Source organism: Chrysemys picta, chromosome 1 (assembly GCF_011386835.1).
Source record: "Chrysemys picta bellii isolate R12L10 chromosome 1, ASM1138683v2, whole genome shotgun sequence".
In the NCBI taxonomy this organism is placed as follows: Eukaryota; Metazoa; Chordata; order Testudines; family Emydidae; genus Chrysemys; species Chrysemys picta.
Window position 1 is genome coordinate 352,191,227 of NC_088791.1, and position 71,285 is coordinate 352,262,511.

Here is a 71,285-nt window from a genome sequence, read left to right on the forward strand (position 1 = left end):
TTCCTAGACAAGTGTGGGGCTCTTAGGGGACGATAGTGCAGGCCCACCCCACTCCTCACAACCTAGAGAGCAGGGACGCACCAAGCCCCCAGCCAGGACACAGAGCTGCTTGCACACTCACCCCTCCTCTTCCCTCCCCACCCCACCTCAGCGACCCATCCCAGAGATCAGATTGGGAGCCACTTCCAGCCCAACCCCACTCCAGGCATGGCTTCTAACACAGGGGGCCATCTGTCCTTGGAGAGTGTGGAACCCTGAGCACCCCGCCTCCCACTGGAGGATTTTGCTGGCTGAGTGCCTGCCTGGTCGAGCTGAAGGTTGAGACCACTGTTTCCAGCACTGCAAGTCTCTTGCCTGGCTGGCTGGTTGCCGGCCTCCACAAGCCGACTTGGCTCTTGGTCGGTAGTTCAGGTCACGTGGGAGACCAAACCATGCTCCCTACAGTACCTCACACCTGGACTGCCCACATCAAAGGCCAGTGCTTGGTTTGACCCCAGTCTCATTGTGATCACTTCAGACAGGGGCCAGCGTGGCCTCAGTCTGGGTGCTGTCTTCGCCGCAGCCACTTCCCTAATCCACTGATCACTGCATGACGTTCAAACCACATACAATTCATCAAACAGCAAGGGTAAGAAAAATAAAAAAAAAAAATGGAAAAGATTAAGGGAAAAAGGAGACCCCGCTCTGTAGGCCTGGGGACACCACAAACTTCTGTCTCTGGGATGTAACAAAAGTTCACAGTCTGCTCCTCACATGTCCCAGGCCTCCCTCCCAGGACCTGCTTGCACTGTGCTGATGCATAGGGTCAGAAACTTGGTTTCTTGGCAACCACACACCCTCAGGCTCTTGGTGGAAAGACACTTCTCCCCAGCATCTGTCCTCCCATTGGTTCACATCCTGCCCGCTGAGTCCAGCCTTCAAGGGCCTCCCGTATGGTAATGTCTCCCTGCATTGGGAACTCTGCCCATGGCTCCACCTTGCTCTCCCCAGCTGCTCATCACGTTTGCCTGCCATATAACTTGTGCACAGCCGGCATCCACTATCCTAGCTCTGGCCCCACAGCTCCTCTCTGTAGCTCAGCTCTGGCTCCCCACTGGGGCAGATGGTTTGTGCTGCCCCATCTCCCGACTGATCCGCTCCAGCTGCAACTCCCCAGCTCTGCCTCGTCACTGCTGCTCCGCCTTCGGCCCAGCTCTGCTTTCTGGGCTTCTTCTCTGGCCCCTCTGGTTCTGGCTGGGGTTGCCAGATTTCCACTGCATTATAGCCCAAAGTCACTGAAAAACTCACCTAAAAGTCGCCCAATCCATTTCTTGAAACAATATTTTTTTATTCACAATTAGGTCTATACATCAAATAAGAAAAGGAAGGTTTTGTTAGATATCTAATACAGATTTGATTTAAAAAAAAAACAGCTACAAGTCCCAGCAGAAATTTTTCCACATTAGCAACAAAGCTATCAGAGGATAATAAAATTCAAATTCAAACCCCCAGTACTGGTACTTCTTTCCTAATTGAGGGTTGGCAGGAGTTTCAAACAAACTATGGCAACTGACGGTGTTAAAATAGCCCCAAAGTAGCCCAAAACATATGTAGCATAAAAACAACTGAAACATTATTATAGTATTTATTTCTAATTGCATTCTATGATGGTAGTCAATGTCCACATTTTGTGTTGAATTAGTTTGTTACTGTTAGTCTTTACATGGTTCTTCTGATGGGTTTCCTGAAGGATTGGACGTGAAAAAAAAATTTGCTCACTGGATCACTGTACATATGATAGAGAAATTCAGCATTGTAGTTTCTTTCTTTTCTGCTTGGCTATCTGAAAGTATAGCTTCTGTTCATCAAACTGATCAGGAATACTGTTCACACAGGGACTAAGGGAAAGCCACCTTGCATCGGAAATCTGCAGTATCTTCTGGTAGTCTAGGAGCTACAGAAAGGACGAGTGACATGCTGTGTGGGGTTGAGGGCTGATGCGTGACAATGAAAGAGGATGGAAGATGGTCAAAGAGAGGGAACATAGCAACAGAGAGTGCAGTGCTTGGTGATGGAGTGCTAAGATATTAGATGAGAGGAATTTCTCAGACTGTGAACTTCTAAAGTGCTGAGCTCAGCCAAACTGTGACAGCACCCTTGATTAATGAGGAGGCATCCTTTCACCCTCTTGTCACACAGTTTGAAAGTCAGTGGCCTCCAGTGATCACCTTCTGCAAGTGTATTTGCCCAATTTCTCACGAAGCTCTTGGGTTTTGACCCCATAAATGATAGGGTTGAGCATAGGAGGAATGAGGAGATAGAGGTCGGACAAGATCATGAGAACATGGGGACCAATGCCCTCACTGAACCGGCGTGTCAGGCTAATGAAGAAGACAGGAGTATAAGACATCAGCATCACACAGATGTGGGCTGTGCAGGTGCTGAAGGCTTTCTGGTGGGCTTCCTTGGAGGAGATTCTGAAGACGGCCCTAATGATGAGACCATAGGACAGAGCAATGAGCATCAGATCTGACCCCATGAGTACAAATGGTATCACCAAGCTGTATGTCCTGTTGAATGTGATATCCCCACACGATATCATTGCCACAAGCATGTGCTCACAGTGCATGTAGGGGATAAAGTGGTTGTCACAGTATGGCAGCCTGCTCAGCGTCAGGGGCATAGGCAGAATGAAGAGAACAGATCTTATCAAACCCACAAGCCCTAGCATTGCTATTCGTGCATTGGTGAGGATAGTGGCATATCTCAGAGGATTACATATGGCAACGTAGCGATCAAAGGCCATTGTCATGAGAACAGCAGACTGCACAAAAGAAACTGAGTGAAGGAAGAAAATCTGGGTGAAGCAGCCATGCACAGTAATCCCTTTCAAATTGAACCAAAATATACACAGTGCCTTTGGCACGACTGTGCTAGACTTGGTGATGTCTGTGAGCGCCAGCATGCAGATCAGCAAGTACATCGGCTTGTGCAGGGTCTCCTCTTTCCATACAACAAACAGAACCATGAAATTTCCCAACAGGCTGATAATGTAGGAGGTAGAGAAAGGGATGGAAATCCAGACATGGGCATCTTCCATGCCAGGGATGCCCATTAGGATGAAGTTTGTTTGGTAAGAATGGGTGAGGTTCAAAGCAGACATGAAGTCATCAATGCGTCGATCGGGCTTAGAAATGATCGATGTACCTGTGAAGGGAGAGAAGCTCAGTGAGAGGTGTTACACGGTTTATACAGCAATTAGTAGGGTAAATATTTTATAGTTATTACCAATCTCAAAAGGGGGGTTGAGCAGTGAGGTGACAACATTTGCAGATGACATCAGATTATTTAGGTCATAGTCAAGTACAGAGAATTTCCCAGAGGGAGATAATCAAGCCACGTGAATGTGCAGCATGTTGGCAGATGAACTTTGATGGCAATAATTGCCTCGTGTATGCTCATTGAGATCCAGGAGGAGTGGGATGGGGAATCATACAGAAAATACAGTGTCATGAGATCAGTCAGTCAATGTTTCACCCTCCTCTGGACTCCTCTGTGTAGTACTGGGCACCCTTCTCACATAGAATATTGCAGAAATAGAGGGTTTCAGGCAAGGGGAACAAGAATGATCAAGGGCCCGGGGAAACACTCATATGGAGTGAGGTTGAAAAGACTGGGATTATTACCTTACAACGGAGATAAAGAAGAGGCGACAGGAGAAAAGTCTACAAAATACTGATTGTTAGAGAGTAGATCGAGAATGTGATCTTCAGTCTCATTACACAATATTAATAGGACATTGGATTAAACTGAAACATGGCAAATTCAAAACAGATAAAAACGAATGTTTTCTTCATTCAATGCCTAATTAGGCTGAGGAACTCGTTGCCACAAGAGGTAGTTGAGGCCATCAGCTAAGCAAGAATCAGGAAGGGTTTGGACTTTCAGAGGGACAGGGAGATATCCAGTTACAACAGTTACTGCTAAATAAATATTTTTGAAAGCCTATATGCCAATGTAATTCAGGGCACAAGCCAGTCTCTAGTTTTTCGACATTTGGGTGACACCCTCCTGATGGTCAAGTCACCTCCCGCATCCATCTACTGTTGTGTTTTTTACACATTCTTCTGCAACACCTGTGGCTGTCACTGTCACAGAGAGGACACTGGACAAGATAGACCATAGGTCTGATCCACGATGCAGTTCCTATATTGGAAAGGAGCCAAGTTTTCCCCATAGAAACAGACATTATCATAGAATCGTAGACTATTAGGGTTGGAAGAGACCTCAGGAGGTCATTTAGTCCAATCCCCTGCTCAAAGCAGGATCAACCCAAACTAAATCATCCCAGCCAGTGCTTTGTCAAGCTGGGCCTTAAAAATCTCTAAGGATGGAGATTCCACCACCTCCCTAGGGAACCCATTCCAGTGCTTCACCACCTCCCAATGAAATAGTGTTTCCTAATATCCAACCTAGATCATCCAATCCATACTGTTTTAACTTGCTGGCAATTATACTGTGGGAGACCGTATCAAAAGCTTTGCTAAAGTCAAGATATATCACATCCACCGCTTTCCCCATATCCACAGAGCCAGTTATCTCATCATAGAAGGCAATCAGGTTGGTTAGGCATGACTTGCCCTTGGTGAATCCATGTTGACTGTTACCAATCACCTTCCGCTTCAAAATGGATTCCTTTAATACCTGCTCCATTATTTTGTCAGGGACTGAAGTGAAGCTGACCGGTCTGTAGTTCCCCGGGTTCTGAGCTATGACTTTGTGCTGGGCTATGGCCTGCACTTCTGTTACTTCCCTTGTTTCTTTTAGTGAGACAATTTCTTGCAGTCATCCAGCTTTGTCTGAGACATAAGTTAGTGGAGGTAACTGGCAAGTGTAAGACTTGTGTCAGCAACTCAGCCACTTATCCTCCTCATGCCTGAAAATCGATGAAGTTTGAAGATGACACAAAAATTCAGGGATTTGAAATAATGAAGAGGACGGGTCACTGATTCAGAGCAATCTGTTTTGGTTGGTAAACTGGTCTGAAGCAAACAATATGTGTTCCAAAACAGCTATATAGATATCTACATCTAGGAACAAAGAATGTAGGTGATGATAACATGATGGGGGACTCTTGTGGGAAGCATAATGATTCTGAACGAGATTAGGGGACATGAAGGGGTAATTAGTTAACATGAGCTCCCAGTGTGACCTTGCAGCCAAAAGAACCAATTTGGTCCTTGGATGATAACCAGGGAAATCTTAAGGAGAAGTAGAGAAGTTATTTTAATACTATATTTCACATCGGTGTGACTGCTGCTGGAATCCTGTGTCCAGTTCTGATGTCCACCATCAAAGACAGATGTAGATTCACTGAAGAGTGTTAAGAGAAGAGTCACAAGTATTATTAAATGATTATAATTCCCACCTTATGATAGACTCAAATATTTAAATCTATTTATTTTACCAACGATGTCTAGGCGTTAACTTCTTCACAGTCTGTAAGTACCTACACAGGGAACCAATATGTAATAATAGGCTTTCCAGCATAACATGATCCACTGGCTGGAAGTTGAATTTAAAGACATTCTGACTGGAGATAAGGCGTACATTTTTTAAATGGTGAAAGTAATTAACCATTTGAACAATTTACCAAGGGTCTTCATGCATTCTTTATCACTGAGAATGTCTAAATAAAGGTTTTATGTTTCTCTAAAAGACCTGCTCTAGAAATAATTTGGGGGAAATTCTCAGCCCTGTGTCATAAAGACTAGATGATCACAATGGTCCCTTCCGGCCTTTGAATCTACGAGCATGTCCCCAGGACTCAGCTAGAGGCATTTTGGTTCCAAGATCGTACCTGAAATTACTGAAGGCTTTTATTCTATTCATGACCCTGCTGAATTTAGCCCAGTGAGGCGAAATTCTCATAGAATCATAGACGATTAGGGTTGGAAGGGACCTCAGGACGTCATCTAGTCCAACCCCCTGCTCAAAGCAGGACCAAGTCCCAACTAAATCATCCCAGCCAGGGCTTTGTCAAGCCTGACCTTAAAAACCTCCAAGGAAGAAGACTCCACCACCTCCCTAGGTAACGCATTCCAGTGCTTCACCATCCTCCTAGTGAAATAGTGTTTCCTAATATCCAACCTAGACCTCCCCCACTACAACTTGAGACCATTGCTCCTTGTTCTGTCATCTGCCACCACTGAGAACAGCCGAGCTCCATCCTCTTTGGAACCCCCCTTCAGGTAGTTGAAGGCTGCTATCAAATCCCCCCTCATTCTTCTCTTCTGGAGACTAAACAATCCCAGTTCCCTCAGCCCCTCCTCATAAGTCATGTGCTCCAGACCCCTAATCATTATTGTTGCCCCCTGCTGAACTCTTTCCAATATTTCCACATCCTTCTTGTAGTGTGGGGCCCAAAACTGGACACACTACTCCAGATGAGGCCTCACCAATGTCGAATAAAGGGGAATGATCACGTCCCTCGATCTGCTGGCAATGCCCCTACTTATACAGCTCAAAATGCCATTAGCCGTCTTGGCAACAAGAGCACACTGTTGACTCATATCCAGCTTCTCCTCCACTGTGACCTCAAGGTCTTTTTCTGAAGAACTGCTACCTAGCCATTCGGTCCCTAGTCTGTAGCAGTGCATAGGATTCTTCCATCCTAAGTGCAGGACTCTGCACTTGTCCTAGTTGAACCTCATCAGGTTTTTTTTTCGGCTCAATCCTCTAATTTGTCTAGGTCCCTCTCTATCCGATCCCTACCCTCCAGCGTATCTACCAGTTTAGTGTCATCTGCAAACTTGCTGAGAGTGCAGTACACACCATCCTCCAGATCATTAATAAAGATATTAAACAAAACTGGCCCCAGGACCGACCCTTGGGGCACTCTGCTTCAAACGGGCTGCCAACTAGACATGGAGCCATTGATCACTACCCATTGAGCCCGACGATCTAGCCAGCTTTCTAGCCACCTTACAGTCCATTCATCCAGCCCATACTTCTTTAACTTGGCGGCAAGAATACTGTGGGAGACCGTATCAAAAGCTTTGCTAACGTCAAGGAATAACACATCCACTGCTTTCCCTTCATCCACAGAGCCAGTTATCTCATCATAGAAGGCAATTAGGTTAGTCAGGCACGACTTCCCCTTGGTGAATCCATGCTGACTGTTCCTGATCACTTTCCTCTCCTCTAAGTGTTTCATAATTGATTCCTTGAGGACCTGCTCCATGATTTTTCCAGGGACTGAGGTGAGGCTGACTGGCTTGTTGTTCCCCTGATCCTTCTTCTTCCCTTTTTTAAAGATGGGCACTACATTAGCCTTTTTCCAGTCATCCGGGACCTCCCCCGATCGCCATGAGTTTTCAAAGATGATGGCCAATGGCTCCGCAATCTCATCCGCCAACTCCTTTAGCACCCTCGGCTGCAGCGCATCTGGCCCCATGGATTTGTACCTCATCCCCCTGGTCTGATGGTCTATAGCAGAATCCGACCACAACATCACCCTTGCTGCTCACACTTCTCAACTTTATCCAGAGACTCTCAGGTTTTTCTGCTGTTTCATACCGGAGCTGTGATCAGTCATACTCCTCTCTTACATACAATGCAACTCCCCGACCTCTTCTGCCCTGCCTGTCCTTCCTGAACAATTTATATCTATCCATGACAGTACTCCAGTCATGTGAGTTATCCCACCAAGTCTCTGTTATTCCAATCGCATCTTAGTTTCCTGACTGTGCCAGGACATCCAGTTTTCCCTGCTTGTTTCCCAGGCTTCTTGCATTTGTGTATAGGCACTTAAGATAACTCATTGATCGTCCCTCTTTCTTAATATGAGACAGGAGTCCTCCCCTCTTGCGCTCTCCTGCTCTTGCTTCCTCCCAGGATCCCATTTCCCCACTTACCTCAGGGCTTTGGTCTCCTTCCCCCGGTGAACCTAGTTTAAAGCCCTCCTCACTAGGTTAGCCAGCCTGCTTGCGAAGATGCTCTTCCCTCTCTTTGTTAGGTGGAGCCCGTCTCTGCCTAGCACTCCTCCTTCTTGGAACACCATCCCATGGTCGAAGAATCCAAAGCCTTCTCTCCGACACCACCTGCGAAGCCATTCGTTGACTTCCACGATTCGATGGTCTCTACCCAGGCCTTTTCCTTGCACAGGGAGGATGGACAAGAACACCACTTAAAAAGAACAGGAGTACTTGTGGCACCTTAGAGACTAACACATTTATTAGATCATAAGCTTTTGTGGGCTACAGCCCACTTCTTCGGATGCATCCGAAGAAGTGGGCTGTAGCCTACGAAAGCTTATGCTCTAATAAATTTGTTAGTCTCTAAGGTTCCACAAGTACTCCTGTTCTTTTTGCGGATACAGACTAACACGGCTGCTACTCTGGAAACACCACTTGCGCCTCAAACTCCTTTATCCTTCTTCCCAGAGCCATGTAGTCTGCAGTGATCCGCTCAAGGTCATTCTTGACAGTATCATTGGTTCCCACGTGGAGAAGCACGAAGAGGTAGTGATCCAAGGGCTTGATGAGTCTCGGCAGTCTCTCCGTCACATCGTGAATCCTAGCTCCTGGCAAGCAGCAGACCTCTCTGTTTTCCCGGTCGGGGCAGCAGATAGATGACTGTGATGCTTTGGAAATGTGACTGTGGTGCCTTGGAAATGCTACACGAGGTGTCTAATTCACGAGGCTGAGGGATCCCATGACGCACTGCATGGATGAATGTTTAAGATGAGAAAAATAATGATTTGAGCCCATATAGTCTTCGCACTGAGGGATGAATGTATAACAACACGTGCCATGAATGACTAAGAGCTGGCTAGCAAATGGTCCCAGAACACCCTGGGTTTAATGTCTGTGTGGCAGTAGCTCACTGTTACAGTCAGCAGCCAGTGGCTCCTGCACGTGGCGTCTGTATTTATTGAGGCCCTAACCTGTCACAGGGTTGCCCCCTCTCATTGTATAATGTGCAAATGTCTCAGCTTGCAAGTTGTTCCTGTGTAGCAATCCTTGAAGCACCATGGTGTGTATGGGTGTAACAGGAGAAGCCACACTGGTGCCTGCCTTGGCTTTTGCCACTAATGAGATTTCTCACCAGTGAGACACAGTCAATGATTACCCCCTAGCCAAGGGAGCAGGTGTGATGGGAGGCACCTCATCCCCCCAGAAAGGAAGAGCTGTGGGTAGTATGGGACAGCTTGGAGATTGTGGGAGTGAGGGGTGTCTAGGGAGCATGGAGAAGACACTGACGACCAGTGTGCTGTTGGAATTTGAGCAGCCTGGGATGTGGAAATAGAGTATGGACAGGGTTCAGAGTATGATGGGAGATTGAAGCAACTGAGGAGCAAAGGTCAATGGTTCTTTCCACTAGTGAAATGCCTGAAGTTATGTAAATAACATTCAACAACAACAGCAACAGTTGGAAACAAAACTGAGTAAAGTTTTTGACACCCAAACTGAAGTTCTCAGGCTTGGCAGGGCAAAGAGACCCTGGAACCCTACCAAGCACACTCGGGGCCAGGAAATGTCGCAGTGCTGGCCTTGGTCCAACAGTCACGAAGAAAAATTTAATTTCAACAGAGCTGCCCACCTGTCTCTGTACATGCCACTCCATGCCCCCACAACACCCAGTGCTGCTCGCCTGTCTCTGTACACCACCTGCCTGTCCCACAACACCAAGCGCTGCCTGCCTGTCCCTTTAGGCTCCATTCCCAGTCTCTAGAACGCACCATCTCTGACCATGTGTCTGTGTACACTCCAATCCCACTCCCCACAACCTCCAGCACTGCCCCCTCTTCTTGTCAACACCCGGGCCTGCCCCACAACCCCCAGCATTGCCCAACATTCCAGGTACACTCCACTCGCTGTCCCCACAACCCACAGCACTTCCTGCCTGACTTGTGCACTCCCTGCTTCCCCACAACCTCCAGAGCTTCCTGCCTGTCCCTGTACATCCCCTGACTGACCCACAATGCCCAGCGGTGCCTGCCTATCCTTGTACACCCTGCTCCCTGCCCCCACAATCCCCAGTGCTGCCTGCCTCTCCGTGTACACACTGCTCCCCACCCCCACAACTCCAATGCTGCCCTCCTGTTCCTGTATACCCGCTGCCTATTCCCAGAGCCCCCATCACTGCCCACCTCTCCATGTATACCCCTCTCCCCATCTCGATAACCCTCAGTGTACATCACACTCCCTGCCCCACAACACCCAGTGCCCTGAATAGACCCCTAAAACCATCTGTCTAGCCCTGAAGCATTTTGCCTAGATATGTTACCCAGGTGTAACTACAATGAAATACAGATATGTAGTCAATATTCATAACTTCAGATACAAAAATGATACATGCATACAGATAGGATACAGGACATGTCTTGCATAAAATGTATCATAATTATGCCATAATCATATCATAGTAACATCACTATGAAGAATATGGAGTGCAGTGTCACACAAAGATCAATGTTTTTTTCTACCCGTGAAATGCCTGAAGTTATGTAAATAACATTTAACAACAACAATTTGAAACACCCAGGCTGCAGTTCTGTGGCCTGCCAGAGACCCCAAGACTCTCAAAAATGCTCTTGGGGCCAGGAGAGGTCCCAGCACTGGCTTGGGAACAACAATCACAATGAAAAATTTAATTTCAACCGTGCTGCCTTCCTGTCCATGTGCATGCTGTTCTGCACCCCCACAGTCCCCAGCGCTGCCTGCCTGTCCCTGTACACCACCTGCCTGTCCCCACAACCCTCAGCACCACCAGTCTGTCTGTATGCACCCTGCTCCCCGTCCCAATAATCCTCAGTGCTGCCCGCCTGCCTGCGTACATCTCACTCCCTGCCCCACAACCCCCAGTGCTGGCCACTTGTCCATGTAGGTCCCCCACCCCCACAATTTCCAGCCCTGCCACACAGTGATAACTGTCACCCAGGACCAAAACTAGATGCCAGACCCCACAGCAAGAGCCAACAGAAATACCTCCTCAGAATAGGTTAAACTCAGTTTCTGTCTGCACTAGGGGAAATGGAAGGATCAGTCTGACCTGCCTTTCTGGGAGCAAAGGGAAACCCTGAAGCAGTGTAGCCTGTGCAGGGAAGGAGAGAGGGACAGACCCGGTGGGAGGGAGAGAGGACGTGGAGACTAAAAGGAGCTAGCGTGAGTAACTCTTTCTAAAAAGTATCAGAGGGGTGGATGTGTAAAAATTAACACAGAGTCCTGTGGCACCTTATTGACTAACATGTATTGGAGCATGAGTTTTCGTGGGTGAAGACGCTTCTGACGAAGTGAGTATTCACCCATGAAAGCTTATGCTCCAATAAATCTGTTAGTCTATAAGGTGCCACAGGACTCTTTGTTGCTTACTTCCTAAAAAAAAACACAAAGGTTTAGTGTACTGCAGCCAGTTAGAAACCTGGACACACCTTCCTGATGCTGCTTTTCTTTGTCGGCAATTGCTGACATTACCAGAAGGCTGTAGTGGGGTTGCTCACAGGAGAGATGGTCTGAATGAGGGAAGGTGTCAGAGACAATCTGCTACAGTGTTATCTGTAACATTCCGTTACAGTCCGAGACACCCCCTATCACAGAAGGCGTCATGATGCCTCTTTGGTCTGTGCATTAGGCAGGATGTCCAGTCCGTATTTCATCCAGTTTCAGGATTCGGAGCCACTGTGATCTGGATACTGCATGTGGCCCCCAAACACACTCATTTTGCTTTCCTGGACATCCTTGTGTGAGATTTCCAACACCACTTGGTTTCCTCCAAGCCAGAAACATTTTTTTATATTTTTACTGCCTTTTGTTGGTTCCTGTCCTCTCCAGACCCAGAGATGCAGGGGCACAGAGAGAGCAGACCCATCTCCCTTTCTGAATTTTTTTTTTTTTAATCACAATTGTTCTGAACCTGTAAGCCTGTAAATTTGAGATTTCAGCAACTCTCCTGTCGGTTCTTCCTAGGTCCAAATGACATCACCCACCCTGACAGGCCACAGGATGACTCCAGTTGATGTTGTTGGAGGCTCATGGCTGGTATAAATCAGGCCATTTATTTAAGTTCCTACTTGTGGATTTCGAGAGAACTCCTGGCCTTGTTGGGAGTTCTGTCGTTGATCTCAAGGGGACCAGATTCACCCTTAGTGTTTAATTTTTGGTTTCAAGCTGCATAAATCACAGCTTCGGGTCCTGCTACAGAGAGCGCTATTCTCTTAGGGTGCTGAAAGAGTCTGAAGGAAACCACCAGTGCATGTGGCCTTCTGAGACCTGGCATAAAATATGGGAATTTCCAAACACAAGGGCCCCGATTTTGCTCTCAGGGAAGCCTGTCTCAATCTTCAGCGACCCACTTAAGGCAAAGGATGGGAGAAGCATCTGGCCAGTGTGGGGCCCATTCTTGTTATGAACCCTCTGGTAACACAGATACCCACTGCAGAGGCTTTGGCTGAACTACCTAACAGCGCAATGGAAGTTCCTGAATTGGAAAACTTGAATGAATCAGAGGAAAAACCACACAGCCCCCCCAGAAAAGGAAGCTACTGAGACAGATAGAAGGACAACTCACCAAAATCCTGGTCAGCAGAGAGACGAAATCTCCTTACTGCAACAGAAAGGAAGAGCCCTGAGAATCACTATATGAATCTCACCTGTCTGACACTCGGCGTGCTGGACAGTTACCTTTATTATTTCCCTGTACAGTCCCTGCGGACTCTCTGATTCGCCAAGTATACCAGACAATTCCCTTGGCTCCTTGAGCAGCTGGAAGAGTAGAAAATGGACCCCGGAGAACTTTGACTTGAGAGCCTCCCCTGGGAGTGAAGAAATGATTCGCTGATACCAGGGGCTCATATTGTCAGGGCAAACTGAATCTTGCAGACTGTTCAATCTAGCAATTGATGATGACTTTCTCTTTTGTGTTTAATGCCATCTGCACTCTGTGTGGGAATGCTACCATAAGAGACAGGACCAGCGTACCACTGCATACCAACCATGCAGTTGTAATATCCAGTCCATTAACCTCCGAAAACTCACTGCCACCGTGTGGAGGCCAAATGATGTGATCCTGAATTAATGCAGGCCAAAGGGCCTGGGGAAGGCTTTCTTCTCCCGTGATACTGTCATCAAAGATTTTTATCAGTATTCTGCTACTGGGGTGGCTTTCTCTGATCTTTTACTTCCTCTTTTGTGGTCAACGTCTTTGGTTCCTCTACCTGTAAAGAAATATTTATTTTCTGGTACAACTTTAGTTCTATTAACATGATAGAATTTATCTACCTTTCCTTTTGTTTCTGATTCCGTATACAGAGGAACCGAGTCTATTTCTAATGTCATGTGGCCCAGTTTATTGGTTACATAAATTGTCTTCTGATACAGAGTATCATCACCTGATTTTCAATTTCTCAAGCATTCTTTCATTGGCTTTTATCAAAATAAACTTTTGCTTTCTGTTTGGATTTTCCCAATTTTATAGCTTCATGCAAGAGTAATTCAAACGTTTATGTAATGCTCACAGATAAGTGTTCAGTTTGACTTCCTCTAGCTGTGTGCCACTGGTATGCCACAAAAGTTGCTCTGGCATTCACATGGTTCACCCAATCATCACCGCCAAGAGTTTATGATCTGTGGAGACAGTGGGAGTTGTCCTGAGTGTCATTAAAATGAGTGGAATTAGAGTATTCCACTTTCATCCATTCGGATCTACCAGTTTCTGCAGCATTAATTTGCAATTTGTTGTCTCTATTATTCCTGATGATTGAGGTCTATATGAATCTTAGAATATCAGGGACGCAAGGGACCTCAGGAGGTCATCTAGTCCAACCCTCTGCTCAAAGCAGGACCAATCCCCTACTAGATCAATTTTGTTGCACTTCCAACAACTGTAAACATTTTTGGAACACTTGCCCAGTAAAATGTGTTCCTCTAGCTGACTCTACCCTAGCGAGGAGTTTCCAATGAGAGAAGATTTGTTTCACCAAGTGTTTTGTTGGGGCTAAAGCAGCATTTGCCTTAAGGAGAAATGCTTCCACCCATTTGGAGAATGGATCAAGAACAAGACGATATTACTTTCTCCTGATCATAGTGGTTGGGTTCATTTATGAAAGAGAAATATGCTTCTCAGATTTTTATTTGGGGAAGTATTAATGGGTAAAACTGGGTTAAGGGTTTTCCTTAATCAACATCTGGGCACACATTGGTGTTCCCAGAATACAACAGGGCATCCAGCAATTGAGATAGGGTCCGTACTGGGGTCATTGTTATATCTTTATCATGCACTAACAAAGTCCAATGTGCTAGTTGAGCATTAGACACTTGTTCATCCTTCGTTGGACTAGAAAGCAAGAACTAGAGAGGGATGTGTGTGTGTGTGGATGTAGAGCTACTGGGTTTAAACCATTCAAATGCAAAATGCTTGGTTGTTCAGCTGGTGACCAATACATATTTTTCACACATGGAATATTAAGTTCCACTAGGCTCATTTTTTTTAGAGCATTGGCTATTGGTCTGTATTTTTTCATGCCGCTCTTTAGAAGTTATTGTAACAAGTGCAATTGTACTTAAAGACCTTCTTAGTCAGTGGTTCTCAACCAGGGGTCGGGGGCCTCCTGGGGGGCCACAAGCAGGTTTAATGGGGTCCGCCAAGCATGTCCAATGTTAGGCTTGCTGGGGACCAGGGCAGAAATATGAAGTCCATCACATGGGGGTGGAGCACCGGGGCCCTGAGCTCTTCCACCTGGGACTGAAGTCGAAACCTGAGCAACTTAGCTTCCTGGGGGCCCCGTGGCCTGGGGCCCCAGAAAATTGCAGTGCTTGCTTTTTCCTGGTTAGGTCTGTCAGTGGGTTGACAATTTGGCTGTAGTGTGGTACAAATTATCGGTAATACCTGGCCAAGCCCAAGAAGGATTGGACCTGCTTCTTTGATTTAGGGACAAGCCAATTTTGGAGAGCATTTACTTAAGCCTGTAGGGGATTAATAGTTCCTTGATCCACCTGCTGTCAAAGGTACGTTATCCTGTTTAGGCCTATTTAACATTTTTGGCCTTAATGGTTAATCCTGACTCTCTTATGCGCTGGAGGACAGCTTGGAGGTGTTCCAGGTGTTCTGCCCATGAGTCTGATAATATGGCCACATCGTCAAGGTAGGTGACTGCAAATTCCCCAAATCCAGCCAGAAGGTTATCTACCAGTCTCTGGAAGGTGACGGGTGCATTTCACAGTCCAAAAGGGGGCACATTAAATTAATACAGCCCTACATGGGTGATGAAGGCTGACCTTTCCTTGGCTGGGTGCTCTAGCAGCACTCGCCAGTACTCCTTAGTTAGGTCTATGGTGGAGATGAATTGGGCACATCCCTGTTTCTCCAATAGCTCATCTGTGCATGGCATTGGATAGTTTTCTGGGTGAGTTACAGCATTTAGCTTATGGAAGTTCACACAAAAGCAGAATTCCCCATCTGGGTTGGGAACCAGACCCACTGGAGAGGCCCATGCACTCTCAGAAGGGTGGATTACACCATCTATAACATGTCCTTGATCTCCCTTTCTATTGCGGTTTTGTCTTGAGGAGCCATCCAGTAGGGTTGGGCTCTAATTGGGTGAGCATCACCTGTGTCAATGGCATGGTACACCTGTTCTGTCCATACTGGGGAGGCTGAAAATATTGGCATGAAGCTGGTACACAGCTCCTGGATTTACTGTCACTGCTTATGTCCAAGGGTCATGGAAAGGCTCACCTCTTCTACACCACCACGGCTTTTTCCTTCATAATTGACTCCTTCAGGCCACTCAGCATCATCTCTCTCCTGAGCTGTAAACTAGAGCACTGGAGATACTGCAACGGAGCAATAGGGAATTTCTTCTCTGACCTGTAGCGGAGGAAGAGGGGAGCTCCTGTAGTGGAGTAATAGGGGAACTCTTGGCTGACCATGACCAGACTGAGGCCCTGAAGCAAGGGCAGGGAAGGTGCTAGGGCTATGGGGGAAGTGGCCCAGGGAACATAGGCAGCAGGAATAGGAGGAGGGGTAGTAAGTCACTGCCAGCTATAGGGTCCCTTGGCCAGGATCCAGAGTAGAGGGTGGGCCTGGGTCCTCCCTCTCCCCCCCCCACCCCGAGCCTTTACCACTACTTCCAATGAGGAGAGTGGCCTAAAACCAGACTGCAGTTTGACCCTGAAGCCAGGGGCCATAATATAGATTACAGTTGGCTGCTGAAGCAAGTGGAGGGTCTGAAGACCACCTGCCCCCAGAAAGGGGGGAGACAGCAGTCTGGGGAATAGCCAGAGGGCCATGTCCCGAAGAGGACACTGTGCTCCCTGAGCGACACGGGTCCAGATGGTGGAGACGGCAGAGGCAAGTAGAGACACTGCTAGTAAAAGACACCCTGGTGGTCCCAGCAGGACCAGAAGATGGAGCCACTGCAGTGAGCCAGCACCATTACAAGGACTCTGCACTTGTCTTTGTTGGCCCAATCCTCCAATTTTCTAGGTGACTCTGGAGCCTATCCCTACCCTACAGCGTATCTACCTCTCCCCCCAGCTTAATGTCATCCGCAAATTTGCTGAGGGTGCAATTAATCCCATCATCCAGATCACTAATAAAGATGTGGAAGAAAACCAACCCCAGGACCAACCTCAAGTGCTGCTAGATGCTGGCTGCAACTAGACATCGAACCATTGATCATTACCTGTTGAGCCCAACAATATAGCCAGCTTTCTATCCACCTTATAGTCCATTCATCCAGCCCATACTTTTTTAACTTGGTGGCAAGAATACTGTGGGAGACCGTATCAAAAGCTTTGCTAAAGTCAAGGTATATCACATCAACCTCTTTCCCCATATCCACAGAGCCAGTTATCTCATCATAGAAGGCACTCAGGTTGGTCAGGTATGACTTGTCCTTGGTGAATCCAAGTTGATTGTTCCTGATCACTTTCCTCTCCTCCCAGTGCTTCAAAATGGATTCCTTGAGAACCTGCTCCATGAGTTTTCTGGGGACAGAGGTGAGGCTAACCAGTCTGTGATTCCCCAGATTCTTCTTCTTCTCTTTTTTAAAGATGGGCACTAGATTTGCATTTTCCAATCATCAGGGACATACCCTAATCACCATGAATTTTTAAAGATAATTACCAATGGCTCTGAAATCACATCAGCCAACTCCCTCACCATCCTCAGATGCATTGCATCTGACACCATGGACTTGTGCATGTCCAGCTTTTCTAAATAGTCCTTAACCTGTTCTTTCACCACTGAGGGCTGCTCACCTCCCCCACATACTGTGCTGCTCAGTGCAGCAGTCTTGAGCTGACCTTGTCTGTGACGACTGAGGCAAAATAGACATTGGGTTCTCCATCTTTTAACACATTGTCTGTCACTAGGTTGCCTCCCCCATTCAGTAAGGGTCCCACACTTCCTCTGACCTTTTTCTTGTTGCTAACATACCTGTAGAAACCCTTCTTGTTGCTCTTCACATCGCTTGCTAGCTGCCACTCCAGTTGTGCTTTTGACTTCCTGATTGCACCCCTGTATGCTCAAGCAATATGTTTATACTCCTCCCTAGTCATCTGTCCAAGTTTCCAATTCTTGTAAATTTCCTTTTTATGTTTAAGCTCACTGAAGATTTCACTGTTAAGCCAAGCTGGTCACCTGCTATATTTGCTATTATTTCTGCACATCAGAATGCTTTTTTCCTGTGCCCTCAATAAGGCTTCTTTAAAATACTGCCAGCTCTCCTCACCTCCTTTCCCCCACATATTCATAGATTCATAGATTCTAGGACTGGAAGGAACCTCGAGAGGTCATCGAGTCCAGTCCCCTGCCCTCATGGCAGGACCAAATACTGTTTAGACCATCCCTGATAGACTTTTCTCTAACCTACTCTTAAATATCTTATGTGTGAAACTGATTTTTCCTTCCTAAGTGGAGCACTTTGCATTTGTCTTTGTTAAATTTCATCCTGTTTACCTCAGACCTTTTCTCCAATTTGTCCAGATCATTTTGAATTATGATCCTGTCGTCCAAAGCAGTTGCAATCCCTTGCAGTTTGGTATCATGTGCAAACTTAAGCGTACTTTCTATGCCAATATCTAAGTCATTAATGAAGATATTGAACAGAGCCGGTCCCAAAACAGACCCCTGCGGTACCCCACTTGTTATGCCTTTCCAGCAGGATTGGGAACCATTAATAACAACTCTCTTAATACGGTTATCCAGCCAGTTATGCACCCACCTTATAGTAGCCCCATCTAAATTGTATTTGCCTAGTTTATCGATGAGAATATCATGCAAGACCGTATCAAATGCCTTATTAAATTCTAGGCATACCACAACCACTGCTTCTCCCTTATCCACAAGACTCGTTATCCTATCAAAGAAAGCTATCAGATTGGTTTGACATGATTTGTTCTTTACAAATCCATGCTGGCTATTCGCTATCACCTTACCACCTTCCAAGTGTTTGCAGATGATTTCCTTAATTACTTGCTCCATTATCTTCCCTGGCACAGAAGTTCAACTAACTGGTCTGTAGTTTCCTGGGTTGTTTTTATTTCCATTTTTATAGATGGGCACAATATTTTTGTCCTTTTCCAGTCTTCTGGACTCTCTCCCATCTCCCATGATTTTCCAAAGATAATAGCTAGAGGCTCAGATACCTCCTCTATTAGCTCCTTGAGTATTCTAGGATGCATTTCATCAGGCCCTGGTGACTTGCAGGCATCTAACTTTTCTAAGTTATTTTTAACTTATTATTTTTTCTATTTTATCTGCTAAATCTACCCCCTTCCCATTAGCGTTCACTATGTTAGGCATTCCTTCAGACTTCTCGGTGAAGACTGAAACAAAGAAGTCATTAAGCATCTCTGCCATTTCCAAGTTTCCTGTTACTGTTTCTCCGTCTTCACTGAGCAGTGGGCCTACCCTGTCTTTGGTCTTCCTCTTCCGTCTAATGTATTGATAAAAAGTCATCTTGTTTCCCTTTATTCCTGTAGCTAGTTTGAGCTCATTTTGTGCCTTTGCCTTTCTAATCTTGCCCCTGCATTCCTGTGTTGTTTGCCTATATTCATCCTTTGTAATCTGTCCTAGTTTCCATTTTTTATATGGAAACTCCTCTTTATTTTGTAGATCATGCAAGATCTCGTGGTTAAGCCAAGGTGGTCTTTTGCCACATTTTCTATCTTTCCTACCGATGACACTACCAACACAGGGGTAGAGAGCACAGAGCAGGGCACTTTGCGAAATAGAATGTGTGTTTACGCTTACTCTGTAAAGGGCCAGATAATTCACGGGCAGGAAAAACTCAGCCTTTTAAAACACTCCCAAGTGTTGAGCTCAGTCAAACTGTGACAGCACCCTTGATTAATGAGGAGGCATCCTTTCACCCTCTTGTCACTAAAAGCTGAATTCTGCCAAACCAATTGATAAGCCACTAGAGCAGCGGGATTGAAACATCTCTGTGGAGAGAAGGGCAGATCCTATCCCCACCAGAGTTATCTCCTAGTTGAAAGGCCTGAAACCTCTAAATCACAATCCCACATTCCCCTCACACTAACAGCAGGAACCCCAGTGACTTCCAGAGGCTGAACGAGGTTTGCAGGATATGGAATTAAATCAGAGCTGGGAGTAAAGGAAGGAGTTTGTTTATTCTTGATGCAGTATAGAAATGTGCACAGTGCTTTGCCCCACAGCCTAGCCAAGGCCTTGCCCCAGGAGTTTCGGTGTTCTGTGAAATACAACTGGTGGAAACAGAAGCAGTTACAAACAGAAAGCCTGAGGGTGGGGAAAGGCGATCAGGGATTGAAAGAAAGGGAGACGGGTTTCAAGGTGGTTGGCGCAGGCACCGCCTACTTAATGGTTAATCGAATATAAAAACTCCAGAACCACTGTGTTGAGAACACCCCTGGGACAGGGCACAGTGCAGGGAGTCAGCACGCTTCTCCCCTACCCACTGTGACCCCCATTCCCACTCCTGTTCCGATGGGTGGGGGAGGCTCATGGGGGAGCTGATCTCACACCCATTGATCTCCTGTGCTGACTTTGGGGAGGCCAATAGAGTGACGCTTCTTAGCCAGGGGAGCAGAGAGGACCCTTACCTGCTGATAGTGGTGGGGGGGGGAATTTAAACGTTCCCCCCAACAGCTCGAGTCATGCCCCCCGCCTCCCCAGGCAGTGTCCTCCTTACCCTCAGTCCCCCTATGAGAAAGCAGCTGTTCCTCAACTTTCTCTCCCTGCAGATCTAAAGCAGGAGCCCCTCCCTACATCTCCCAGCTATTTGGTGCATGTGCTGTTTGTTTGCCTGTCTCAGTTCCCAGCTCCAATAAGTGCCATGGGCAGGGGGAATGGAGGGCTCGGCAGACAAACCCTGCAGGTACAGTGTGTGTGTGGGGGCAGCACCCAAACCCTGGCAGAAAACTGAGGGGGGGGGGGTTCTGTGACCTTGTTTGCCCCCCATGTGTTACTTGTCTGCAGGTTAGAATCATAGAATCATAGAATCATAGAATATCAGAGTTGGAAGGGACCTCAAGAGGTCATCTAGTCCAACCCCCTGCTCAAAGCAGGACCAATTCCCAGCTAAATGGGAATGGGAGCAGTCTGAAGCACTCCTGGTGAGTGTGGTTCTCACCTGTGTGGAGCCAAGTGTGCGCTCCCCTACCTGCCGAGATTGCCAGGGGCAAGTTTGGGGCTCTTAGGGGATGATAGTGCATGACAACCTTCAGCACAACCTAGATAGCAGGGAGGTGCTAACGCCCCAGCCAGGACACAGAGATGCTGGCACAGGTGCATCTCCTCCTGCTTCCTCACCCCACCAACCTCAACCGCCCATCCCAGACATCAGATCAGGAGCCTCTTCCAGCCCAGCCCCATTCTAGGCATGGCTTCTAGGGAAGGGGGCCCTCTGTCCCTGGAGAGTGGGGAGCCCTGGACACCCCTGCTCCCACTGCAAGAGTTACCTGGCTGAGTGCCTGCCTGGTCAAGCTGCTGCTTGGCTCTGCTGGTGCATGTCTCTCAGCTGGCTGCCTGCCTGCCTCCATAAGCCCAGTGACTCTTGGTCGGCAGGTCAGGTCATGTAGGAGGTATCAAACCATGCCCCCTTCAGTACGTCACTCTGGGCCATTGCCTGGACCACCCATGGCAAATGCTGGCCTGGGGTTGACCCCCCCAGTCTCATTATGATCACTTAGGACAGGGGCTACGGTGTCCCCATTCTGGGTGTTCTTTCTGCACCAGCCACTTCCTTGACCCACTGATCACTGCATGACGTTAAAACCACATACAATTTATTAAACAGCAGCTATAAGAAAAACAAGGAACAAATGGAAAAGTTCAGGGAAACAAGGAACCCATTTGTGGGCATGGGAAACCCCACAAACGGCTGTTTCTGGATATGAGAAAAGTTCACAGTCTGTTCCTCACACGTCCCGGGTCTCCCTCCCAGCCCTGGCTGCATTGTGGTGATACCACAGGAAAGACACCTGCTCTGGCAGTGGCCACGGTCCCTCAGGGTCTAGGTGCCAGGACCCTTGTGCAGGGTCTAGTTACCAGGACCCATCTGCCCTCCCATTGGGTTCATGTCCCCCCTTCTGAGTCCAGCCTTCATAGCCCTCCTGTCTAGCAGCCTCTCCCTGTCCTGGGCTCTCTGCCCATGGCCCCACTTTGATCTCCCCAGCTGCTCATCACGCTCGGCTGCCGTGTTATTTGTGGCACAGCCGGCGTCCACTATCCTGGCACTCTCCCCGCAGCTCCATTCTGTAGCTCAACCCTGGTTATCCATAGGTGCAGCTGATCTGCGCTGCCCCAGCTCCTTACTCTGGTCCTCTTCAGGCCCCCAGGTCCTGGCTCTTGTATGCTCCAACCCTCCAGATCTGCCTCCAGCCCAGCTCTGACTCTTCTGGGGTGCTTCTCTGGCCCAGGCTGGTTGCCAGATGTCTAATTAATTAATAGCCCAAAGGCACTTAAAAAAGAACCCAAAAATAGTCCAATCTATTTATTGAAGCAAATGGGTTTTTTTTATTAACACAGTGGTCTATTCATCAAGTAACAAATGAAATATTTTTTTAGATACCTAGTACAGATTTGATTTTTTTTAAAGTTACAAGCCCCAGCAGGAGCTCGTCCACATTAGCAAAAAAGTGATAAGCTGAAAATCAAATTCACATTCAAAACCCCAATACTGGTACTTGTATCCTGATTGAGGCTTGGCAGCTGTTTCAACCAAAAAATGGCAGATGAGGTTGTTAGAAATAGCCCCAAAGGAGCCCAAAACATATGTAGTGTAAAAACAAAAATTGCCAGATTTCTACTCCATAAATAGCCCCAAATCACTTAAAAACTAACCTAAGAGTAGCCCAATCTATTCCTTGTATCCCGATTGAGGGTTGGGAGGTATTTCAAACAGAAAATGGTGAATAACGATAATAAAAATAGCCAAAAAGGTGCCCAAAACATAGGTAGTGTAAAAACAAAAATAACATTATTCTATTATTTATTTCTGATTGCATTTAATGATAGTAGTCAATGCCCATATTTTGTGTTGAATTAATTTGTTACTGTTTGTCTCTAAAAGGCAACATTTCACCCTCACTGTCTACATCAGAAGTAGAATGTTTCTGCTCAGGGTCATACATCAGCAGTGACCAGTGCAATCATTTCTTTTGTTACTGTAAACTGTTCACAACAGATTTTGTATCATTGCATATACGCCCTCGCAAGAAGAATATTTTCTAAAAGCTCCTCTTGCATCTTGTTGTGCAGTTTTGTTTTTTATTAACACAGAGACCTATTCATCAAGTAACAAATGAAATATTTTGTTAGATACCTAGTACAGATTTTATTTTTTAGAAGTTTTGTTTTTATCAAGTTCATCTGAGCAAAATATCTTTCAGCTGCAGCGTTGCCAAAAGGTAGCGACAGCAATGAAAGAGCAAATCAGCCAAGTTCACTAAAATCTTTGCCCTCAGTGACATACATGTGTTTGACCCAACCCCAGACTGCTCAACTAGGTTGTCCTGAGTATGAGGCCAGAGAACCATAGGCAAAACTCTCCATTGCTACTTCAGCTATCTAAGGACTCCACCAAACAATGGCAAAAATGAGATCTCTCCGAATCTATCTCTTGAAGAGCTGAGCAAAGTACAATCAATTAGCACTGGAAGCAATTCAGTCACCTGGATCTTTGGTGGTAATCCCTGTTTCACCTGTTTCACAAACTCCAACATAAAATCTCAACACCAAGATTTGACTTCTTCGATGACGAGAAAAGTTAGTATGTATTTTGAAAGTTCCAGCCGAAAAGTGACTCTAATATCAACTGTGAAAATCAGTAAGTTATATGACTTAAAGTTGATGTCATAGTTTAACACAGCAGTCCAGTTCTCAAAAATACACAGTTCCATTACTCTCACCAACAAGTGCTAGTAGAATCTCTTCAATTCCTTCAGCAGATTTCCCGAATTACCACTTTCCTACAGAAACATTTGGTTTATCCTCCAGGCTCCCTGAAGGATTAGAAGTAGAAAAATCAGGAAAATTTGGTTCACTGGACCACTGCACATATGATAAAGAAGCTCAGCATTGTAGTTTCTTTCTTTGTCTTTGGTTATCTGGAAATATAGCTTCAGTTCATTGAACAGATCAAGAAACTTGTTCACACAGGGTCCACCTTGCGTCAGAAACCTGCAGTGTTATCCGGTTGTCTGGAAGTCACGGAAAGGCTGCGTGAAATGCATGCAGGGGTGGGGGCTGACAGTTAATGTAGAAAGAGATCAGATGACGGCCAGAGAGAGGGATCTCAGCAATGGAGAGAGCAGTACTTGCTGATGGAGTGATAAGATGCTAAGTGTGAGGAACTTCTCATACTGTGAACTTCCGCAATGCTGACCTCAGCCAAACGGGGACACAGCACCCTTGATTCTTTCACCCTCTTGTCACACAGGTTTAAAGTTAGTGGTCCCAGGCGATCACATTCTGCAGGGGCATTTGCCCACTTTGTCACGAAGCTCTTTGGTTTTGACTCCATAAATGATAGGGTTGAGCATGGGGGGGATGAGGAAATAGAGGTTGGCCAAGATGATGTGAACATGGGGAGCGATGCCCTGACCAAACCTGTGTGTCAGAGTGGTGAAGAGGAAGGGAGTATAAGTTGTCAGCATCACACAGATGTGGGCTGTGCAGGTGTTGATGGCTTTCTGGTGGGCTTCCTTATGGGAGATTTTAAGGACGGCCCTGATGATCAGACTGTAGGACAGGGCAATGAGCATCAGGTCTAACCCGATGACTACAAATGTTATCACCAAGCCATGTGTCCTGTTGACTGTGGTGTCCCCACATGACATTTTTGACACAGCCATGTGCTCACAGTACGTGTGGGGGATAATGTGATTGGCACAGAATGGCTGCCTGCTCAGGAGAAGGGGAATTGGCAGAACGAGGAGAACAGCTCTCATCAAACCCACTAGCCCTAGCTTAGCTATTCTTTCGTTGGTGAGGATGGTGGTGTATCGCAGAGGGTTACATATGGCAACATAGCGATCAAAGGCCATTGTCACAAGGACGGCTGAATGTGTCATAGAACCCGCGTGAAGGAAGAATAATTGGATGAGGCAGCCACCCACAGTAATGCTTTTCAAATTGAACCAAAATATACACAGTGCCTTTGGCATGACGGAGGTAGACATGGCGATGTCTGTGAGTGCCAGCATGCAGAGCAGCAGGTACATTGGCTTGTGCAGGGTTTCTTCTTTCCCTACAACAAACAGAACCATGAAATTTCCCAACAGGCCAATAATGTAGAACATAGAGAAAGGGATGGAAATCCAGATGTGGGCAGCTTCCAGGCCAGGGATGCCCATTAGGATGAATGTTGGAGGGTCTGAGGGGGTGAGGTTGAAAGATGCCATGAGGTGGTCGATGCGTCACTCCGGCTCAGAAATGCTCCAGGTGTCTGCGAAGGGAGAGAAGCACAGCAAGGGGGTTACACCCTTTATAACAAATAATCCAGTAAATATTTTAGTTAAATATTAACGATCTTGAAATGGGGTTGAGCAGTGAGGTGGCAACATTTACAGATGGCACCAGATTATGTAATAGCAAAGTCCAGACAAGTCCTCAGAGGGAGCTAAAAAAGCCAGGTGAATGGTCCGCACGATGGCAGATATACTTCAATGTCAATAACTGCAACATGTCCGCCCATTGGAGGGAAACGCTTGAATTCCTCAAACAGCTTACAAGGTTCTAATGTAACTGTTTGAACACAGGAGGGGGACATGGGCATTATGGTACACAGTTCTGTGAAGCCCTTCTCACAGTGGAAGCCTGGACAGAAACTAAGCAAAACCTTTGGATCCATGAGGAGTGACATGGGGAATCATACAGACAATACAATGCCATAAGATCAGTCAGTCGATGTTTCACACTCCGCTGGGCTCCTCTGTGTAGTACTGAGCATACTTCTTACACAGGATATTGCAGAATTAGAGTGGCCCAGGGAAGGGCAATGAGAATGATCAAAGGCCGGGGGCTCATATGGACTGGGACTGGTATTTTTACCTTAGAATGGAATTGAATAAGAGGGGATATGACAAAAATGTATAAATTACTGACTGGTGGAGAGTAGCTCTAGAATGTGTTCTCCCTGACTCATAATACAAAATCAAGAAGATATTCATTCAAGATGAAATGTGGCAAATTCAGATCAGATAAAAACAAAATTCTTTCTTTACTCACTGCTTAATTAGACTGAGGAACTCCTTGCCACAAGAGTAATTGAGGCCATGAGGCAAGCAAGGATTAGGAAGGGTTTGGACATTTCCATGAATAGTGAGACTATCCAGTAACAATTGTTACAGCTAAATAAATATTTTGGAAATCCTATAGGCCCACATGTTTCAGGGTAAAAGCCAATCTCTAGCTGTCAGGCATTAGGGTAATACCCTCATGATGGTTTTCCTCCCATCCACCAATGGCTGGGTTTCTTCCACCTTGTTCTGCAGCACCTGTGGCTGCCACTGTAAGACAGAGGACACTGGACTATATGGACCATAGGTCTGTCCATGATGGAATTGCTATATTGGATAGGAGCCAAGTTAACTTATGGAAACAGACATTATCCTGCTGGGCTATGCCTTTTGCTAAACAGAATGGGCATGAAGGGCACATCGGTCTTGGTATTTAGGGCTATGGGTCTGCACCTCTATTACTTCCCTCATTTCTTTTGGTGAGACACTTTCTTGCAAGCACCCAGCTTTCTCTGAGACATAAGTTACAGGTGTTAACTAACAAGTTTAAGCAGAGACATGTGTCAGCAACTCAGCTGCTAACACTTCTCATGCCTGATTATTGATTAAATTTGCAGATGACACGGAAATTGTTGGATCATAAATAATGCAGAGGACAGGTCACTGACTCAGAGCAATCTGGATTGGTTGGTAAACTAAGTCGAAGCAAACCCTGTGTGTTCTAATATAGCTATGTAGATACCTACATCTAGGAACAAAGAATGTAGGCGATGCTAACACGGTGCGGGACTATCGTGGGAAGTGCAGTGAATCTGAGCAAGAATTGGGGGCATGAAGAGGAAACTAACTAATCATGAGCTCCCATGTGTGTGACCCTGTGTCCAAAAGAGTGACTGTGATCCTGGACGATAACCAGGAGAATCTCAAGGAGAAGTAGAGGAGTTATTTTACCTCTGTATTTGGTGTAACTGCTGCTGGAATCCTGTGTCCAGTTCTGGTGTCCAGGATTAAAGATGGATGTTGATGCACTGAAGAGGGTTCAGAGAAGAGTCACAAGAATTAGTAACAGATTAGAAAACCTGCCTTATAGAGAGAGACTTGGTAGCTCAATCTATAAGATGGTTAATGGGTGACTTGATAACGGTCTGTAAGTACATACACAGGGAACAAAGATTTAATCATATGCTTTTCAGGCTACCATGAAGAGGTGTAACGGAATTCAATAGCTGGAAGTTATGTAAATAACATTTAACAACAACAATTGGAAACACCCAGGTTGCAGTTTTGTTGCTTGCCAGGGAAAAGATACCCTGAGCCCAAATGCACTCAGGGCTAGGAAGAGTCACAGCGCTGGACCAACAATCACAAGGCAAAATTTAATTTCAGCATCCACAACACCCAGCACTGCTCACCTGTCCCTTTATACCCCGGGATTGCACCGACAACGCTCAGCGCTACCTGTTTCTCTGTGTAAACCCCCTGCCTGCCCCCCCACAAACCCCAGCACTGCCTTCCTGCCTGTGTACATTCCACAACCCCCATCGCTGCCCATCTGTCCATGTACACCCCCCCCGTCTGCCCCATAACCAACAGTGCTGCCCACCTGTCCACATAGTGCAGCCCCTTACAAACCCACACATACTTCCCTGAGGCTGCTTTTTTGTATTGACAATTGCTGATTTTACCAGAAGGCTTTAATGGGGTTTGTCACGGGAGGAGGGATGGTCTGGATGGGGAACGGTGTCAGAGACAACCTGCTAGAGTGGTCCACATACCATTACAGTCTGACACACACCGCTTCCCCAGACCATCCCTCCTCCATGAGCAACCCCACTACAGCTTTCGGATAACATCAGCAAGTGCCAGCAGGGAAAAACAGCCTCTGGAAAGTATCTCCAGGTTTCTAACAGGCTGCAATATGTTAAAGCTGTGTGTCATTTTCAGGAAGGTTTACTCATGCTGGCTCCAGGCCATTGTGATCTGGATACTGTGCATCATGCTGTCAAGCCTCCCCCGTCCCCACAAACACATTGTGTGTTCCCGGACCTCCTGGTGAGTTTTCCAACATCGCCTGGTTTCCTCTAAACCAGAAATATGCTTTTATTTTTACTGTCTTTTGGCCCTTTTGGTGCTTCACAGACTCTGCAACCCAGAGATGCAGGGGCATGCTGAGAGCAGACCTCTCTCCCTCCCTGAATAAAAATTGTTATCCTAGTTGTTTTGAACCTTTAAGCCTGTGAGTTTGAGATCTGAGCAACTCTCCTCTCAGTTTTTTTTGGTCCAAATGAGCTCACCCATCCTTAGAGGCCAGAGGATGACTCCAGTTAAAGTCACTGGAGGCTCATGGTTGGTGTAAATGACATCAATTTTGTAAGTCCCTACATGTGGACTTAGGGTGATCTCAATGGGGCCAAGGTTTCACCCTTAGTGTTTAACTTTTGGCTTCAGATCTTTCTACAGAGAGCGCTATTCTGTATGGGTGCTGAAGAGTCTGAAGGAAACCCCCAGTTTATGTGGCATTCTGAGACCGGGCATGAAAGATGGGGATTTAAAAACATTTGGGCCCTGATTTTGCTCTCAGGGAAGCCTTTGTCAAGCTGGAGTGTCCCAGTGAAGGCGGAATGTAAGAGCAGAATCTGGCCAGTGTGTGACCCATTCTTGTTGTGAACCCTCCGGTAACACAGATACCCACTGCAGACGCTCTGGCTATTCTACCTAAAAGCACACTGAAGTTACTGACTTGGAAAACTTGAGCTAACCGGAGGAAAAAACACACAACCCCCAAAAAGGAAGCTACTGAGACAGATAGTAGGACACAGTAAGAGACAAAGAACTGATCTTAAAGACAGAGATTTGTCTAGGCTATTTCCAGTACATTTCTAGTTCCAATTTTACCAGGTAAATCCCTTGGTGTTTCACACCATCCTAAACAGATTGAGTCGCTGTCCTGGTGAATTCCTGCCCAGATGGTTGTTGACATGAACCCTGGAACTCTTCCTGAGCCCTTTGCACTATATTCAATGCAGAAACAGGCAACTCACCGAAATCCCACTCAGCACAGAGAGGAAATCTCCTTACTGTGACCGGAAGGCAGAGCCCTGAGAATCAGCATATGGATCTCGCGTGTCTGATATTCAGTGTGCTGGGCAGTGTCCTTTATAATTCCCCTGAACATTCCCTGCGGACTCTCAGGTTGGCCAGGACTCCTGGACAATTCCCTTATCTCCGTGAGCATCAGGAAGAATGGAAAATAGACCCAGTGGAATGTCAGCTTGAGAGCTTCCCCTGCGAGTGAAGAAATGATTCGCTGATAGCAGGGAGTTCGATTACCAGGGAAAAATGTTTCTTGCAGAATGTTCAGCTTAGCAGCTGATGACGGCTTTCTTTTCTGTGTGTAATGTACCGCCATCTGCTCTATGTTTGGGAATGCTGCTATGAGATACAGGACCAAAACCCATTTTCAATTTGAAAGATATTTGCCAGGTGTAAAGTGGATATTTATCTGGCAGCTCAAAATGTTCTAATAGTTCTTTTATTTTCTGCTTCGGGAAGGCATCAAATTTCAATACTGTGTTCATCTTTCAGAAATCGATGCAGAAATGGGCTGTGTTATCCTGCATCAGCACTAATACCCTGGGACTTCTCCACTTACTGTGTGATTTCTTCACCACTCCCAAGGTCTAAATTATCTGGAGTTCATCTCACATGCTAACCCATGTTTTACAAGGGAACAGCCTCATTTGTTGCCCTGGGGCCATTCTTACTGAATTAGACTCAGACTTGCATGTTTTATTTTATTTTACTTAGGAATTCACTTTGTTCTGTCTGTTACTACTTGATACCACTACTTTCCGTATATAGTAAAATCACTTTTTACTTATTAATTAACCCAGAGTATGTATTAATTCCTGGGTGGGGGGGGGGGACAAACAGCTGTGCATTTCTCTCTATCAGTGTTATAGAGGGCAAACAATTTATGAGTTTACCGTGTATATGCTTTATGCAGCGTAAAACAGATTTATTTGGGGTTTGGATCCCATTGGGAGTTGGGCATCTCAGTGTTAAAGACAGGAACACTTCTGTAAGTTGCTTTCAGTTAAGTCTGCAGCTTTGGGGCACGTGGTTCAGACACTGGGTCTGTGTTGGAGCAGACTGGGGTGTCTTGCTCAACAAGACAGGGTGCTGGAGTCCCAAGCTGGCAGGGAAAGCAGGGGCATAAGTAGCCTTGGCACATCAGTTGACAACACTAAGGGGGTTTCTGTGATCCAACCCATCACAACCAGAACACGGCATAGATGATAAAGAAGTTCAGCATTATAGTTTCTTTCCTTGTCTTTGGTTATCGAAAATGTAGCTTCAGTTCATTGAACAAATCAAGAAACTTGTTCACACAGGATCCACCTTGTGTCAGAAAGCTGCAGTATCTTCTGGTGGTCAGGAAGTCATGGAAAGGCTGAGTGACATGGCTTCCAGGGGTGGGGGAGAGATCAGATGACTGTCAGATGAGGGATCTCAGCAATGGAGAAAGCAGTGCTTGGTGATGGAGTGATAAGACACTAAGTGTGAGGAACTTCTCATACTGTGAACTTCCGCAATGCTGAGCTCAGCCAAACGGGGACACAGCACCCTTGATTAAGGAGGAGATATTCTTTCCCCCTCTTGTCACACAAGTTTAAAGTCAGTGGCCCTCGGCAATCACATTCTGCAGGGGTATTTGCCCACTTTCTCACGAAGCTCTTTGGTTTTGACCCCATAAATGATAGGGTTGAGCATGGGGGGAAGGAGGAAATAGAGGTTGGCTAAAAGGATGTGAACATGAGGAGGAATGCCTTGACCGAACCGGTGTGTCAGAGTCGTGAAGAGGAAGGGAGTACAAGATGTCAGCATCACACAGATATGGGCTGTGCAGGTGTTGAGGGCTTTCTGGTGAGCTGTCTTGGAGGAGATTCTGAGGACGGCCCTGGTGATCTGACCATAGGACAGGGCAATGAGCGTCAGGTCTAACCCGATGACTACAAATGTTATCACCAAGCCGTACGTCCTGTTCAGTGTGGTGTCCCCACATGACATTTTCGACACAGCCATGTGCTCACAGTACGTGTGGGGGATAATGTGGTTGGCACAGAATGGCTGCCTGTTCAGGAGAAGGGGAATTGGCAGAATTAAGAGAACAGCTCTTGTCAAACCCACAAGCCCTAGCTTAGCTATTCGTGCATTGGTGAGGATGGTGGCATATCTCAGAGGGTTACATATGGCAACATAGCGATCAAAGGCCATTGTCACGAGGACGGCTGAGTGTGTCATAGACCCCGCATGCAGGAAGAACAACTGGGTGAGGCAGCCACCCACAGTAATGCCTTTCAAATTGAACCAAAATATACACAGTGCTTTTGGCACAACAGAGGTAGACATGGTGATGTCTGTGAATGCCAACATGCAGAGCAGCAGATACATCGGCTTGTGCAGGGTTTGCTCTTTCCCTACAACACACAGAACCATGAAATTTCCCAATAGGCCAATAATATAGAACATAGAGAAAGGGATGGAAATCCAGATGTGGGCAGCTTCCAGGCCAGGAATGCCCATTAGGATGAATGTTGAAGGGTCCGAGGGGGTGAGGTTGAAAGCTGCCATGAGGTGGTGGATGTGTCAAACGGGCTCAGAAAGGCTCAAGGTGCCTGTGGAGAGAGAGAAGCACAGTGAGGGGTGGTTACACAGTTTTAAAAAAATAATACAGTAAATATTTTATAGTTATAAGCAATATAGAAAGGGGGGTGAGCAGTGAGGTGGTAACCTTTACAGATGGCACCAGATTATGTAGATCATAGTGAAGTCCAAAGAGGTCATCAGCGGGAGCTAACCAAACCAGGTGAATGGTCAGCATGATGGCAGATGAACTTCTATGTCAATAACGGCAACGTGTCCGCCCATTGGAGGGAAAAGCTTGAATTCCTCAAACAGCTTACAAGGTTCTAATTTCACTGTAGGAATGCTGGCGTGGGACCTGGGCATCATGGTTCACAGCTCAGTACAACCCTGCTCACAGTGCAAGCATGGAGAGAAACTAAGCAAAACATTGGGATCCAGGAGGAGTGGGATGGGGAATCATACAGAAAATAAAGTGTCATGAGATCTGTCAGTCAATGTTTCACCCTCCTCTGGGCTCCTCTGTGTAGTACTGAGCATCCTTCTTACACAGGATATTGCAGAACTAGAGTGGTCCAGGGAAGGGCAATGTGAATGATCAAAGGCTGGGGGCTCATATGGACTGGGACTGGTATTTTCACCTTAGAATGGAAATGAATAAGAGGGGATATGAGAAAAGTGTATAAATTACTGACTGGTAGAGAGTAGCTCTAGAATGTGTTCTCCCTGACTCATAATACAAAATCAAGAAGATATTCATTCAAGATGAAATGTGGCAAAGTCAGATCAGATAAAAACAAAATGCTTTCTTCACTCACTGCTTAATTAGACTGAGGAACTCTTTGCCACAAGAGGTAATTGAGGCCACGAGGGAAGCAAGAATTAGGAAGGGTTTGGACATTTCCATGAATAGTGAGACTATCCAGTAACAATTGTTACAGCTAAATAAATATTTTGGAAATCCTATAGGCCCACATGTTTCAGGGTAAAATCCAATCTCTAAGGCATTAGGGTAATACCCTCATGATGGTTTTCCTACCATCCACCTATGGCTGGGTTTCTTCCACCTTGTTCTGCAGCACCTGTGGCTGCCACTGTAAGACAGAGGACACTGGACTATATGGACCATAGGTTTGATCCATGATGGAATTGCTATATTGGATAGGAGCCAAATTAACTTATGGAAACAGACATTATCCTGCTGGGCTATGCCTTTTGCTAAACAGAATGGGCACGAAGGGCACATCAGTCTTGGTATTTAGGGCTATGGGTCTGCACCTCTATTACTTCCCTCATTTCTTTTGGTGAGACACTTGCTTGCAAGCACCCAGCTTTGTCTGAGACATAAGTTACAGGTGTTAACTAACAGGTTTAAGCAGAGACATGTGTCAGCAACTCAGCTGCTAACACTTCTCATGCCTGAATATTGATTAAATTTGCAGATGACACGGAAATTGTTGAATCATAAATAATGCAGAGGACAGGTCAGTGACTCAGAGCAATCTGGATTGGTTGGTAAACTAAGTCAAAGCAGACCATGTGTGTTCTAATATAGCTATGTAGATACCTACATCTAGGAACAAAGAATGTAGGCGATGCTAACACGGTGCGGGTCTATCGTGGGAAGTGCAGTGAATCTGGGCAAGAATTGGGGGCATGAAGGGGAAACTAACTAAACATGAGCTCCCATGTGTGTGACCCTGTGTCCGAAAGAGCGACTGTGATCCTGGAACAATAACCAGGAGAATCTCAAGGAGAGGTAGGGGAGTTATTTTACGTTTGTATTTGGCACTTGTGTGACTATTGCTGGATCCTGTGTCCAGTTCTGGTGTCCAGGATTAAAGATGGATGTTGATGCACTGAAGAGGGTTCAGAGAAGAGTCACAAGAATTAGTAAAAGATTGGAAAACCTGCCTTATAGAGATAGACTTGGTAGCTCAATCTATAAGATGGTTAATGGGTGACTTGATAACGGTCTGTAAGTACATACACAGGGAACAAATATTTAATCATATGCTTTTCAGGCTACCATAAAGAGGTGTAACAGAATTCAATAGCTGGAAGTTATGTAAATAACATTTAACAACAACAATTGGAAACACCCAGGCTGCAGTTTTGGTACTTGCCAGGGAAAAGATACCCTGAGCCCAAATGCACTCAGGGCTAGGAAAAGTCACAGCGCTGGACCAACAATCGCAAGGTAAAATTTAATTTCAGCATCCTCAACACCCAGCACTGCTCACCTGTCCCTTTATACCCCGGGATTGCACCGACAACACTCAGCGCTACCTGTTTCTCTGTGTAAACCCTCTGCCTGCCCCCCTACAAACCCCAGCACTGCCTTCCTACCTGTGTACATTCCACAACCCCCATCGCTGCCCATCTGTCCATGTACACCCCCCCATCTGCCCCATAACCAACAGTGCTGCCCATCTGTCCACGTAGTGCAGCCCCTTACAAACCCATACATACTTCCCTGAGGCTGCTTTTTCGTATTGACAATTGCTGATTTTACCAGAAGCCTTTAATGGGGTTTGTCACGGGAGGAGGGATGGTCTGGATGGGGGACGGTGTCAGAGACAATCTGCTAGAGTGGTCCACATAACATTACAGTCTGACACACACCGCTTCCCCAGACCATCCCTCCTCCATGAGCAACCCCACTACAGCTTTCGGATAACATCAGCAATTGCCAGCAGGGAAAAGCAGCCTCAGGAAAGTATCTCCAGGTTTCTAACAGGCTGCAATATGTTAATGCTGTGTGTCATTTTCAGGAAGGTTTACTCATGCTGGCTCCAGGCCATTGTGATCTGGATACTGTGCATCATGCTGTCAAGCCTCCCCCGTCCCCACAAACACATTGTGTGTTCCCGGACCTCCTGGTGAGTTTTCCAACATCGCCTGGTTTCCTCTAAACCAGAAATATGCTTTTATTTTTACTGCTTTTTGGCCCTCTTGGTGCTTCACAAACTCTGCAACCCAGAGATGCAGGGGCATGCCGAGAGCAGACCTCTCTCCCTCCCTGAAAAAAAATTGTTATCCTAGTTGTTTTGAACCTTTAAGCCTGTGAGTTTGAGATCTGAGCAACTCTCTTCTCAGTTCGTCTTTGGTCCAAATGAGCTCACCCGTCCTTAGAGGCCAGAGGATGACTCCAGTTAAAGTCACCGGAGGCTCATTGTTGGTGTAAATGACATCAATTTTGTAAGTCCCTACATGTGGACTTAGGGTGATCTGAATGGGGCCAAGGTTTCACCCTTAGTGTTTAACTTTTGGCTTCAGATCTTTCTACAGAGAGCGCTATTCTGTAAGGGCGCTGAAAGAGTCTGAAGGAAACCCCCAGTTTATGTGGCATTCTGATACCAGGCATGAAAGATGGGGATTTAAAAACATGTGGGCCCTGATTTTGCTCTCAGGGAAGCCAGTGTCAATCTGGAGTGTCCCAGTGAAGGCGGAATGTAAGAGCAGAATCTGGCCAGTGTGTGACCCATTCTTGTTGTGAACCCTCTGCTAACACAGATACCCACTGCAGCGGCTCTGGCTATTCTACCTAAAAGCACACTGAAGTTACTGACTTGGAAAACTTGAGCTAACCGGAGGAAAAAAACACACAACCCCCAAAAAGGAAGCTACTGAGACAGATAGAAGGACACAGTAAGAGACAAAGAACTGATCTTAAAGACAGAGATTTGTCTAGGCTATTTCCAGTACATTTCTAGTTCCAATTTTACCAGGTAAATCCCTTGGTGTTTCACACAACACTAAACAGATTGAGTCGCTGTCCTGGTGAATTCCTGCCCAGATGGTTGTTGACATGAACCCTGGAACTCTTCCTGAGCCCTTTGCACTATATTCAATGCAGAAACAGGCAACTCACCGAAATCCCACTCAGCACAGAGAGGAAATCTCCTTACTGCAACCGGAAGGCAGAGCCCTGAGAATCAGCGTATGGATCTCGCGTGTCTGATATTCGGTGTGCTGGGCAGTGTCCTTTATAATTCCCCTGAACATTCCCTGCGGACTCTCAGGTTGGCCAGGACTCCTGGACAATTCCCTTATCTCCGCGAGCATCAGGAAGAGTGGAAAATAGACCCAGTAGAATGTCAGCTTGAGAGCTTCCCCTGCGAGTGAAGAAATGATTCGCTGACAGCAGGGACTTCGATTACCAGGGGAAAATGTTTCTTGCAGAATGTTCAGCTTAGTAGCTGATGACGGCTTTCTTTTCTGTGTGTAATGTACCGCCATCCGCTCTATGTTTGGGAATGCTGCTATGAGATACAGGACCAAAACCCATTTTCAATTTGAAAGGTATTTGCCAGTATCCCTTTGAGGGGTGTAAAGTGGATATTTATCTGGCAGCTCAAAATTTTCTAATAGTTCTTTTATTTTCTGCATCGGGAAGGCATCACATTTCAATACTGTGTTCATCTTTCAGAAATCTGTGCAGAAATGGGCTGTGTTATCCTGCATCAGCACTAATACCGTGGTGCTTCTCCACTTACTGTGTGATTTCTTCACCACTCACAAGGCCTAAATTATCTGGAGTTCATCTCACATGGTAACCCATGTTTTACGAGGGAACAGCCACAGAGTTTGCCTCATGTGTTGCCCTGGGGCCATTCTTACGGAATTAGACTCAGACTTGCATGTTTTATTTTATTTTACTTAGCAATTCACTTTGTTCTGTCTGTTACTACTTGATACCACTTAAATCCTACTTTCTGTAAAATCACTTTTTACTTATTAATTAACTCAGAGTATGTATTAATACCTGGGTGGGGGGGACAAACAGCTGTGCATATTTCTCTATCAGTGTTATAGAGGGCGAACAATTTATGAGTTTACCATGTATATGCTTTATACAGCGTAAAACAGATTTATTTGGGGTTTGGATCCCATTGGGAGTTGGGCATCTCAGTGTTAAAGACAGGAACACTTCTTAAGTTGCTTTCAGTTAAGTCTGCAGCTTTGGGGCACGTGGTTCAGACACTGGGTCTGTGTTGGATGAGATCGGCGTGTCTTGCTCAACAAGACAGGGTGCTAGAGTCCCAAGCTGGCAGGGAAAGCAGGGGCATAAGTAGTCTTGGCACATCAGTTGACAACCCTAAGGGGGTTTCTGTGATCCAACCCATCACAACCGGAATACGGCATAGATGATAAAGAAGTTCAGCATTATAGTTTCTTTCCTTGTCTTTGGTTATCGAAAATGTAGCTTCAGTTCGTTGAACAAATCAAGAAACTTGTTCACACAGGATCCACCTTGTGTCAGAAAGCTGCAGTATCTTCTGGTGGTCTGGAAGTAATGGAAAGGCGGAGTGACATGGCTTCCAGGGGTGGGGGAGAGATCAGATGACAGTCAGAGAGAGGGATCTCAGCAATGGAGAAAGCAGTGCTTGGTGATGGAGTGATAAGACACTAAGTGTGAGGAACTTCTCATACTGTGCACTTCCGCAATGCTGAGCTCAGCCAAACGGGGACACAGCACCCTTGATTAAGGAGGAGCTATTCTTTCCCCCTCTTGTCACACAGGTTTAAAGTTAGTGGTCCCAGGCGATCATATTCTGCAGGGGCATTTGCCCACTTTGTCACGAAGCTCTTTGGTTTTGACTCCATAAATGATAGGGTTGAGCATGGGGGAGATGAGGAAATAGAGGTTGGCCAAGATGATGTGAACATGGGGAGCGATGCCCTGACCAAACCTGTGTGTCAGAGTGGTGAAGAGGAAGGGAGTATAAGTTGTCAGCATCACACAGATGTGGGCTGTGCAGGTGTTGATGGCTTTCTGGTGGGCTTCCTTATGGGAGATTTTAAGGATGGCCCTGATGATCAGACCGTAGGAGAGGGCAATGAGCGTCAGGTCTAACCCCATGACTACAAATGTTATCACCAAGCCGTACGTCCTGTTGAGTGTGGTGTCCCCACATGACATTTTCGACACAGCCATGTGCTCACAGTACGTGTGGGGGATAATGTGATTGGCACAGAATGACAGCCTGCTCAGGAGAAGGGGAATTGGCAGAACGAGGAGAACAGCTCTCATCAAACCCACTAGCCCTAGCTTAGCTATCCGTGTGTTGGTGAGGATGGTGGTATATCTCAGAGGGTTACATATGGCAACATAGCGATCAAAGGCCATTGTCACGAGGACAGCTGAGTGTGTCATAGACCCCGCATTCAGGAAGAACAACTGGGTGAGGCAGCCACCCACAGTAATGCCTTTCAAATTGAACCAAAATATACACAGTGCCTTTGGCACGACAGAGGTAGACATGGTGATGTCTGTGAATGCCAACATGCAGAGCAGCAGATACATCGGCTTGTGCAGGGTTTGCTCTTTCCCTACAACATACAGAACCATGAAATTTCCCAATAGGCCAATAATATAGAACATAGAGAAAGGGATGGAAATCCAGATGTGGGCAGCTTCCAGGCCAGGCATGCCCGTTAGGATGAATGTTGAAGGGTCAGAGGGGGTGAGGTTGAAAGCTACCATGAGGTGGTGGATGTGTCCGACGGGCTAAGAAAGGCTCAAGGTGCCTGTGGAGAGAGAGAAACACAGTGAGGGGTGGTTACACAGTTTTAAAAAAATAATACAGTAAATATTTTATAGTTATAAGCAATATAGAAAGGGGGGTGAGCAATGAGGTGGTAACATTCAAATTCAAAACAGATAAAAACAAAATCCTTTCTTCACTCACTGCCTAATTAGACTCAGGAAGTCTTTGCCACAAGAGGTATTTGAGGCGATGAGGTAAGCAAGAATCACGATGGGGTTTGGCTATGTCCATGGATAGTGAGACTGTCCAGTAACAATTGTTACGATAAATAAATAGTTTGGAAAGTCTATATGCCCACATGTTTGTGGGGAAAAGCTAATCTCTAGCTGTTAGGCATTAGGGTGACACCCTCATGACGGTTTTCCTCCCATACAACTACGACTGGGTTTCTGCCACCTTGTTCTGCAGCACCTGAGGCTGTCACTGTCATAGAGAGAAGATACTTGACTAGATGGACCGTAGGTCTGTTCCACGGTGCAATTGCTATATTGTAAAGGAGCCAAGTTACCTTATGGAAACAGACATTATCCTGCTGGACTATGACTTTGTGCTAAACAGAATGGGCATGAAGGGCACATGGGACTTGGTTTTTAGGGCTATGGGTCTGCACCTCTGTTACTTCCCTCATTTCTTTTGGTGAGACACTTTTTTGCAGGCACCCAGCTTTGTCTGAGACATAAATTACAGGGGTTAACTGACATGGGTAAGCAGAGACATGTGTCAGCAACTCAGCTGCTAACCCTTCTCATGCCTGAATATTGACGATGACACGAAAATTGGGGGATCATAAATAATGAAGAGGACAGGTCAGTGATTCAGAGCAATCTGGATTGGTTAGAAACAATGTGTGTTCTAATATAGCTATGTAGATATCTGCATCTAGGAACAAAGAATGTAGGTGGTGCTAACAAGACGAGGACTATTGTGTAAGTGCAGTGAATCTGAACAAGAATTGGGGACATGAAGGGGAAACCAGCTAAACATGAGCTCCCATGTGTGTGACCCTGTGTCCAAAAGAGCAAATGTGATCCTGGGATGATAACCAGGAGAATCTCAAGGAGAAATAGAGGAGTTATTTTACCTCTGTATTTGGCGTAACTGCTGCTGGAATCCTGTGTCCAGTTCTGGTGTCCAGGATTAAAGATGGATGTTGATGCACTGAAGAGGGTTCAGAGAAGAGTCACAAGAATTAGTAAAAGATTGGAAAACCTGCCCTATAGAGATAGACTGGATAGCTCAATCTATAAGATGGTTAATGGGTGACTTGATAACGGTCTGTAAGTACATACACAGGGAACAAATATTTAATCATATGCTTTTCAGGCTACCATGAAGAGGTGTAACAGAATTCAATAGCTGGAAGTTATGCAAATAACATTTAACAACAACAATTGGAAACACCCAGGCTGCAGTTTTGTTGCTTGCCAGGGAAAAGATACCCTGAGCCCAAATGCACTCAGGGCTAGGAAAAGTCACAGCGCTGGACCAACAATCGCAAGGTAACATTTAATTTCAGCATCCTCAACACCCAGCACTGCTCACCTGTCCCTTTATACCCCGGGATTGCACCGACAACACTCAGCGCTACCTGTTTCTCTGTGTAAACCCCCTGCCTGCCCCCCCACAAACCCCATCACTGCCTTCCTGCCTGTGTACATTCCACAACCCCCATCGCTGCCCGTCTGTCCATGTACACCCCCCCATCTACCCCATAACCAACAGTGCTGCCCACATGTCCACGTAGTGCAGCCCCTTACAAACCCACACATACTTCCCTGAGGCTGCTTTTTCATATTGACAATTGCTGATTTTACCAGAAGGCTTTAATGGGGTTTGTCACGGGAGGAGGGATGGTCTGGATGGGGGACGGTGTCAGAGACAATCTGCTAGAGTGGTCCACATAACATTACAGTCTGACACACACCGCTTCCCCAGACCATCCCTCCTCCATGAGCAACCCCACTACAGCTTTCGGATAACATCAGCAATTGCCAGCAGGGAAAAGCAGCCTCAGGAAAGTATCTCCAGGTTTCTAACAGGCTGCAATATGTTAAAGCTGTGTGTCATTTTCAGGAAGGTTTACTCATGCTGGCTCCAGGCCATTGTGATCTGGATACTGTGCATCATGCTGTCAAGCCTCCCCCGTCCCCACAAACACATTGTGTGTTCCCGGACCTCCTGGTGAGTTTTCCAACATCGCCTGGTTTCCTCTAAACCAGAAATATGCTTTTATTTTTACTGTCTTTTGGACCTTTTGGTGCTTCACAGACTCTGCAACCCAGAGATGCAGGGGCATGCCGAGAGCAGACCTCTTTCCCTCCCTGAATAAAAATTGTTATCCTAGTTGTTTTGAACCTTTAAGTCTGTGAGTTTGAGATCTGAGCAACTCTCCACTCAGTTTTTTTTGGTCCAAATGAGCTCACCCGTCCTTAGAGGCCACAGGATGACTCCAGTTAAAGTCACTGGAGGCTCATTGTTGGTGTAAATGACATCAATTTTGTAAGTCCCTACATGTGGACTTAGGGTGATCTCAATGGGGCCAAGGTTTCACCCTTAGTGTTTAACTTTTGGCTTCAGATCTTTCTACAGAGAGCGCTATTCTGTATGGGTGCTGAAGAGTCTGAAGGAAACCCCCAGTTTATTTGGCATTCTGAGACCGGGCATGAAAGATGGGGATTTAAAAACATTTGGGCCCTGATTTTGCTCTCAAGGAAGCCTTTGTCAAGCTGGAGTGTCCCAGTGAAGGCGGAATGTAAGAGCAGAATCTGGCCAGTGTGTGACCCATTCTTGTTGTGAACCCTCCGGTAACACAGATACCCACTGCAGACGCTCTGGCTATTCTACCTAAAAGCACACTGAAGTTACTGACTTGGAAAACTTGAGCTAACCGCAGGAAAAAACACACAACCCCCAAAAAGGAAGCTACTGAGACAGATAGAAGGACACAGTAAGAGACAAAGAACTGATCTTAAAGACAGAGATTTGTCTAGACTATTTCCAGTACATTTCTAGTTCCAATTTTACCAGGTAAATCCCTTGGTGTTTCACACCATACTAAACAGATTGAGTCGCTGTCCTGGTGAATTCCTGCCCAGATGGTTGTTGACATGAACCCTGGAACTCTTCCTGAGCCCTTTGCACTATATTCAATGCAGAAACAGGCAACTCACCGAAATCCCACTCAGCACAGAGAGGAAATCTCCTTACTGTGACCGGAAGGCAGAGCCCTGAGAATCAGCATATGGATCTCGCGTGTCTGATATTCGGTGTGCTGGGCAGTGTCCTTTATAATTCCCCTGAACATTCCCTGCGGACTCTCAGGTTGGCCAGGACTCCTGGACAATTCCCTTATCTCCGCGAGCATCAGGAAGAGTGGAAAATAGACCCAGTAGAATGTCAGCTTGAGAGCTTCCCCTGGGAGTGAAGAAATGATTCGCTGACAGCAGGGACTTCGATTACCAGGGGAAAATGTTTCTTGCAGAATGTTCAGCTTAGCAGCTGATGACGGCTTTCTTTTCTGTGTGTAATGTACCGCCGTCTGCTCTATGTTTGGGAATGCTGCTAAGAGATACAGGACCAAAACCCATTTTCAATTTGAAAGGTATTTGCCAGTATCCCTTTGAGAGGTGTAAAGTGGATATTTATCTGGCAGCTCAAAATTTTCTAATAGTTCTTTTATTTTCTGCATCGGGAAGGCATCACATTTCAATACTGTGTTCATCTTTCAGAAATCTGTGCAGAAATGGGCTGTGTTATTCTGCATCAGCACTAATACCGTGGGACTTCTCCACTTATTGTGTGATTTCTTCACCACTCCCAAGGCCTAAATTATCTGGAGTTCATCTCACATGGTAACCCATGTTTTATGAGGGAACAGCCACAGAGTTTGCCTCATGTGTTGCCCTGGGGCCATTCTTACGGAATTAGACTCAGACTTGCATGTTTTATTTTATTTTACTTAGCAATTCACTTTGTTCTGTCTGTTACTACTTGATACCACTTAAATCCTACTTTCTGTATTTAGTAAAATTGCTTTTTACTTATTCATTAACTCAGAGTATGTATTAATACCTGGGTGGGGGGAACAAACAGCTGTGCATATTTCTCTATCAGTGTTATAGAGGGCGAACAATTTATGAGTTTACCGTGTATATGCTTTATACAGCGTAAAACAGATTTATTTGGGGTTTGGATACCATTGGGAGTTGGGCATCTCAGTGTTAAAGACAGGAACACTTCGTAAGTTGCTTTCAGTTAAGTCTGCAGCTTTGGGGCACGTGGTTCAGACACTGGGGCGGTGTTGGAGCAGACTGGGGTGTCTTGCTCAACAAGACAGGGTGCTGGAGTCCCAAGCTGGCAGGGAAAGCAGGGGCATAAGTAGCCTTGGCACATCAGTTGACAACCCTAAGGGAGTTTCTGTGATCCAACCCATCACAACCGGAATACGACATAGATGATAAAGAAGTTCAGCATTATAGTTTCTTTCCTTGTCTTTGGTTATCGAAAATGTAGCTTCAGTTCGTTGAACAAAGCAACTTGTTCACACAGGATCCACCTTGTGTCAGAAAGCTGCAGTATCTTCTGGTGGTCTGGAAGTCATGGAAAGGCGGAGTGACATGGCTTCCAGGGATGGGAGAGAGATCAGATGACAGTCAGAGAGAGGGATCTCAGCAATGGAGAAAGCAGTGCTTGGTGATGGAGTGATAAGACACTAAGTTTGAGGAACTTCTCATACTGTGAACTTCCGCAATGCTGAGCTCAGCCAAACGGGGACACAGCACCCTTGATTAAGGAGGAGCTATTCTTTCCACCTCTTGTCACACAGGTTTAAAGTTAGTGGTCCCAGGCAATCATATTCTACAGGGGCATTTGCCCACTTTGTCACGAAGCTCTTTGGTTTTGACTCCATAAATGATAGGGTTGAGCATGGGGGAGATGAGGACATAGACGTTGGCCAAGATGATGTGAACATGGGGAGCGATGCCCTGACCAAACCTGTGTGTCAGAATGGAGAAGAGGAAGGGAGTATAAGTTGTCAGCATCACACAGATGTGGGCTGTGCAGGTGTTGATGGCTTTCTGGTGGGCTTCCTTATGGGAGATTTTAAGGATGGCCCTGATGATCAGACTGTAGGAGAGGGCAATGAGCGTCAGGTCTAACCCCATGACTACAAATGTTACCACCAAGCCGTACGTCCTGTTGAGTGTGGTGTCCCCACATGACATTTTCAACACAGCCATGTGCTCACAATACGTGTGGGGGATAATGTGATTGGCACAGAATGACAGCCTGCTCAGGAGAAGGGGAATTGGCAGAACGAGGAGAACAGCTCTCATCAAACCCACTAGCCCTAGCTTAGCTATCCGTGTGTTGGTGAGGATGGTGGTATATCTCAGAGGGTTACATATGGCAACATAGCGATCAAAGGCCATTGTCACGAGGACGGCTGAATGTGTCATAGACCCCGCATGCAGGAAGAACAACTGGGTGAGGCAGCCATCCACAGTAATGCCTTTCAAATTGAACCAAAATATACACAGTGCCTTTGGCACGACAGAGGTAGACATGGTGATGTCTGTGAATGCCAACATGCAGAGCAGCAGATACATCGGCTTGTGCAGGGTTTGCTCTTTCCCTACAACACACAGAACCATGAAATTTCCCAATAGGCCAATAATATAGAACATAGAGAAAGGGATGGAAATCCAGATGTGGGCAGCTTCCAGGCCAGGAATACCCGTTAGGATGAATGTTGAAGGGTCAGAGGGGGTGAGGTTGAAAGCTGCCATGAGGTGGTGGATGTGTCAAACGGGCTCAGAAAGGCTCAAAGTGCCTGTGGAGAGAGAGAAGCACAGTGAGGGGTGGTTACACAGTTTTAAAAAAATAATACAGTAAATATTTTATAGTTATAAGCAATATAGAAAGGGGGGTGAGCAATGAGGTGGTAACCTTTACAGATGGCACCAGATTATGTAGATCATAGTGAAGTCCAAAGAAGTCATCAACGGGAGCTAACCAAACCAGGTGAATGGTCAGCATGATGGCAGATGAACTTCTATGTCAATAACTGCAACGTGTATGCCATTGGAGGGAAAAGCTTGAATTCCTCAGACAGCTTACAAGGTTCTAATTTCACTGTAGGAATGCTGGCGTGGGACCTGGGCGTCATGGTTCACAGCTCAGTACAACCCTGCTCACAGTGCAAGCATGGAGAGAAACTAAGCAAAACATTGGGATCCAGGAGGAGTGGGATGGGGAATCATACAGAAAATACAGTGTCATGAGATATGTCAGTCAATGTTTCACGCTCCTCTGGGCTCCTCTGTGTAGTCCTGAGCATCCTTCTCACACAGGATATTGCAGAATTAGAGTGGTCCAGGGAAGGGCAATGAGAATGATCAAAGGCCGGGGGCTCATATGGACTGGGACTGGTATTTTTACCTTAGAACTGAAACGAATAAGAGGGAATATGAGAAAAGTGTAGAAATTATTGACTGATGGAGAACGTGTTCTCCCTGACTCATAACACAAGATCAAGAAGACATTCAATTAAGCTGAAATGTGGCAAATTCAAAACAGATAAAAACAAAATCCTTTCTTCACTCACTGCCTAATTAGACTGAGGAAGTCTTTGCCACAAGAGGTATTTGAGGCCAGGAGGTAAGCAAGAATCACGATGGGGTTTGGCTATGTCCATGGATAGTGAGACTGTCCAGTAACAATTGTTACGATAAATAAATAGTTTGGAAAGTCTATATGCCCACATGTTTGTGGGGAAAAGCTAATCTCTAGCTGTTAGGCATTAGGGTGACACCCTCATGACGGTTTTCCTCCCATACAACTACGACTGGGTTTCTGCCACCTTGTTCTGCAGCACCTGAGGCTGTCACTGTCATAGAGAGAAGACACTTGACTAGATGGACCATAGGTCTGTTCCACGGTGCAATTGCTATATTGTAAAGGAGCCAAGTTACCTTATGGAAACAGACATTATCCTGCTGGACTATGACTTTGTGCTAAACAGAATGGGCATGAAGGGCACATGGGACTTGGTTTTTAGGGCTACGGGTCTGCACCTCTGTTACTTCCCTCATTTCTTTTGGTGAGACACTTTTTTGCAGGCACTCAACTTTGTCTGAGACATAAATTACAGGGGTTAACTGACATGAGCAAGCAGAGACATGTGTCAGCAACTCAGCTGCTAACCCTTCTCATGCCTGAATATTGACGTTTGCAGATGACACGAAAATTGGGGGATCATAAATAATGAAGAGGACAGGTCAGTGACTCAGAGCAATCTGGATTGGTTAGAAACAATGTTTGTTCTAATATAGCTATGTAGATATCTGCATCTAGGAACAAAGAATGTAGGTGGTGCTAACAAGATGAGGACTACTGTGTAAGTGCAGTGAATCTGAACAAGAATTGGGGACATGAAGGGGAAACCAGCTAAACATGAGCTCCCATGTGTGTGACCCTGTGTCCAAAAGAGCAAATGTGATCCTGGGATGATAACCAGGAGAATCTCAACGAGAAGTAGAGGAGTTATTTTACTTCTGTATTTGGCGTCACTGCTGCTGGAATCCTGTGTCTAGTTCTGGTGTCCAATCCATTAAAGATGGATGTTGATACACTGAAGAGGGTTCACAGAAGAGTCACAAGAATTGGTAAAAGATTAGAAAACCTGCCTTATAGAGATAGACTCAAGGAGTTCAATCTATTTAGTTTAACTAAGATGGTTAATGGGTGACTTGATAACAGTCTGTAAGTACATACACGGGGAACAAATATTTAATCATATGATTAGCATACGAAGAGGTAACAGAATGCAATATCTGGAAGCTACATAAATAACATTCAACAACAATTGGAAACACTCAGGCTGCAGTTTTGTTTTTTGCCGGGAAAAACATACCCTGAGACCAACCCGTGCACTCGGGGCTAGGAAAAGTCCCAGTGCTGGCCTTGAACCAACAATCTCAAGATAACATTTAATTTTAGCATCCACAACCCCCAGCACTACTCACCTGTCCCTGTATACCCCCTGATTGCACTGACAACCCTCAGCGCTGGCTGTTTCTCTGTGTACACCCCTTGCCTGTCTCCTACAACTACCAGCAATGCCTTCCTGCCCATTTACATCTTACTCCCTACTCCACAACCCCCATTGGTGCCCGCCTGTCCATGTACACCCCCTGCTTACCCCAGATCCAACAGCACTTCCCGCCTGTCTATGTTGTCCCCCCACTCCCACAACATCCAGCCCTGCCACACAGTGATACCCCTCACCCAGGTCCAAAACCAGGTGCCAAACCCCACAGTGACACCTCACAGAAATTCCCTAAGAGTAGGTTAAACTCAGGGTCTCCTTGCACTGGGGAAAAGTGGGGGATCAGCCTGAAGATCCTTTCTGGGGGCAAAGGGAACCCCAGCAGTTGCATCAGATGCAGCTCACTCTGTCAGAGGGAAGGAGAGTGGAGCAGACCCAGTGGGAGGGAAAGAGGACATGGAGATTGCAAGTAGCCAGCATGACTAATTCTTCCTCAAAATGACACACAGGTTTAACATATTGCAGCCCGTTAGAAACCTGGACATACTTTCCTGAGGCTGCTTTTCCATGTTGGCAATTGCTGATGTTACCAGAAGGCTGTACTGGGGTTGCTCACAGGTGGAGGGATGGTGTGGATGGGGGATGGTGTCAGAGACAATCTGTTACAGCGTGGTCCACATAAAGTTACAGTCTGACAGACACCCCTTCCCCAGGAGGCCTCGTTACAGCTTTTGGGTCTGTGCGTTAGGCAGGATGTCCATTTCCTATTTCACCCAGTTTCAGGACTCCACGCCATTGTGATCTGGATACTGCGCATCAAGCCTCCCCCGACCCCCATCCCACACATTGTGTGTTCCTGAACCTCCTTGTTTCCTCTAAGCCAGAAACATGCTTTTCTTTTTACTTCCTTTTGGTGCTTCACATCCCCTTCAGACCCAGAGATGTAGAGGCACCGAGAGAGCAGACCCCTCTCCCCCATGAAAAATAAGTTATCCTAATTGTTCTGAACCTTTAAGCCTGTGAGTTTGAGATCTGAGCAACTCTCCTGTCAGTTCTTCTTTCATGCAAACGAGCTTATCTGTCCTTAGAGGTCACAGACATCTCCAGTTAAAGTCACTGGAGGCTCATGGTTGGTGTAAATGGCGTCAGTTATATAAGTCCCTACATGTGGACTTAGAGTGATCTCAATGGGGCCAAGGTTTCACCCTTAGTGTTTAACTTTTGTCTTTGGGTCCTTCTACAGAAAGTGCTATTCTGTAAGGGCGCTGAAAGAGTCTGAAGGAAACACCCTGTTTATGTGGCATTCTGAGACCGGGCACTAAAGAAGGGGATTTCAAAACAGGGAAGCCTTTGTCAATCTGGAGTGACCCAGTGATGGCAGAATGTGAGAGCAGAATCTGGCCAGCGTGCAGTCCATTCTTGTACTGAACCATCTGGTAACACAGATACTGACTGCATAGGCTTTGGCTATTCTACCTAAAAGCACAGTGAAGTTCCTGACTTGGAAAACTTGAGCTAACCGGAGGAAAAAACACACAACCCCCAAAAAGGAAGCTACTGAGACAGATAGAAGGACACAGTAAGAGACAAAGAACTGATCTTAAAAACAAAGATTTGTCTAAGCTATTTCCACTACATTTCTGGTTCCAATTTTACCAGGTAATTCCCTTGGTGTTTCACACAATACTAAACAGTTCAAGTCGCTGTCCTGGTGAATTCCTGCCCAGATGGTTCTTGACATGAACCCTGGAACTCTTCCTGAGCCCTTAGCACTATCTTCAATGCAGAAACAGGCAACTCACCAAAATCCTGCTCATCTCCTTTCTGCGACCGGAAGGCAGAGCCCTGAGTATCAGCTCATGAATCTCACATGCCTGACACTCTGCGTGCTGGACAGCATCCTTTATGATTCCACCGAACAGTCCCTGTGGACTCTCAGGTTGAATGGGACTCCCTGACAATTCCCTTGGCTCCGTGATCAGCAGGAAGAGCAGAAAATAAAGCAAGGAGAACGTCAGCTTGAGAGCATCCCCTGGGAGTGAAGAAATGATTCAGCAATAGCAGGGACTCAGATTCTCAGGGCAATCAGAGTCTTGCAGACTGTTTAGCCTAGTAGTTGATGATGGCTTTCTTTTCTGTGTGTAATGTACCGCCATCTGCTCTATGTTTGGGAATGCTGTTATGAGATACAGGACCAAAATCCATTTTCAATTGATCGGAGCAGCATAGCGCTGCATACCACCCATGCAGTTGTAATATCCAGTCCATCAGCCTCTTAAAAGTCACTGGCACCGAAGGGCATGGAAAATGCTTTCTTCTCCCAGGATTCTGGTATCACAGGTATTTGCCAGTATCCCTTTGTGAGGTGTAAAGTGGATATTTATCTGGCAGCTCAAAATGTTCTAATAGTTCATTTACTCTCTGCATCGGGAAGGCATCACATTTCAATACTGTGTTCATCTTTCAGAAATCTATGCAGAAATGGGTTGTGTTATCCTGCATCAGAACTAATACCATGGGACTTTTCCACTAACAGTGTGATTCCTTCACCACTCCCAGGGCCAAAATGACCTGGAGTGCGTCTCACATGGTATCCCACGTTTCACGAGGGAAAAGCCACAGAGTTTCCCTGATCTGTGGCCTTGGGCCCATTCAGAATGGTGGTATTTTACGTAGATGTGCCCTACTAGAGTGAGAACACCGTGGTAAAGGAATCAAACAACTGCTACATCTGGATCTTTTGTTTGGGCTACAGTCCTTCCCCCATGCTTGTGTCACAGGTGCCGATGGGCCTAATCTGGGCTCTGGAGGGTATCAGTGTGATGGGTTGTCACCCCGGGGTGCAGTCCGGGAGCCATGAGAACTGCTGAAACCCCTCTAACCACTCATCTGGGCTTTTTTTTCACAATGCTTTACTGGTGATTCAACCTCTCCAGGTCCTGTTACCACCCAACACAACAGCATATGGTGCCACACACCCAACTGAGCTACCCAAGGGTTTACCTAAGCCACTCAAGGACAAAAAGGAGACACCTGCCAATTTCCCAGCTCCCCAGGATCACAAGGCCCACTGGAGTATAAATCCGGTGATCTTTACAATGTAAGCTCATTAACAGAGTTTTCCCTCCCCTCGATGTGGGAAGGATATGCAACAAGCCTGTATTAACCAGCTGGGATTTTTCCCAGTCACGTCACTCAAAGGCGTAGTTTTGAGAAAGCGGAAAACAACTTTAAGAACAGAAAGTTAGATTTTAAGTGATTATAAGTGATAGCAAAGAGATTACCTAGCAAATTACTTAGCAAATAAACAAAACCACAGACTAGATAGATCGGATACTAGATAGAATTGATACTACATAGATTAAATATGAATTAGCAATTTCTCACCCTGGCTGATGATACAAGCAGTCCACCAGGTTTCCATACACAGGCTAGAAATCATTTTAGCCTGGGACCAGCACTTTCCCCTGTTCACTGTTTGTTCTAGATGAGTAAGGAAAACCTCCGACAAAGAAACCCCACAAAATTTGCTCTTTATAAGAGTGGCCATCCTGAGTCAGACCAATGGTCCATCTAGACCAGTATCCTGTACTCCAACATGGCCAATGCCAGGTGCTTCAGAGGTAATGAACCAAATAAGTAATCATCAAGTGATCCATCCCCTGTCACCTCTTTGCTGGCTAATAGCTACTGATGGACCCATCCTCCACGAACTTATCTAGTTCTTTTTCCAGTCCTTTTATAGTATTAGCCTTTACAACATCCTCTGGCAAGGAGTTCCACAGGGTCAATGTGCACTGTGTGAAGAAATACTTTATTTAGTTCTTTTTATACCTGTGGCCTATTAATTTCATTTACGGAAGCTGTTTCATAGTCTAAATTATTTCTGTTGCTCTTCTCTATATCTTTTCCAGTTCCAATTATCCTTTTTTGAAATGGGGTGACCAGATCTGCACACAGTATTGAAGATGTGGGCATACCATGGATATATATAGAGGCAAGATGATATTTTCGGTCCTATTATCTATTCTTTTTCTAATGATTCCCAACATTCAGTTAGCTTTTTGACTAATGCTGCAGATTGAGTGGATGTATTTCAGAGAATTATACACAATGATTCCAAGATCTCTTTTTTGAGTGGTAACAGCTAATTTAGACCCCATCATTTTTATGTATAGTTGGGATTATGTTTTCAAAAGTACATTACTTTGCATTTCTGAACATTAAATTTCATCTGCCATTTTGTTGCTCAGTCATCCAGTTTTGTGGGATCCCATAGTAACTCTTTTCAGTCTTCGTTTACCCCTTTCTCCAGACCATTTATGAATATGTTGAATACTAGTGGTCCCAGTTGTGCTCAGATGTTTGGTTCTATATATGTGTTCTCCCAGTTCTGCGCAGACACTTGGCACAGCAGACCTCCAGGGAACCGTGCAATGACCACAATATCCGTTAAGGTACGAAGGCACCCAGCCAGGTTTATTGTTAACAAAGCCTCAAGTTGAATTGCCAGTGGGTGTCAGCAGTGACAGCCCTAGCTGCCTCTTTCAAACACCCACTCCAGCCCCATCCATCCTACAGGTGAAACTTTTGTTGTTAGAAGGATTTCAGATATAATGTGGAAACCATGCTTCCCCCAATTCTGAACCGCAGCAGCCTTTGTTTGCACAATTCCTCTACCTGCTCGGCACATGAGAGGCCGCTATGTAGAGATTGTGGGTTTGGCTGGGGTACATGGTTAGGTTTCCAGTGCTGGGAGCAAGACACACAGGCATGAAGGTGGCAGTTGAGGAAGGATTTTATGCTTTGTTGAGGTTCCCATGCTTTGATGAGGTTTTGAGCCATGCTCATCCCAGACGCTGATTTCAAGTTCTGAATAACAAGACTCCAATTGGCCCTATTTCACGTGACTCAGTGAGCTAGTCCGATTCTCTGGAAGTTGCATGTTGTGTGCCACAATCCCAGCTTTAATTAAAAAAAAAATAACTGTAAAGTCTTTAGAGCATCTATTTGCAAAGGGACTTCCCCACTCATGAGCCAGGTAGAACAGATACAGCATTGTACATTGACTGGCCAGTGCCTAACACACATACCATTATTGATATAATTTCTGCATTTGGCTTTCAGTTGTTTGTGTACAGCCTGAGACAATTGCTGTGCCCCTGTGCATCCTATCGAGGTGTTACCAGGGAAGCCCAGCGATGATCATTGAAACAGTGACCTTGTGAACTATTCCACTGTTAAACATTACATTGTACGGCTCCCTGTGTATGTCAAGACAGTATCAATTTGGGTTTATTCTCCAGTGGTGGGGGGTGAGCCTGGGGAGCCTGGGAAATTGTCTGGTGTCTGCTCTTTGTATTTGCGTGGCCCAGCTAAGCCCTCAGGTAGCTTCGTCTGGGTTTGTAGTGCATCTGATGTCGTTTTGGGTGATAGCAGGGCCTGGAGAGGCTGAATCACCAGCAAAGCCGTGTGAAAATGGCCAGCCCAGCTGAGTGTTTAAGGGGACACAGCATCTACCATGACTCCCAGACTGCACCCCAGGGCTGACAACTTATGAATATCATACCTCCAGACCCCAAATTAGGCCCCCAGGCACCTGTCACGCAAGCATGGTTGAGGGACTGTAGCGTGAACAAAATATAGAGATGTTGCAGTGGTTTGATTCATTTACCACTGTGTTCTGACCCCAGCAGGGCACAACTACCTAAAATATCATCAAACTGAAATGGCCCCAGGGCAACAGATCAGGCAAACTTCATGGCCCTTCCCTCATAAAATGTGGGATACCATGTGAGATGAACTCCAGGTCATTTTGGTCCTGGGAGTGGTGAAGGAATCACAGAGTGGAGAGGTCCCATTGTACCAGTTCTGACACAAGATAACACAACTTTTTTCTGCATCAATTTCTGAAACATCAAAACATTATTGAAATTTGACATTTACCTGATGCAGAGAGCAGATGAACAATTAGAACAGTTGGGAGTTGCCAGATATATATCCACTTTCGACCTCACAAAGAGATACTGGTAAAAACCTTTGATGACAGTATTGTGGGAGAAGAAAGCCTTTCCCAGGCCCTTTGGCCTGCATTAATTCAGGATCACATCATTTGGCCTCCACACAGTGGCAGTGACTTTTTGGCAATTAATGGACTGGATATTACAACTGCATGGGTGGTATGCAGTGGTAAGCTGGTCCTGTCTATTATGCTAGCATTCCCAGACAGAGTGAAGATGGCAGTACATTAAACACACACACACAAAAATGCCATCATCAATTGCTAGAGTGAACAGGCTGCAAAACTCAGTTTGCCTTGACAATATGAGTTCCTGGTATCGGTAAAAAGTAACAGAGAGTCCTGTGGCACCTTTAAGACTAAGAGATGTATTGGACCATATCACTGCCCACCTCTCCAAGTACACCCCTGTCCCCACCTCAATAACCCTCAGTGTACATCACACTCCCTGCCCCAGAACACCCAGTGCCCTGAATAGGCCCTTAAAACCATCTGTCTAGCCTGGAAGCATTTTGCCTAGAGGTGTTACCCGGGTGTAACAACATTGAAATACAGATATGTAGTCAATATTCATAACTTCAGATACAAAAATGATACATGCCTACGAATAGGATACACAACCTGTCTTGCACAAAATGTATCATAATTATGCCAGAATCAGATCATAATAACATCACTATGGTTCTTTCCACCAGTGAAATGCCTGAAGTTACGTAAATAACATTCATCAACAACAATTGGAAACACCAAGGCTGCAGTTCTGTGGCCTTCCAGGTAAAGAGACCCTGAGACCCTCAAAAACGCTCTCGGGGCCAGGAAAGGTTTCAGCGCTGCCTGCCTGTCCTTGTACATGCTGTTCCACGCCCTCCCAGCACTGCCCGCCTGTCCATGTACACCCCCTGCCTGCACCCACAACCCCCAGCGCTGCCCACCTCTCCATGTATACCACCTGCCTGTCCCCACAACCCTCAGCACCACCCGTCTGTCCGTATACACCCTGCTCCCCGCCCCAATAACCTGCAGTGCTGCCCTCCTACCCATGTAAATCCCACTCCCTCCCCCACAACCCCACATGCTGGATACTTGTCCATGTAGGCCCCCCACCAACACAATTTTCAGCCCTGCCACACAGAGATACCCCTCACCCAGGACCAAAACCAGATGCCAGACCCCACAGTGACAGCTCATAGAAATATCTCCTCAGACTAGGATAAACTCAGTGTCTGCCTGCACCGGGGAAAAGGGGAGGATCAGTCTGAACTGCCTTTCTGGGGGCAAAGGGAACCCCAGCAGCACCTCAGCCTGTGCAGGGAAGGAGAGAGGGACAGACCCGGTGGGAGGGAGGGACGACGTGGAGACTAAAAGGAGCCAGGGTGAATAACTCTTCCTAAAAAACGACACAAAGCTTTAGTGTATTGCAGGCAGTTAGAAACCTGGACACACCTTCCTGAGGCTGCTTTTCTGTGTCGGCAATTGCTGGGATTACCACAAGGCTGTAGTGGGGTTGCTTTCAGGAGGAGGGATGGTCCGAATGGGGGAAGGTGTTAGAGACAATCTGCTACAGTGTGTCCACATTCCGTTACAGTCTGAGACACCCACCTACCACAAGAGGCCTCATTATGCCTCTTTGGTCTATGGAATAGGCAGGATGTCCATTCTTATTTCACCCAGTTTCAGGACTTGGAGCCACTGTGATTTGGATACCGCATGTGGCCCCCAAACACACTCATTTTGCTATCCTGGACATCCCTCGGTGAGAGTTGCAACACTCTCTGGTTTCCTCCAAGCCAGAAACTTACTTTTATTTTACTGCCTTTTGTTGGTTCCTGTCCTCTCCACACCCAGCGATGCAGGTGCATAGAGAGAGCAGACCCATCTCCCTCTCTGACTTTTTTTTTATCCCAATTGTTCTGAACCTCTAAGCCTGTGAGTTTGAGATTTCAGCAACTCTCCTGTCAGTTCTTCCTTGGTCCAAATGACATCACCCACCCTGAGAGACCATAGGACGACTCCAATTGATGTCATTGGAGGCTTATGGCTGGTGTAAATCAGGCCATTTATGTAAGTCCCTACACGTGAATTTAGAGTGAACTCCTGGTCATGTTGGGAGTTTTGTCGTTGAACTCAAGGGGACCAGATTCACCCTCAGTGTTTAACTTTTGGCTTCAAGCTGCATAAATCACAGCTTCAAGTCCTGCTACAGAGAGCGCTATTCTCTTAGGGTTCTGAAAGAGTCTAAGGAAACCGCCAGTGCATGTGGAGTTCTGAGATCTGGCATAAAAGCTGGGAATTTCCAAACACAGGTGCCCCAATTTTGCTCTCAGGGAAGCCTGTCTCAATCTTCAGTGACCCACTGAAGTCAAAAGGAGGGAGAAAAATCTAGCCAGTGTGCTACCCATTCTTGTTGTGAACCCTCTGGTAACACAGATACCCACTGCAGAGGCTTTGGCTGTACTACCTAATGGTAGCAAGCATGGCAGCGGGTATACAGGGACAGAAGGGCAGCATTGGGAGTTCTGGGGTGGCGGCAGTGTGTACACGGGCAGGCAGGCAGTGCTGGGGATTGTGGGGCAGGCAGGGGATGTACAGGGACAGGCAGGAAGCGCTGGAGGTTGTGGTGCGGGCAGGGGGTGCACAAGTCAGGTGGGAAGTACTGCGGGTTGTGGGAGCAGCGAGTAGAGAGTACCCGGACAAGTGGGCAATGCTGGGGGTTGTGGGGTAGGCAGGGGGGCTTACAAGGAGAGGGGGCAGTGCTGGGAGTTTTGGGGGTGGGACTGGGGTGTTCACAGACAGGCGGGCAGTGCTGGTGGGTTCTAGGGGCTGTGGATGGAGCATAAAGGGAGAGGTGGGCAGCGTTCAGGGTTGTGGGACAGGCAGGTGGTATACAGGGACAGGCGAGCAGCGCTGGGTGTTGTGGGGGCATGGAGTGGCATGTACATAGACAGGTGGGCAGCTCTGTTGAAATTAAATTTTTCTTTGTGACTGTTGGTTCAAAGCCACCACTGGGACATTTCCTGGCACCAAGTGTGTTTTGGGGGGTTTCAGGTTCTCTTTGCCCTGTCAAGCCATAGAACTGCAGTTTGGGTGTCACAAACTTTACTGAGTTTTGTTTCCAACAATTGTTGTTGTTGTTGTTGAATGTTATTTACATAACTTCAGGCATTTCACTAGTGGAAAGAACCATTGACCTTTGCTCCTCAGTTGCTTCAATCTCCCATCATACTCTGAACCCTGTCCGTACTCTATTTCCACATCCCAAGCCGCCCAAATTCCAACAGAACACTGGTCGCCGGTGTCTTCTCCATGCTCCCTGGTCACCCCTCGCTCCCACAGCCTCCGAGCTGTCCCAAGCTACCTACAGCTCTTCCTCTGTGGGGGGTGAGGTGCCTCCCATCATAGCTGCTCCCTTGGCTGGGGGTTAATCAGTGACTGTGTCTCATTGGTGAGAAATCTCATTGGTGGCAAATGCCAAGGCAGGCACCAGTGTGGCTTCTCCTGTTACACCCATATACACCATGGTGCTTCAAGGATTGCTACACAGGAACAACTCACAAGCTGAGAAGTTTGCACACTATGTAATGAGAGGGGGCAACTGTGGGACAGGTTAGGGCCTCAATAAATACAGATGCCACGTGAAGGATCCACTGGCCACTGTCTGAAATAGTGAGCCACTGCTACACAGACATTAAACCCAGGGTGCTCTGGGACCATTTGCTAGCCAGCTCTCAGTCATTCATGGCAAGTGTTATTATACCTTCATCCCTCAGTGCGGAGACTATATGGGCTCAAGTCATTATTTTTCTCACCTTAAACATTCCTCCATGCAGTGTGTCATGGGATCCTTCAGCCTCGTGAATTAACATGTAGTGTAGCATTTCCAAGACACCACAGTCACATGATAATTTCTCCCCACCGGGCTAAATTGAGCAGGGTCATGAATAGCAAAAATGCCTTTAGTATGATCAGGTACGATCTTGGAGCCAAAATGCCTCTAGCTGACTCCTGGGGACATGCTCATAGATTCAAAGGCTGGAAGAGACCATTGTGATCATCTAGTCTTTATAACACAGGCCTGAGAATTTCCCCAACATTATTTCTAGAGCAAGTCTTTTAGAGAAACATCCAACATTTATTTAAACATTCTCAGTGATGAAGAATGCATGAAGATCCTTGGTAAATTGTTCCAATGGTTAATTACTCTCACCATTTAAAAAATGTACGCCTTATCTCCAGTCAGAATTTCTTTAAGTTCAACTTCCAGCCAGTGGATCATGTTATGCTGAAAAGCCTATTATTACATATTGGTTCCCTGTGTAGGTACTTACACACTGTGAAGAAGTTAATGCCTAGACATCGTTGATAAAATAAATAGATTTAAATCAAAAGGCAGGATTTCTGATCATTTAATAATACTTGACAGGTTTCAGAGTAGCAGCCGTGTTAGTCTGTATCCGCAAAAAGAAGAACAGGAGTACTTGTGGCACCTTAGAGACTAACAAATTTATTAGAGCATAAGCTTTCGTGGACTACAGCCCACGAACTGCATCCGAAGAAGTGGGCTGTAGTCCACGAAAGCTTATGCTCTAATAAATTTGTTAGTCTCTAAGGTGCCACAAGTACTCCTGTTCTTCTTTTTAATAATACTTCTGACTCTTCTCTTAACACTCTTCAGTGAACCTACACTCGTCTTTGATGGTGGACATCAGAACTGATTACAGGATTCCAGCAGCAGTCACACCAATGTCAAATACAGAGGTAAAATAACTTCTCTACTTCTCCTTAAGATTTCCCTGGTTATCATCCAAGGATCACATTGGTTCTTTTGGCTGCAGGGTCACACTGGGAGCTCATGTTAACTAATTATCCCTTCAAGCCCCCTAATCTTGTTCAGAACAATTGTGCTTCCCACGAGAGTCCCCCATCATGTTAGCATCACCTACATTCTTTGTTCCTAGATGTAGATAGCTACATAGCTATATTGGAACACATATCGTTTGTTTCTGACCAGTTTACCAACCAATAGAGATTGCTCTGAATCAGTGACCTGTCCTCTTCATTATTTAAAATACCTGAATTGTTGTGTCATCTGCAAACTTCATCGATTTTCAGGCATGAGGAGGATAAGTGGCTGAGTTGCTGACACGAGTCTTTGTTACACTTGTCAGTTACCTCCGTTAACTTATGTCTCAGACAAAGCTGGGTGCCTGCAAGAAATCGTCTCACTAAAAGAAACAAGGGAAGAAACAGAGGTGCAGGCCTGTAGCCATAAATACCAAGAACCTTGTGCATTTTGTGCCCATTCGATTGAGCATAAAGCCATAGCCCAGCACAAAGTCAAAGCTCAGAACCTGGGGAACTACAGACCCGTCAGCTTCACTTCAGTCCCTAGCAAAATAATGGAGCAGGTACTCAAGGAATCCATTTTGAAGCACTTGAAGGAGAGGAAGATGATTGGGAACAATCAACATGGATTCACCAAGGGCAAGTCATGCCTGACAACCTGATTGCCTTCTATGATGAGATAGTTGGTTCTGTGGATATAGGGAAAGCGGTGGATGTGATATATCTTGACTTAGGCAAAGCTTTTGATATGGTCTCCCACAGTATACTTGCCAGCAAGTTAAAACAGTATGGATTGGATGATCTAGGTTGGATATTAGGAAACGCTATGTCACTAGGAGAGTGGTGAAGCACTGGGATGGGTTCTGTAGGGAGGTGGTGGAATCTCCATCCTTAGAGGTTTTTAAGGTCCGGCTTGACAAAGCTTTGGCTGGGATGATTTAGTCGGTGTTGGTCCTGCTTTGAGCAGGGGATTGGACTAGATGACCTCCTGAGGTTTCTTCCAACCCTAATAGTCTATGATTCTATGATAATATCTGTTTCCATGGGGAAAACTTGTCTCCTTTCCAATATAGGAACTGCATTGTGGATCAAACCGATGGTCTATCTAGTCCAGTGTCCTCTCTGTGACAGTGACAGTCACAGGTTTTGCAGAAGAATGTGTAAAAAACCAAGCAGTAGATGGATGGGGGAGGTGACTTGACCATCAGGAGGGTCTCACCCAAATGTCTAAAAGCTAAAGACTGGTTTGTGCCCTGAATCACATTGGCATATAGGCTTTCCAAAATATTTATTTAGCCGTAACTATTGTAACTGGATATCTCTCTGTCCATCTGAAAGTCCAAACCCTTCCTGATTCTTGCTTAGCTCATGGCATCAACTACCTCTTGTGGCAACAAGTTCCTCAGCCTAATTAGGCATTGAGTGAAGAAAGCATTCATTTTTATCTGTTTTGAATTTGCCACGTTTCAGTTTAATCCAATGTCCTCTTAAACATGTGTAATGAGACGGGAGATCACATTCTCGATCTACTCTCTACCAATCAGTATTTTATAGACTTTTCTCATATCCCCTCTTCTTCATCTCCTTTGTAAGGTAATAATCCCAGTCTTTTCAACCTCTCTCCTTCCCGGGCCCTTGATCATTCTTGTTCCCCTTGCCTGAAACTCTCTATTTCTGCAATATTCTATGTGAGAAGGGTGCCCAGTACTACACAGAGGAGTCCAGAGGAGGGTGAAACATTGACTGACTGATCTCATGACACTGTATTTTCTGTATGATTCCCCATTCCACTCCTCCTGGATCCCAATATTTTGTTTAGTTTCTGTCCGTGCTTGCACTGTGAGCATGGTTTCACAGAGCTCTGTACCATGACACCCAGATCCCTGTCCTGAGTGCAAACATTTAAATTAGAACCTTGTAAGGTGTTTGAATAATTCAAGATTTTCCCTCCAATGGGAATACATGGGGCAATTATTGTCATCAAAGTTCATCTGCCAACATGCTGCACTTTCACGTGGCTTGGTTAGCTCCCTCTGGGAACGTCTCTGTACTTGACTATGACCTAAATAATCTGGTGCCATCTTCAAATGTTGTCACCTCACTGATCAACCCCCCTTTTCTAGATTGCTAATAAATATAAAATATTTACCCTACTAATTGCTGTATAACCCGTGTAACCCCTCTAATTGTGCTCCTCTCCCTTCACAGGTATATTGAGCATTTCTATGCCCGATTGACGTATTGATGACTTCATGTCAGCTTTGAACCTCACCCACTCGGACCCGTCAACATTTATTCTAATGGGCATCCCTGGCATGGAAGATGCCCACGTCTGGATTTCCATCCCTTTCGCTACCTCCTACATTAGCAGCCTATTGGGAAATTTCATGGTTCTGTTTGTTGTAGGCAAAGAGGAGACCCTGCACAAGCCGATGTACCTGCTGATCTGCATGCTGGCACTCACAGACATCACCAAGTCTAGCACAATCATGCCAAAGGCACTGTGTATATTTTGGTTCAATTTGAAAGGCATTACTATGGTTGGCTGCCTCACCCAGATTTTCTTCCTTCACACAGTTGGTTTTGTGCAGTCTGCTGTTCTCATGATAATGGCCTTTGATCGCTACGTTGCTATATGTAATCCTTTGAGATACGCCACCATCCTCACCAATGCACGAATAGCTATGCTAGGGCTTGCAGTTTTGGTAAGAGCTTTACTCTTCATGGTGCCCCTACCCCTGACGCTGAGCAGGCTGCCATACTGTGACAACCACGTTATTCCCCAAACACAATGTGAGCACATGCTTTTGGCAATGATATCGTGTGGGGATATCACATTCAACAGGACATACAGCTTTGTGATGCCATTTTTACTCATGGGGTCAGATCTGATGCTCATTGCCCTGTCCTATGGTCTCATCATTAGGGCCGTCCTCAGAATCTCCTCCAAGAGAGCCCACCAGAAAGCCCTCAACACCTGCACAGCCCACATCTTTGTGATGCTGATGTTTTATACTCCCGTCCTCTTCAGCATCCTGACAATCCGGTTGAATGGAGACATCACTCCCCATGGTCGCATCATCTTGTCCGTCCTCTATCATCTTGTTCCTCCTGTGCTCAACCCCATCATTTATGGGGTCAAAACCCAAGAGCTTCGTGATAAAGTCGGCAAATATTCTTGCAGAAGGTGAAGGCCGGAGGCCACTGACTTACAATCTGTGTGACAAGAGGGTGAAAGGATGCCTCCTCATTAATCAAGGGTGCTCTGTCACAGTTTGGCTGATCTCAGCACTTTGGAAGTTCACAGTCTGAGAAATTTCTCTTATCTAATGTCTTATCATGCCATCACCAAGCACTGCACTCTCTGTTGCTAAGTTCCCTCTCTTTGACCAACACCTATCCACTTTCATTGTCACCCATCAGCTCTCAACCCCACACAGCATGTCACTCGGCCTTTCTGTAACTCCTAGACTACCAGAAGATACTGCAGATTTCTGATGCAAGGGGACTTTCCCTTAGTCCCTGTCTGAACAGGATTCCTGATCAGTTTGATAACCAGAAGCTATACTTTCAGATAGCCAAGCAGAAAAGAAAGAAACTACAATGCTGAATTTCTTTATCATATGTACAGTGAGCAAATTTTTTTTCACGTCCAATCCTTCAGTAATCCTGGGAGATAAACCATGTAAATACTAGTAGTAACAAACTAATTCAACACAAAATGTGGACATTGACTACCATCATTGAACGCAATTAAAAATAAATACTATAATAATGTTTTTTTGGTTTTATACTACATATGTTTTGGGCTATTTTGGGGCTATTTTAACACCGTCAGTTGCCGTAGTTTGTTTGAAATTCCTGCCAACCCTCAATTAGGAAACAAGTACCAGTACTGGGGTTCTGAATTTGAATTTTCTTATCCTTTGATAGCTTTGGCTAGGTCTACACTACCCACCTGAATCGGCGGGTAGAAATCGATATCTTGGGGATCAAATTATCGCGTCTCGTCAGGACGTGACAATCGATCCCCGAATCGACGCTCTTACTCCACCAGTGGTGGTGGGAGTAAGCGCTGTCGACGGGGAGCCGCAGAGGTCGATTTTGCCGCCGTCCTCACAGCGGGGTAAGTCGGCTCTGATACGTCGAATTCAGCTACGCTATTCGCGTAGCTGAATTTACGTATCTTAAATCGACCCCCCCCCCCTGTAGTGAAGACCTGCTCTTTGTTGCTAATGTGGACAAATTTCTGTTGGGGCTTATTGCTGTTTTTTTTTTTTATCCAATCTGTACTACATATCTAACAAAACCTTCCTTTTGTTATTTGATGTATAGACCAAACTGTGAATAAAAAATATTGTTTCAAGAAATGGATTGGGCTACTTTTAGGTGAGTTTTTCAGTGACTTTGGGCTATAATGCAGTGGAAATCTGGCAATCTCACCCAGAACCAGAGGGGCCAGAGAAGAAGCCCAGAAAGCAGAGCTGGGCTGAAGGCAGAGCAGCAGTGAGAGGCAGAGCTGGGGAGTTGCAGCTGGAGCGGATCAGTCGGGAGATGGGGCAGCACAAACCGTCTGCCCCAGTGGGGAGCCAGAGCTGAGATACAGTGAGGAGCTGCGGGGCCAGAGCTAGGATAGTGGATGCCGGCTGTGCCACAACTTATATAGCAGGCAAACGTGATGAGCAGCTGGGGAGAGCAAGTTGGGGCCATGGGCAGAGTTCCCAGTGCAGGGAGACATTACCATATGGGAGGCCCTTGAAGGATGGACTCAGAGGGCAGGATGTGATCCCAATGGGAGGACCTTAGACTTAACTAAGGGGTACTGGCGAGTGCTGCTAGATGACCCAGACAAGGAAAGATCAGCCTTCATCACCCATGTAGCACTGTATGAATTGAATGTTCTCCCTTTTGGACTGCAAAATGCACCCGTTACTTTCCAGAGACTGTAGATAGCCTTCTGCCTGGGGAATTTGCAGTCGCCTACCTTGATGATGTGGCCATATTCTCAGATTCATGGGCAGAACACCTGGAACACCTCCAAGCTGTCTTCCAGGGCATAAGAAAGGCAAGATTAACTGTTAAAGCCAAAAATGTTAAAAAGGCCTAAACAGGATAACGGACCTTTGACCCCAGGTGGGTCAAGGACCTATTAATCCCCTACAGGCTTAAGTAAATGCTATCCAAAATTGGCCTGTCCCTAAATCAAAGAAGCGGGTCTATCTCCGTTGCTGGATGCCCTATTGTATTCTGGGAACCCCCATGGGTGCCCAGATGTTGATTAAGGAAAACCCTTAACCCAATTTTTCACATTAATATCTCCCAAAATAAAAATCTGAGAAGCATATTGCTCTTTCATAAATGAATCCAACCACTATGATCAGAAGAAACTAATATTGTCTTATTCTTGATCCATTCTCGAAATGCGTGGAAACATTTCTCCTTAAGGCAAATGCTGCTTTAGCCCCAACAAAACACTTGGTGAAACAAGTCTTCTTTCATTGGAAACTCCCCGCTAGGGTAGATTCAGCTAGAGGAACACATTTTACTGGGCACGTGTTCCAAAAATGTTTACAGTTGTTGGAAGTGCAACCAAATTGATTTAGTTGGGGATTGGTCCTGCTTTGAGCAGGGGCTTGGACTAGATGACCTCCTAAGGTCCCTTCCAGCCCTGATATTATATGATTCTATGATTTCATATAGTCCTCAATCATCAAGAATACTAGAGAAAGCAAATTGCAACTTAATGCTGCGGAACCTGGCAGATGCCAATGGATGCAAGTGGAATACTCTAATTCCTCTCATTTTGATGACACTCAGGACAACTCCCATTGTCTCCACACATTGTACACTCTTTGAGGTGATGATTGGGTGAATCATGTGAATGCCAGAGCATCTTTTATGGCATACCAGTAGCACACAGCTAGAGGAAATCAAACTGAAAACCATTACATTTCAGAAACATTTGAATCAGGTTCTCTTGCAGGAAGCTATAAAATTGGGAAAATCCAAACAGAAAGCAAAAGTTTATTTTGATAAAAGCCAAAGAGAGAATGCTTGAGAAATTGAAAATCAGGTGATTATATTCTGTATCAGAAGACAATTGATGTAACCAATAAACTGGGCCACATTATATTATGAATAGACTCGGTTACTTTGTATACAGAATCAGAAACAAAAGGAAAAGTAGATAAATTCTGTCATGTTAACAGAATTAAAGTTGTACCGGAAAAGAAATATTTCTTCACAGGCAGAGGAACCGGAGATGTTGACCACAAAAGAGGAAGTAAAAGATCACAGAAAGCCACCCCAGTAGCAGGATACTGGTAAAAGCCTTTGAGGACAGTATCGCAGGAGAAGAAAGCCTTTCCCAGGCCCTTTGGCCTGAATTAATTCAGGATCACATTCTTTGGCCTGCACACAGTGGCAGTGACTTTTTGGAGGTTAATGGACTGGATATTACAACTGCATGGGTGGCATGCAGTGGTACGCTGGTCCTGTCTCTTATGGTAGCATTCCCACACAGAATGCAGATGGCAGCACATTAAACACAAAAAAGAAAGCCATCCTCAATTGCTAGACTGAACAGTCTGCAAGACTCAGTTTGCCCTGACAATATGAGCCGCTGTTATCAGCAAATCATTTCTTCACTCCCAGGGGAGACTCTCAAGTCGAAGTTCTCCAGGGTCTATTTTCTGCTCTTCCAGCTGTTCACGGAGCCAAGAGAATTGTGTGGTATTCCTGGCCAATCTGAGCGTCTGCAGGGACTGTACAGGGGAATAATAAAGGTAACTGTCCAGCACGCCTTGTGTCAGACATGTGAGATTCATTTAGTGATTCTCAGGGCTTTGCCTTTCTGTCGCAGTAAGGAGATTTCCTCTCTCTGTTGACCAGGATTTTGGTGAGTTGTCCTTCTATCTGTCTCAGTAGCTTCCCTTTTGGGGGGGCTGTGTGGTTTATCCTCTGGTTCATTCAACTTTTCCAATTCAGTAACTTCATTGCCCTGTTAGGTTGTACAGCCAAAGCCTCTGCAGTGGGTATCTGTGTTACCAGAGGGTTCACAACAAGAATGGGTAGCACACTGGCCAGATTCTTCTCCCATTTTTTGCCTTGAGAGGGTCACTGAAAATTGACAGTGGCTTCCCTGAGAGGAAAATCAGGGCCCCAGTGTTTAGAAATTCCCATCTATTATGCCAGGTCTCAGAACACCACACGCACTGGCTGTTTCCTTCAGACTCTTTCAGCACCCTAACAGAATAGCGCTCTCTGTAGCAGGACCCGAAGCTGTGATTGAATCTGGTCCCCTGAGTTCAATGACAAAACTCCCAACATGGCCAGGAATTCATTCTAAATCCACATGTAGGGACTTAAATAAATGGCCTGATTTACACCAGCCATGAGCCTCCACTGACATCAACTGGAGTCATACTGTGGCCTCTCAGGGTGGGTAATGTCATTTGGACCAAGGAAGAACCGACAGGAGAGTTGCTGAAATCTCAAACTCACAGACTTAGAGGTTCAGAACAATTGGGATAAAAAAAAAGTCAGAGAGGGAGATGGGTCTGCTCTATCTGTGCCCCTGAATCTCTGGGTCTGGAGAGGAAAGCAAAATGAGTGTGTTTGGGTGCAATATTTTTTAGGAAGAGTTACTCACCCCGGTTCCTTTTAGTCTCCATGTCCTCTCTCCCTCCCGCCGGGTCTGTCCCTCTCTCCTTCTCTGCACAGGCTGCGCTGCTGCAGGGGATCCCTTTGCCCCCAGAAAGGCAGGTCAGACTGATCCTCCCCTTTTCCCCAGTGCAGGCAGACACTGAGTTTAACCTAGTCTGAGGAGATATTTCTGTGAGCTGTCGCTGTAGGGTCTGGTACCTGTTTTTGGTCCTGGGTGAGGGGTATCTCTGTGTGGCAGGGCTGGAAATTGTGTGGGTGGGGGGCCTACATGGACAAGTGGACAGCACGTGGGGTTGTGGGGCAGGGAGTGGGATGTACATGGGTAGGAGGGCAGCACTGCGGGTTATTGGGGCAGGGAGCAGGGTGTATACGGACAGACGGGTGGTGCTGAGGGTTGTGGGGACAGGCAGTTGGTGTACAGGGACAGTCCGGCAGTGCTGGGGGTTGTGGGGAGGAAGGGGGTATACATGGACAGGTGCGCAGTGCTGGTGGTTGTGGGTGCAGGCAGGGGTTGTACATGGACAAGCGGACAGGGCTGGGGGCTGTGGGGGGCATGGAAAAGCATGTACACGGACAGGCAGGCAGCGCTGGGACGTTTCCTGGCCCCAAAAGTATTTTTGAGGGTCTCAGGGTCTCTTTACCTGGAAGGCCACAGAACTGCAGCCTGGGTGTTTCCAATTGTTGTTGTTGAATATTATTTACGTAACTTCAGGCATTTCACTGGTGGAAAGAACCATCGATCTTTGTGTGACACTGCACCCCATAGTCTTCATAGTGATGTTATTATGATATGATTATGGCATAATTATGATACATTTTATGCAAGACAGGTCAAGTATCCTATTCGTAGGCATGTATCATTTTTGTATCTGAAGTTATGAATATTGACTACATATCTGTATTTCAAAGTAGTTACCGCTGGGTAACACCTCTAGGCAAAATGCTGCCAGGCTAGAGAGATAGTTTTAAGGGTCTATTCATGGCACTGGGTGTTCTGGGGCAGGGAGTGTGATGTACACTGAGGGTTATCGAGGTTAGGAGAGGGGTGTACAAGGATAGGCAGGCAGTGCTGGGGATTGTGGGGCAGGCAGGGAATGTTCAGGGACAGGCAGGAAGCTCTGGAGGTTGTGGGGAAGCAGGGGGTGCACAAGTCAGGCGGGAAGTGCTGAGGGTTGTGGGAGCAGTGAGTGGAGTGTACCTGGACAGGTGGGCAATGCTGGCAGTTGTGCAGAAGACAGGGGAGTTTACAAGGAGAGGGGGCAGTGCTGGGGGTTTTGGGGGGTGGGATTGGGGTGTACACAGACAGGCGGGCAGCGCTGGTGGTTTCTAGGGGCTGGGAATGGAACGTAAAAGGACAGGTGGGCAGCGCTGAGGTTTGTGGGAGAGGCAAGGGGTGAACAGGGACAGGCAAACAGCGCTGGGTGTTGTGGGGGCATGGAGTGGCATGTACACAGAGTGGTGGGCAGCTCTGTTGAAATTATTTTTTTCTTTGTGACTCTTGGTCCAACGCCAGCACTGGGACATTTCCTGGCCCCAAGTGTGTTTGGGGGGGGTTTCAGGGTCTCTTTGCCCTGTCAAGCCACAGAACTGCAGATTGGGTGTCACAAACTTTACACAGTTTTCTTTTCAACAGTTGTTGTTGTCGTTGTATGTTATTTACATAACTTAAGCCATTTCACCAGTGGAAAGAACCATTGACCTTTGCTCCTCAGTTGCTTCAATCTCCCATCATACTCTGAACCCTGTCCGTACTCTACTTCTGCATCCAAGGCTGCCCAAATTCCAACAGCACACTGATCACCAGTGTCTTCTCCATGCTCCATAGTCATCCCTTGCTCCCACAACCTCCGAGCTGCCCCACGCTACCTACAGCTTTTCCTTTCTGGGGAGTGAGGTGCCTCCCATCATACCTGCTCCCTTGGCTGGGGGTCAATCATTGAATGTATCTCACTGGTTAGAAATCTCATTAGTGGCAAATGCCGAGGCAGGCACCAGTGGGCTTCTCCTGTTACACCCATGCACACCATGGTGCTTCGAGGTTTGCTACACAGGAACAAATCACAAGCTGAGAAGTTTGCACATTATATAATGAGAGGGGTCAACTGTGGGACAGGTTATGGCCTCAATAAATAGAGAAGCCATGTGCAGGAGTCACTGGCCGCTGACTGTAACAGTGAGCCACTGCAACACAGACATTAAACTCAGGATGCTCTGGGACCATTTGCTAGCCAGCTCTTAGTCATTCATGGCAAGTGTTATTATGCATTCATCCCTCAGTGCAGAGACTATATGGGTACAAGTCATTATTTTTCTCACCTTAAACATTCATCCATGCCGTGCATCATGGGATCCCTCAGCCTCGTGAAATAGACACCCAGTGTAGCATTTCCAAGGCACCACAGTCACAAGAGAATTTCGCCCCACCGGGCTAAATTCAGCAGGGTCATGAATAGAAAAAATGCCTTCAGTAACTTCAGGTATGATCTTGGATCCAAAATTCTACTAGCTGACTCCTGGGGACATGCTCATAGATTCAAAGGCCGGAAGGGATTATTGTGATCATCTAGTTTTTATAACACAGGCCTGAGAATTTCCCCAAAATTATTCCTAGAGCTGATCTTTTAGAGAAACATCCAACCTGTATTTAAACATTTTCAGTCATGAGGAATGCCTGAAGACCCCTGGTAAACTGTTCCAAAGGTTAATTACTCTCACCAGTTAAAAAATGTACACCTTATCGCCAGTCAGAATTTCTTTAAGTTCAACTTCCAACCATTGGATCATGTTATGCTGAAGAGAGTATTGTTACATATTGGTTCCCTGTTTAGGTACTTACAGACTTTTAAGAAGTTAATTCATAGACATCTTTGATAAAATAAATAGATTTAAATCTTTGAGTCTATCATAAGGCAGGTTTTCTAGTCATTTAATAATACTTGTGCCTCTTCTCTGAACACTCTTCAATGAATCTACATCCATCTTTGATGGTGGACATCAAAACTGGACACAGGATTCCAGCAGCAGTCACACCAATGAAAAATACAGAGGTAAAATTACTTCTCCTTAAGATTTCCCTGGTTATCATCCAAGGATCACATTGGTTCTTTTGGCTGCAGGGTCACACTGGGAGCTCATGTTAAATAATTACCCCTTCATGCCCCCAAATCTTGTTCAGAGTCATTGTGCTTCCCACGAGTATCCCCCACCATATTAGCATCACCTACATTCTTTGTTCCTAGATGTAGATATCTACATAGCTATATGAGAACACATATTGTTTGCTTCAAACCAGTTTACTAACCAATAGAGATTGCTCTGAATCAGAGACCTGTCCTCTTCATTATTTAAAATCCCCGAATGTTTGTGTCATCTTCAAACTTCATCGATTTTCAGGCATCTGGAGGATAAGTGGCTGAGTTGCTGACACGAGTCTTTGTTACACTTGTCAGTTACCTCCACTAACTTATGTCTCAGACAAGAGACATATGAGTGCCTGCAAGAAATCGTCTCACTAAAAGAAACAAGGGAAGTAACAGAGGTGCAGGCCTGTAGCACTAAATACCAAGAGCCTTGTGCATTCCGTGCCCATTCTGTTGAGCCCAAAGTCATAGCCCAGCACAAAGTCATAGCCCAGAACCCGGGGAACTAGATTCACTTCAGTCCCCGGGAAAATCATGGAGCAGGTACTCAAGGAATCCATTTTGAAGCACTTGAAGGAGAGGAAGGTGATCAGGAACAGTCAACACGGATTCACCAAGGGCAAGTCACCAACCTGATTGCCTTCTATGATGAGATAGCGGGCTCTGTGGATATAGAGAAAGCGGTGGATGTGATATATCTTGACTTTAGCAAAGCTTTTGATACGGTCTCCCCAGTATACTTGCCAGCAAGTTAAAAAAGTATGGATTGGATGAATGGACTATAAGGTGTGTAGAAAACTGGCTAGATTGTCGGGCTCAATGGGTAGTGATCAATGGCTCGATGGCTAGTTGGCAGCCGGTATCAAGAAGAGTGCCCCGGGGGTCAGTCCTGGGGCTGGTTTTGTCAACATCTTTATGAATGATCTGGATGATGGGATGAATTGCACCCTCAGCAAGTTTGAAGATGACACTAAGATGGTGGGAGAGGTAGATACACTGGAGGGTAGAGATAGGGTCCAGAGCGATCTAGACAAATTGAAAGGTTTCAACCTTTCAACTTTAACCTGTCTGGTCATTCAGTGACAGACCTGCGGGTGGCTATATTACAACAGAAAAACTTCAAAAACAGACTCCAACGAGAAACTGCTGAGCTAGAATTGATATGCAAACTAGACACAATCAACTCCGGTTTGAATAAGGACTGGGAATGGCTGAGCCATTACAAACATTGAATCTATCTCCCCTTGTAAGTATTCTCACACTTGTTATCTAACTGTCTGTCTGTACTGGGCTAGCTTGATTATCACTTCAAAAGTTTTTTTTCTCTTAATTAATTGGCCTCTCAGAGGTGGTAAGACAACTCCCACCTGTTTATGCTCTCTGTATGTGTGTATATATATCTCCTCAATATATGTTCCATTCTATATGCATCCGAAGAAGTGGGTTGTAGTCCACGAAAGCTTATGCTCTAATAAATTTGTTAGTCTCTAAGGTGCCACAAGTCCTCCTGTTCTTCTTTTTTCTCTAGACAAATTGGAGGATTGGGCCAACAAGGTCCTTGGAGATTCAAGAAGGATAAGTGCAGAGTTCTGCACTTAGGAAGGAAGAATTCCAAGTACCGTCACAGGCTGGGTACTGACTCGCTAAGCAGCAGTTCTCCAGGAAAGCACCTGGGGATTACTGTGGATTAGAAGCTGGATATGAGTCAGCAGTGTGCCTTAGTTGCCAAGACGACCAATGGCATATTGGGCTGTATTAGTAGAAGCATTGTCAGCAGAGTGCAGGAAGTGATTATTCCCATCTATTTGACACTGGTGATGTCACACCTGGAGTATTTTGTGTCCAGTTTTGGTCCCCCCCACTACAAAAGGAATGTGGACAAATTGGAGAGAGTCCAGCGAAGGGCAGCTAAAATGATTAGGGGGCAAAGGTACATGTCTTACGAGGAGAGGCTGAGGGAACTGGGGTTATTTAGTCTGCAGAAAAGAAGAGTAAGGAGGGATTTGATAGTAGCCTTTAACTACCTGAAGGGGGGTTCCAAAGAGGATGGAGGTCGGCTGTTCTCAGTGGTGGCAGGTGACATAACAAGGAGCAATGGTCTCAAGTTGCAGTGTGGGAGGTCCAGGTTGGATATTAGGAAACACTATTTCACTAGGAGGTGGTGAAGCACTGGAATGGGTTACCTAGGGAGGCGGTGGAATCTCCATACTTAGAGGTTTTTAAGGCCCGGCTGGACAAAGCCTTGGCTGGGATGATTTAGTAGGTGTTGGTCCTGCTTTGAGCAGGTCATTGGACTAGATGAACTACCAAGGTCTCTTCCAACCCTAATAGTCTTTTATTCTATGATAAAGTCTCTTTCCATGGGGAAAACTTGGCTCCTTTCCAATATAGAAACTGCATCGCGGATCAGACCTATGGTCTATCTAGTCCAGTGTCCTTTCTATGACAGTGACAGCCACAAGTGTTGCAGAAGAATGTATAAAAAACCAAGCAGTAGATGGATTGGGGAGGTGACTTGACCATCAGGAGGGTCTCACCCAAATGCCTAAAAGCTAGAGACTGGCTCGTGCCCTGAATCACATTGGCATATAGACTTTCCAAAATATTTATTTAGCCGTAACTATTGTAACTGGATCGTCTCACTGTCCATCTGAAAGTCCAAACCCTTCCTGATTCTTGCTTAGCTGATGGCCTCAACTACCTCTTGTGGCAACGAGTTCCTCAGCCTAATTAGGGATTGAGTGAAGAAAGCATTCGTTTTTACCTGTTTTGAATTTGCCATGTTTCAGTTTAATCCAATGTCCTATTAATATTGTGTAATGAGATGGGAGATCACATTCTCTGTCTGGGGATTGGTCCTGCTTTTAGCAGGAGGTTGGACTAGATGACCTCCTGTGATCCCTTCCAACCCTGGTATTCTATGATTCTATGATTCTACTCTCTACCAATCAGTATTTTATAGAATTTTTTCATATCCCCTCTTCTTCATCTCCTTTGTAAGGTAATAATCCCAGTCTTTTCAATCTCTCTCCTTCTGAGTGTTTCCCCGGGCCCTTGATCATTCTTGTTCCCCTTGCCTGAAACCCTCTATTTCTGCAATATTCTATGTGAGAAGGGTGCTTGGTACTACACAGAGGAGTCCAGAGGAGGGTGAAACATTGACTGACTGATCTCATGACACTGTATTTTCTGTATGATTCCCCATCCCCCTCCTACTGGATCCCAATATTTTACTTAGTTTCTATCTGTGCTTGCACAGTGAGGAGGGTTTCACAGAGCTGTGTACCATGACACCCAGATCCCTGTCCTGAGGGCATACAGTTAAATTAGAACCTTGTAAGGTGTTTGAGGAATTCAAGTTTTTCCCTCCAATGGGCATACACGAGGCAATTATTGGCATCAAAGTTCATCTGCCAACAAGCTGCACATTTACATGGCTTGGTTAGCTCCCTCTGAGAACTTCTCTGTACTTGACTATGACCTAAATAATCTGGTTCCATCTGCAAATGTTGTCACCTCACTGATCAACCCCATTTCTAGATTGGTAATAACTATAAAAGATTTACCCTACTAATTATTGTATAAACTTTGTAATCCCTTTCACTGTGCTCCTCTCCCTTCTCAGGTACTTTGAGCATTTCTGAGCCTGATCGACACATTGAT

General features: G+C 46.0%; 6 protein-coding genes across 6 annotated transcripts; 1 reads left to right on the top strand and 5 right to left on the bottom strand.

Moving 5' to 3' along the window:
* Positions 1–2,203: 2,203 nt before the first annotated feature.
* On the bottom strand, positions 2,204–3,142 carry LOC135972249 (olfactory receptor 52N4-like). Its single transcript, XM_065549504.1, has one exon. The coding sequence runs from the start codon at positions 3,140–3,142 to the stop codon at positions 2,204–2,206; it is 939 nt and encodes a 312-aa protein (XP_065405576.1).
* An 18,951-nt stretch (positions 3,143–22,093) lies between these two features.
* On the bottom strand, positions 22,094–24,896 carry LOC112061336 (olfactory receptor 52P1-like). The gene has a single exon (XM_042847365.2). The coding sequence runs from the start codon at positions 24,867–24,869 to the stop codon at positions 23,931–23,933; it is 939 nt and encodes a 312-aa protein (XP_042703299.2). The 5' UTR covers positions 24,870–24,896; the 3' UTR covers positions 22,094–23,930.
* Positions 24,897–30,219: 5,323 nt separating this feature from the next.
* Positions 30,220–31,367, bottom strand: LOC135972250 (olfactory receptor 52P1-like). The gene has a single exon (XM_065549518.1). It carries the CDS (start codon positions 31,338–31,340, stop codon positions 30,402–30,404), a length of 939 nt encoding a protein of 312 aa, XP_065405590.1. The 5' UTR covers positions 31,341–31,367; the 3' UTR covers positions 30,220–30,401.
* A 5,152-nt stretch (positions 31,368–36,519) lies between these two features.
* LOC101934116 (olfactory receptor 52P1-like) lies at positions 36,520–37,842 on the bottom strand. The gene has a single exon (XM_042847979.2). The coding sequence runs from the start codon at positions 37,840–37,842 to the stop codon at positions 36,904–36,906; it is 939 nt and encodes a 312-aa protein (XP_042703913.2). The 3' UTR covers positions 36,520–36,903.
* Positions 37,843–42,756: 4,914 nt separating this feature from the next.
* On the bottom strand, positions 42,757–43,695 carry LOC101936440 (olfactory receptor 52P1-like). The gene has a single exon (XM_008177374.2). The coding sequence runs from the start codon at positions 43,693–43,695 to the stop codon at positions 42,757–42,759; it is 939 nt and encodes a 312-aa protein (XP_008175596.2).
* Positions 43,696–59,069: 15,374 nt separating this feature from the next.
* On the top strand, positions 59,070–60,008 carry LOC101933872 (olfactory receptor 52N4-like). Its single transcript, XM_024114173.2, has one exon. The coding sequence runs from the start codon at positions 59,070–59,072 to the stop codon at positions 60,006–60,008; it is 939 nt and encodes a 312-aa protein (XP_023969941.2).
* The last annotated feature ends 11,277 nt before the right edge of the window (positions 60,009–71,285 follow it).

Bases quoted from the DNA above. Each gene is read 5' to 3' on its own strand.
- LOC135972249 (XM_065549504.1), bottom strand. From the start codon at position 3,142: ATGTCTGCTTTGAACCTCACCCATTCTTACCAAACAAACTTCATCCTA.
- LOC112061336 (XM_042847365.2), bottom strand. From the start codon at position 24,869: ATGGCATCTTTCAACCTCACCCCCTCAGACCCTCCAACATTCATCCTA.
- LOC135972250 (XM_065549518.1), bottom strand. From the start codon at position 31,340: ATGGCAGCTTTCAACCTCACCCCCTCGGACCCTTCAACATTCATCCTA.
- LOC101934116 (XM_042847979.2), bottom strand. From the start codon at position 37,842: ATGGTAGCTTTCAACCTCACCCCCTCTGACCCTTCAACATTCATCCTA.
- LOC101936440 (XM_008177374.2), bottom strand. From the start codon at position 43,695: ATGGCAGCTTTCAACCTCACCCCCTCTGACCCTTCAACATTCATCCTA.
- LOC101933872 (XM_024114173.2), top strand. From the start codon at position 59,070: ATGTCAGCTTTGAACCTCACCCACTCGGACCCGTCAACATTTATTCTA.